Below are 72,089 nucleotides of genomic sequence, written 5' to 3' on the forward strand. Positions count from 1 at the left end.
CTAGTATACAGTACGTGCTTAATAAATGCTTTCTTCCTTTCCCTAATTTCCTGTCCATATTTTTCTCTTCTGCACTCTACCAGTTATATGGGGAAACCGAACCTCAGAGGAAGGAGAAAGAAAGGCTTCAGGTCACAAATCAGCCTCATGGAATCAGGCAAAAGTCCACCATCCTCAGTTTTGGCTCAGGGCTTGTGCCACTGTAAGGCAAACCAGGCTCTTTGCTTAATTAAGTTAAAAAAAGAGACAACTCTTCGGTCAGGAAAAGAAGAGTAAAGTCAATGACAGTGTTTCTCTTTGGCTTCTGGGGACCCTAGAACTTTGTTCAGTGCAAGAATTCTGACTCTCTAGTCAGAGGAGTTAAGCTACAACCTCTTATGACCTTAGGCAAATCATTTCGCTTTGATTCAAACAGGCATACAAGAAAGAAGGTTAGAATAAATGGTGTCTTGGTTCTGGAACTTTGAAACACTTTAGTCAGGACAAAACTCTGATGTCGGGTCTTAACAGAGGGAGCCAGTCTGAAGTGGCAGATGCTGTTTTCTCTGGCTTGACAACACCTAGAGTCTATATGAGATTGTCATGGAGGCAGGGGAGAAAAATGAGGGCAGAGAATAAGAACATAGAGAAAGAGCTATTCCTCCCAATAATAGTGACAAAAACAAACAACAAATGAACAAACAAAATTCCACATAGATCCATTCCTATCATTAACTCTTTATTGTCTGCCTGTCCACTGACCCACAGGAACTTTAGAATTTTCAAAACGAAAGCTTTACGTTATATTTCATTTTTATAGCACTTCTGTTCAATATTTCTTCCTGCTCCTTGGAATTAGGATCTCTCCACCCCACCTCCCTTTTCAGCCCCTTTCCAAGAGCTAGCTGTCTTCCCCTTTATCAAATGAGATAATATCTGCAAATGCCTAGCACAATGCGTAGCACCTACTGGGTGCTTAAAAATGCTAGTCTTTCCTTTCCTCTCTCCTATTCATTATAATGTAATCCAGACAGCCAATCCTTGTAATAAACAATAAAAGAGAAAGAGGAAAGGGCAGGTCAGCAAAACTAACCAACACAGTCACCATCTCTGACAGTGCATGTGGCATTCTACACCTATAGATTGCTATTTCTCTGCAAAGATAGGAGTACATGTTCCTCCCTCTTTTCTATGACCTGGCTTGATCATTGATCATAAAACCATTGATTTAATTTCTGTTCTTTTCATTTCCATTGTTGAAGTCATGCTATCTATTATTTTCCTGCTTCTGTTCACTTTATACTACATCAGTTTCTATTAGTCATCTGATGCTTTTTCTGCATTCTTTCTCTTCATGATTACTTATGGGGAGTCAGTAAGCACGTGCCTCTGGATCCTGCTCAACTCAGACTTAATGATTTGGCTCAGGAGAAGAGAGCTGAGTCCAATCACTCATAGTACTAAGGAGGAAATTCTATATTATAGACATCCCTTTATCTCTCTCTCCTGCTTCACTGGAGAACTGGCTCCCAGAGGATAGAAACAAGCTTGTCTCCCTCCTTCTTCCCTCCCTCCCTCTTTCCAGCCCCCTGTTCTACTCCCCCAACCCTAGCCTTGCACATAGGAAGGTTCTACAAATGTTGTCTAGTGATGGCTCATCCAGAGCAGTGTCCAGTTGTCTTCAGATGCTGGTCAGAGCCTGATTGTGTGGGGCTTTAAAAACTAGTGTAATTTCTCTTTTATCCTGGAGGCAATAGCTAAACAGTAGATTGATTAAGTAGGGCAGTTAAGTGGAAGAGTGGATAGAGTTGGGGGCCTGGAGTCATGAATATTTATCTTCCTGAGTTCAAATCTGACCTCACACACTTACTAGCAAACCACCCCAGTACCTTTGCCAAAAGAAATCGCAAATAGGGCACTGAAAAGTCAGATGTGACATAAATGAATGAACAGTAACAATGATTAAGTAGGAGAGTCACATAATCAAATTTTGCTTAAAGAAAATTACTTTAGCAATTGTGTAAGATGTGGTTAGAATGTGGAAAGACGAGACAGAGAAACACCAAGCAGGTGAGAGGTGATAAAAACCTGAGCTAGTCTTGTACTTAAGAGTGGACAGAGAGGACTGTATGGGAGAGACAGGAATATAAAACAGAGAGATTTGGCAATCAATTAGACATAAGAGGTGAGAGAGAGGAGTTGAGGAGGTGACAGGAAGGGCAATTTTTACAGAAATTAGGGATTTTGGAAGAGGTAAGAAAAGGGGTCCCCACAAACAAGATAAGAGAGTTGAATAGCAAGGTAGAGAGTCTTTGGTCCTTGGTTTGTGGCCAAGAAGGCAGGTGACACTCCATAGTTTGATCAAAAATGAAAGGAGAGAAAGGAAAAGTTAGAAAGATAGGGTCTGAACCAAATAGGCTGGGTTTGTGTGCACCTCTGTGCATTTGTGCGGGCCCCTGTATATGTTGGGAGGTGAGAGATTTTGAGTGGAGCAGTGTACCTGTGTCTCTGTGGGATGGAGGTAATATTGTTCTCTGTCTCCTGTCAGGGGAACAGCTGGGGCTGAGAGTACATCAGTGTATGTGATGGGAGGAGGAGTGGGAGAGAGGGTGTTAATATAGAGGGTGTCAAGTTGGGAGCAAGTGGCTCAGAAAGTTGCCCTTGTATAGGGGATTCAGTGGGTCAAGAGTCAGGAGGGTGCAGATTTGATTGGTATTTATAGGATTCTAGGTTTGGGTGGGACTGAGTACCTTGGTGATTATGGAAATGGGGTAGAGAAGCAATGATCTTTTATTAAGGGGCTATGAGTGAGGGGCTCAGAGGTGAACTAGGAGGCTAAGATAGGGCTACAAGGCCTTCACAGTCCAAGAAACCCGAAAGGACTGTTTTGGGAGTGTGTGGGTACGCTTGAGTCTGGTCCTGTTCAATGACTGGAAGAGAGCTGTATCTAGCAACAACCTGGAGGTATTAGGGACAAAATAATGCACTGGATTGCAGAAATTTAGAATTTAATCCTATCTTCTAACCTCCTTCCTTTTCCAATCTTAGTCCCTTGTACTTTCCCCTACCTAGGCCCTCCCTCTCTGTGTCCCCTTCCAACCTTCTCAGTCTTAGCTCCACCTGGCTTTGGTCTTACCTAGGTTGTTCCTTAACTCTTGTCCCTGCCCTTCAGCCCCACCCCAACCCCCTGAACTGCTTTCCAGGAGTTTCTCCCTTGCCTTATGTGGTTTCCCTCTCTGGCCTTCCTCTGACCAGGGTCCTGATGATCTTTCTTTTCTATTCCTCTCCCTACCCTTATCTCTTCCTCCCACCTCCTCCCAATACTGGCTATTCCAGTGTTCTGTCCAAAGCTCTGAGTTCTTTCTTCCCTGGTCCCTTGCCTTCCACAACCCCAGGTACTGGCTCTTTACCAGGGTCCACCCCATTCCCTCCCTTCTTCCCCAGGAGCTGCTTCTGAGTGGCAAAGAAAGGGTTGTCTGATCTAATATGTCGTGTTTTTTTTCAGGAGAGGCCATCTTTCTACCTGGGCTAGAGAGACTCCCAAACTTAGAGCCTGTGCAGGGTGACCACAAGAAAGGTCTGCCCCTCAACATCTGTCCCTCTGTTTTTACTGCTCCAGCAGGTAAGTAACGCTCATTCATTTCCTAGTGTTTCAAGATTCTTCCTTAAGGGGCTGCTCCAGAACACATACATAACCATAACTTCCCTCCCTCTGCCTTTAGCTGTGATAACAAAAAGGTGATCAGCTCAGTCCTGTTCTGTTTCTTCTTGGAATAAAGGTCTCTGTTTCTCCCAGCCACATACTTTCATCACCCCTGTAACACACACACACACACACACACACACACACACACACACACACACACACACACACACACACACACTGTTCCTTTCCCAGTCTTGCAAGTTTCCTATTCTTTCTTTGTCTTATTTTTATGATTTCTGAATCTTTCATACACATACACACACAACGCAACACACACCAGTGTCACAGTACCCAATATCACAAATACACATCTCTTTTCACCCTTATGTGACACCCAGAAAAGGGAATGACTTGTTCATGACTGTCCAGGTAGCAAGCTAGGAACCAGAGTTTGAATATCTGGGGAGGTGTTACTTTCTAGACTAGTGGGATTTCTCATAGTTAGTTGTAGGTACAGGTTTCTAGTGCCCCCAGGTCTCAGCCGTGTCCCCCCATCTTTCCCCTCTTCCACCTCTGTAGCTAAAGAAAGTATGTGGAGCTGTCCCTCCAGTCACCTTATCCTTTATTTTCTCCCCCACTTCTTTACTTCTTTGATAGAGATCTGGGCATGAGAGAAAGAGAAAGCAAGTGACAGAGACACAGACACACAGAGCAAGAAAGAGAGAGAGAGAGAGAGAGAGAGAGAGAGAGAGAGAGAGAGAGAGAGAGAGAGAGAGAGAGAGAGCTAACAAGTGGTATTCCTTTGAGGGCAGGGTGACTGTGGTTTTTCATTGAGCCTAACAAGCAGAGTTGGAGTGGTAGGAAGGAATCTGTGCTTGAAGCCTGGAGACATGGGACTAATCCTTTTTTTTTTTTAAATTCTATTTTATTTTTAATTTCTGGAATAAAACAAGTATTTCCACAGCATAATAAAATAAAAAGATGATTGTATATGAAACTGTAATCTACCATATACAACTTGGTATTCCCTTCAAATATACAACAAAGACATCACGTTAGTTTCTTTTTTTACTTTCCTCTCCCCCCACCCCGTACTAGAGATGGCTATCGTTAGACACAAATAGTCTTTATACTTCTCCTTGTATTTCTTCTGGATCGTTCATATCAAAATTTCCATTGAGTTCTGGTCTTTTTATTACTAATACCCCAAAGTCTTTCAGTTCATTAGCTTTCCCTTTTTTTTTTTTTAAATTCAGGACTGCACTCAAGTCTGCCAGCTAAGTTATGCTTAGATGAAGCCCCAGCTCATTTGCTCTTCAAAATATGATATTCCAAGATCTAAGGTCTTTTAAAGTAGAAGCTGCTAGGTCTTGTGAAATCCAGAATGTATTTCTGCAGTATTTTTTTCTTGTTGTTTGAAATATTTTCCCCCTAACCTAGAAGTTTTGAAGCTTTGTTATGAAATTTCTATAACTTTTTTTCCTGGGATCTCTTTCATGTGGTTAACAGTAAATTTTTTCTATTCTACTTTACCTTCTTGTTCTAGAACTTCAGGGCAATTTTCCTTAACAACTTCTTGTAATATTATATCCAGATAATTTTTTGATCATAACTTTCATGTAGTTTTATAACTGTATCTCCTCAATCTCTTCTCCACTTCAGTTGTTTTTCTAATAATGTTGGAGATTCTCTTTTATTTTTCCTAGTTTTATTATTTCTTGGTGTTTGATAACTTCATTTGATTCCTCTTCCCTAATTCTAGTTTTCAAGGTTTCTTCCTTAATATTTTGTATCTCTTTTCCCAACTGGTTAACATACATTTCATAATTTTCCAGGATTATGTTTATTATTTTTCCTATTTTTCTCAACCTCTCTTATTTAATTTTTGAATTCCTTTTTTAAGTTCTTCCAAGAAGTCTTTTGGGGCTTGAAACCATTTGAATGGTCCCACTCTTTAGAGTGGAAATGGCTTTTTAAATCTCATTTTCGTCCGCTGCACTAGCCATTGAACCCTCCCCTGGAACAAAGAAATATAGTTAAGCAAAGTCTGTAGAGTCTGTTTGTTTTCCTTCAGTCATCCCCCACCTCTGAGTCGCATTCTCTGGGACCATTATTCCAACCTACTCATTTTACAGATGTGGAGAATAAGGCCCAGGAGACAATGAGTTGACAGAATATCAAATTGGAAGAAGCAACATATATTTGGAAGGAATTTCCAGTATAATATAGTCAAGAAATGGCTATCTAGCCTTGGCTTGAGGGCTCCCAAATAGGGAGAACCACTGTTTTTTGAGGCAGCCCATTTCACTTTCAGACAGTTGTTATTATGAGCAATTTTCCCCACCCTATCCTACCCCCACATTGGCCTCTTTGCAATTTTCACTCATTCTTTCTGATTCTGCCCTGTTAGGACAGACAGAATACACTTTTCCATTTGACAGTACTTCAAATAATGGGAGGTTATCACGTCTTCTCCAGCCTCCCCCCACCCAGTCTTCTCTACACTAAATATGCCCATTTCCTTCAATTGATTCTCATAGAGCCCTTGAATTCTGGCTACACTCATCTAAACATTCCAGTTTATTCATATCCTTCTTAAATTGTGGTGCCCCAAACCCCAGATGTTGTTTGACTAATGCAGAGTACAAAAGGCGTGTTAACCTCAGAGTTAATTCCTGGAAGATATATTTGTCTTGATGCAGACCAAGACTGGATTAGAATTTAAGAGGTTTGGTTTTTTGGTTGCCAGTTCACACAGATGAGAATTAAAGAAATTGCAGTTGACTTAAAAGCCCAGGAATAAACATTTATTAATAAGTACCTACTAAGTGCCAAGGACTTTACAAATATTATCTCATTTGATCCTCAAGTTTTAGCATTTGAGAAAACTGAGGCAGGCAGAGACTAAATGACTTGCTGAGGACCACACAGCTAGTAAATATCTTAGGACAGATTTGAACTTAGGTCTTCCTGACTCCAGGTCCAGTACTCTGTCCACTGTAGTACAAAGCTGCTATCAAATTGTGTTTCCCTCATCCTATAAATGTGGGGCTGCTATTTTGCAATTCAAGTACAAGACTCTGCCTTTAGAATTTCATCTTATTAAATATAACCCAATTACCTAGTCAAAGATCTTTGATCTTGACTGTCATTTACTGTGGTAGCTATCTCTTCCCGTTTTGTGTCATCTGAACAGGTGATAAGTATGCCCTCTTGGTTTTCATCCAACTATAAGTACCCTTTCTCTTCCCAGTACTCCACAAAAAATCAGCCAATAGCAAAGGGGGATGCCTCTTTATTTGCCTATTCTGTCACTGACATCACTGACATTCCTCTTTTCTGTTTTCTGTGGGCTATGGGTTGACTTTTTATATAGTACCAGGATGAAAGAAGGCACTCCTTGTAGTTTCTCATTGAATTTGTAGGCCATTATTTGTTCTGGTGTGAAATTCAGGGTTTTTTTTTTTTTTTTTTGCTAGAGCAGATATATGAGAGATGAGTGCCCTGCTTGGCCAGACATCCTTCCGCATATCTTAAATCACTTCTGACTGGATCATGCCCAAAGGCCCATTACAAAAAAATGGTTCTTTCTCTTAAGGAGCTTATATTCTGTTGGAAGCTGTGCTCATGCTCAGCATGGAGGGTGGAGGCATTTATCCCAGGTAAGGTAAATCAGGGTGTTTCTATGGAAAATAGGTGACCTCCTTCCCAGTGAGCAACCCCAGATACCTTCCCTGGTTGTATCACTCCCTGTCATTTGAGAAAATGGTCATTCCAAGGGAAGGAGGCACTTCTAAGGATGTTGTGGTCCCAGAAAATTGAGAACACTGGGCCCAACTCCCAGCCATTCTTTAGGAATAGGGCCTTAGAAGAATAAGGAGAGGTCACTGGGCAAAGATTGGGGGATTTCTGGGATGCCCTGAGAGGAAGTCTAGAGGGACAAAACTAGAAGGGTCCTCAGACTGACTCTTCCAACTCTGACCTAAAGCAGGAAGCTCCTTCTACATCACCGTGAAGTGAGCCATTAAGTCTCATTATCTAGCTAGAACTATTTGATTTCTCCATAGTCTCCCATTTTATGGCCTGGAATCCTCCCAGCTCTGTCATTCTATGTTCTAAGGACCCTCCCATCTCTACCATTCTGTTTTGAGCACCTTCCTAGCTCTTACATTTCATGAACTTTTAAAATTAAATTTCCTGTTTTGATCAGCAAAAATCCACCCTCTTTCTCTTCTATCCACTCCCTTATTGAAAAGAAAAGAAAAACAACACCCCTGTCACAAATGTATAGTCAAACCAAATGTCCACATTGTCTATGTCTAAAAAAACCCCTACTTATGTACATACACACACATGTATACATACATACTAATACATATGTGTTTATATGTGTATGTGTATATCACTCTGCACTCCATACTTCTCACCTATCAGGTGGAAGGTAGTATGTCTCATCATCTGTCCTGTGGAATCTTGGTTGGCCATTAGTAACCATTAGGATTGCAAAGTGTTTCAAAGCTGTTCATTTCTACGATGTTGTTGTCATGGTACCCATTATTCTCCTGGTTTTATTCACTTCATTCTGCATCACTTCATATGTCTCCTCTGGATTCTCTGAAACGATTTCCTCTATTGTATTATATAGCACAAGAACGATATATTATGTCCATATAGCACAAACGCAGTTGATTTAGCCATTCCCAAATTGATGTGCATCCCCTTAGATTCAAATTCTTTGCCACCTCAAAAATATCTATGTTATTATACATCCTTAGCTGAATTGGTTTTGCTTAGGATTGATCCATCCAATCATCTGCCCTCCCTCTAATTTCCCCCTCCCTTTTCCCCCCTTTCTCTCCTATATCCCTGTTGGGTGAAATGTATTTCTCTACACAACTCTCTGTATTCTTTCCTCTGACCAATTCAAGTGTCCCCCACTACCTTACTTTTTCCTCCTTACTCATAGAGACTTCTACTTGTATACCCTAATTTTGTCCGATAATTTCCCCTAACTTTCCTTTCCTTGCCTTCTTTCCAGTGAATTTCTCTTCTCCTCCCTTTCCATTCATCTTTTAATATCATTAAGACGTAACAGAATCACTCTCAGGCCTTCTGTCTAATTAGAATATCTCTATGATCCCTGGTGAGGATAAGATTTAATTGAGACAGGTGTCTTACCTAACCACATTAGAATGGAAGCAGTTCGTAGTTGTTTACTTCTTTATCATGGCTCATATGTGTTTACCTTTTTGTGTTTCTCTTAACTCTTATATCTGTACTTCAAAATTTCTACATCACTCGGACCTTTTCATTAGAAATGTTTAAACAGCCCTGTTTTATTAAAGGTCCACTTTCCCCCATAAAATTACTCAGTTCTCTAGGTAATTTGTTCTTGGCTGTAAGCTTGTATCCTTTGCTTTCTCTAATATCTTATTGAAACTCTCTACTCTTTTCTAATGATAACAGCTGAATCATGTGTGATCCTGACTGTGGATCCTTGTTATTTGATTTCTTTTTGACTTCTTGAAGGATCTTTTCTTTGACCTAGAAGCTCTGAATTTTGCCTATAATATTCTTGGGAGTTTGTATTTTTTCCCCCAGGAGATGACTGCTGAATTAGGTCAATTTCTGCTTTGGTGGTAGACGTCTAGGCAGTTTTCTTTTTAAAATTCCCTGAAATATGAAGCCTAGTTTCCTTTATTTTAATCATGGCCTTAAGGTAGTTCAATTTTTTTAAGTATTTAAAAATTTTCAATTTAAAATAAGATTTTAAATTTTTAAACTTCTAAATTTGAATTTTTCCTCCTTGATCTGTTTTCCAGATCAGTTGTTTTACTATAAGTTGCCTTAATTTTTCTAATATTTTTTTCAGTCTGTTTACTTATTAATATGACTTATTATTGTGTCATGAAATCATTTGGCTTCTATTTGTTCCATTCTACTTTTCAGAGAGTTTGTTGCTTGGGCAAGTTTTTATACTTTTTACATCAAGATGTTAGTTCTCTTTCTAAATCTCTCATTTCTTTTTCATTTTTTCCTCTAGTATTTTCATTTCATTTATACAAGCATTTTAAATACTCATTATAACTCTTGTTTCCTATCTTCCAGGAATCTTGGTTGACTTTGTGCTCACGCTATGTTTTTCTTTGTGACTTTGCTTATAGATGTTTTGCTGTCGTTTTCTTTAATGTCTGGAGTGTGCCTGTCGCCATAATGGCTTTTAATGGTGGGATTTTTTTCTTGTTTTTTTTCCAGTCTGTTTCCTGACTTCAGACTTTATATTAGGACTAGATTCTGGGTACTTCTGGGGTAATGTCTAGTCTGGTCTTTCTCCTGATTTCTTGAGAGCATTAAATGTTTTCAAGGACAGGTTAGGCTAGAGGCCTGCAAGCTTTCAGTACTTTCAAAATGGTTTATTTAGGGCAAAATCTGATCGCTACCCTTTTCACCTACTCTTATCTCTGCAAATTCCTGGCCTAAATATGGGTTTGAGCAGTAATAGACTGCTGTTGAACTCTGTCACTATCAGGCATCTAGGAAGTTTTTCTGGTTCAGAGTGATAGAAGTGCAGGATCCACTTTATTCTGGGATTTCTGTCCTCATTATTACTCTGCAAGTTTCAGATCGGGCTAGAAGATGTAACTGAGACTGTTTCTGGAGTTCAACTCCTGCTTCTCTCTGAACTTCTCCCTTCTTTAGTATACAACCCAGGGCCTATGAATGCTCTTTATCTGGAATGACACCCCTGAGTACAGGATCTTGTCTCCTCTGTACTGGATCTATGACCTAGAACTCAGTAGTGGATGAAAGTTTCCCAGTGCTAGTTGTTCTCACACCATATAATGCATCTGGGATCTCCACTTTTTGCACAGCTTTTTCTTCCTGAACTGGAGTGCTCCAAATGGTGTCCCCACCCCCATCCCCAGACCTGACCCTGTCTCCAGTGTCCATAGATCTCTCTGTCTCCATCTGACAACCTGGGCTGGAAAAGTGATATACTGCAACATCTTTTGTATTTCCCTATCTGGATTTGGCATTTTCTAGGTCTATTTGGCAGTATACTGTGCTCTGACTCCTCATTTCATATTCTAAGATCTTCCCAGTTCTGATATACTGCAGTCTTAAGTCTCTCCAAGCTGTCACATTCTCTGCTCTATGGTCCTCCCAATTCTGACATTCACTGCCCTAAGTTCCCTCTCTTCCTTGTGGTTCTGGGGTCTATTCTCTCTCATGGGAAGTGATTTACCCTGTGCCCCACAGCCCACATTCCTGGTCACAGAGTAGGTAGTTTTGGTCAGAGATGAGTTAGATAAAATAGATGCTAGACAAGGTCTGGGAAACGTAGGTGTCTTATGCCTAGGAAGATTCAGGTGATTTAACCTATATGTTAGAAGATCACTTAGTCCATACCTTCTCTGTGTCCTGGGGGGATCAGGTGCAATAAAAAGCAATCTGGACAGGAAGATCAAGTCATCTGGGTTCAAGGCCAACTCTGCCATTGACTGTGACATTGACCAAGCTATTTTGCCTCTCTGTACCTCAGTTTGCCCTCATGTAAAATGGAAGGGTTGAAGTGTTTGAAGGTTCCTTGTATTTATGACTTTTATTATGTATATGCAATTATTTTGTTTCCAAAATCAGCTCTCTGTGTACATTGATTCTCAGTTAACCAGAATTATTTCTAGTAAAGCTCTCAGTCTTTTTCTTACAAGATGATGGCCAGCCTGTACAACTGGTTTTGGAAGGCAGAGTACTGGCTGCCCCCTGGGCTCTCATGGACTGACTTGGAGGATTCAGATGGAGTTACCTACCCTCACTCTAAGGACCTGTGGATGGCTCTTCCCCTGACTTTTGCCTTAGTCCTCATCAGATATTGCTTTGAAAGGTGAGTGAACTGTGAGCTTCCCTCCATTCCTTTCCATTTTTAAGATCATTTTATTGATGATTTTTAAAAAATAAAATTACGGTCAGTTCTGGACAAATTCTTCCCCTCTCTCCAACCCTCCCCTGTCAGTTCATCAACAAGCATTTATTGAATACTTAATATGTGACAGGAACTACACTTAGTGCTAAATAAAAGAAAGAAGAGTACATGTTCCTTGCCCTCAAGGGCTCATATTTTAATGGAGAATATGTAGAATAGATGTGAGCTAGGGGCAAGGCCTTGACTGCATGGGGACCAGGAAAGGCTTCCTCAAGACAGTGGGATTTGAACTGATTGTTGATGAAGGCCAGGGAAGTCAGATTAAAGTGAGGTGCGAGAGAATTCCAGGCATTGGTGGACAACATTGGTGGACAACCAATGAAAAGTTGCAAAGTCAGGAGATGGGAGTGCTCTGTTTGAGGAACAAGAAAGAAAGCTTTGCTAGGATATAAGTAGGGTAGTAAAGTGTAAGAATACTGGAAAGATAAGAAGTGGCCAGATTATGAAGGACTTTAAAAGTCAAACACAGGATTTTATATTTGATCTTAGAGTTCATTGGAAGCCATAGGAATTTTTTCCGTACTAGGTTGATATGGTCAATCCCATACTTGAAGAAAATCCCTTAAGAACTGATGTAAAGTGAAGTGAGAAGAACCAGGCAATCAATTTATATGATAACAATAACATTGTAAAGACAAACAACTTTGAAACACACATACACACAGAAATCCTTTTCCAGAATGGTTGAACAAATTCATAGTCCCACCAATAATGCATTAGTATTCCTGCCTTCTCACAACTTATCCAACATAGACTATTTTCATAACTTTTCATCTGGATCTATTTTCTAAGGATTATGTTAAAAGTTGGAATTGCATTTACTTACATTTCCTTACCTTCCTCCTCCATCCCTCCCCCCTCCCGTACACACACAATTTGAACCAATCTTTCTTATGGCTCTTAGGAGTTAGCAGTTCTTTTGAAAACTCTTTGGTTATATGCTCTGATTACTTATCCTTTGGAAGATGGTTGTCATATATTTGTGATTGATAACTTGAATACTAGAATTTTATCATAGATATTGGCAATGTCTTTGATGCAAAGATCCTTTTCCACACCTCAGGTGTTTCTTAGGTTTAAATTTCCTTAATTTATTTCTTTGGTATAAATATTGACCTCTACCTCACAGCACTGTATGTGAGTGTTTTCTTTTTGACAAATTTTGCGATTTCATATGTAAGTTAGATGGCTGATTGGATAGGGAACTGGGCCTGGAGTCAGGAAGACCTAAGTTTAGATCCATTCTAGACACTTAAAAGCTATGTGATCCTAGGCAAACCATTAACCTCTGACAGTTTCCTTAAATATAAAATGGGAATAATAATAGTACCCTTGGGTTATTGTGAGGATGAAATGACTTTGTAAAGCATTTAGCATGGTGCCTGGCACATAGCAAGTATTTAATAAATGTTAAGGGTTAAGTGACTTGCCTAAGATCACACAGCTAGTAAATATCTGAGGCCAGATTTGAACTCATGAAGATGAGTATTCCTGATTTTAAGCCCAATGCTCTGTTTATTGTACCATGTAGCTGCCCAATACCTTTGCACAAAGAAATTAGTTAATAAATGCTCTCCTCTCTCTCTCTCTCTCTCTCTCTCTCTCTCTCTCTCTCTCTCTCTCTCTCTCTCTCTCTCTCTCATTCTTCCTGTCTCTCTTGTTTCCTCCTTCCCATTTAGAGGCCCCAGAACTGTGGCTAACCTGTTTACTTAGGCAATAGACCTATTTCCCTGACCCAATCAGAGAGATGTTCACAACTCACAAAGACTTCAAGACAAATAGACAAATCTTGTTTACATATGAAAACCTCATGATGTGTGACTACAATCTATGACTTTATCAAGTGAAATGGATTGAGAATTGAGCCTTCCCCCTCTTATATTTATACTAATTTAATCATAGGCTATTCCTATAGGCTTTCCCTGACCCTCGTAAGCATTTTTCTTAGTCCAGTCATGGAATATTATGGATGAGGAGTGAAGTCATTTCCCCAAAGTTCCACAGGCAGTGAGGAGCAGAGCTGGTATTTCACCCTAGATGCATAGACTTCAATGTCAGTCCACTTTCCACAATGCCAATCATTCAAAGTGGGTTTATGAGTTTCTTCCTCATAGTAAATATATGAGATTGTGCTATATAAATGTAAAGGTATATAAATAAGCTATGAGAAAAGGAGGGAAGCCTTATTGCATTATTCCCCTTCTTAAGGTCTGCACTTCAGCAAAACTGGATATAACCTTGTTTCCAAATAATCTTATACAATCCCACCTCCATGTCCATTCTCTTGGACATACCTTTGCCCCATTCCTAGAATGTCTTTATTTCTTCTCCACCTGTCAACCCAAATTTAATGCTACCTCCTGTAGGAAGACTTGTCTCATACCATCCCCACTCCAAACATTGGTAACGATAGTTTCTTATTGGGAGATGCCATTATTTTTTACTTCTTTGATGTATTTATACTGTATTACTATGTGATATTACGGATGTTGATGGGGACTTTAAAATCTTTGGTATCTGAGACAATATTTTACACAAAGCCTATGTCTCTCACTAAGCACAGGTCATTGCATACTTTGTTGCTGCAGCTGAGTCATTTAACTCATGTCCAACTCTTCATGACCTCGTTTGAGGTTTTCTTGACAAAGATACTGGAGTGGTTTGCCTTTTCTTCTCTAGCTCATTTTGCAAATGAGGATGTGAGGCACCAGGGTTAAGTGACTTGCCCAAGATCACACAGCTAGTAAATATCTGAGGCCAGATTTGAATTCATGAAGATGAGTGTTCCCGATTTTAAGCCCAGTGCTCTGTTTATTGCACCATGTAGCTGTCCACTAGCTTTGCACAAAGAAATTGGTTAATAAATGCTTTTTACATTTGAAATCAGAAGAATATTTGTGCTTTGGCACAGAATTTCAGGGGCTCCTTCTAACTCATTTGCAGGGCTATTCCTGTTCTCTTCATGATAGCCCATGGTTTAGTACCTAGGATGAGATCTCACAAAGGCCTTGGGCAAGTCACTTAACTCCAATTGCCTCATCCTGGGCCATCTCTAGTCATCCTGATGAATATTGGGTCACTGGATTCAGATGGCTCTGGAGGAGAGGTGAGGCTGGTGACCTGCACAGCCCTACCTCACTCAAAACAAAGTCAAGTGCAAGTCATGTCATTATTTCTCTGATGGCATGGTCTTCTCTGGCAACGAAGGAAGAAGAACACACACACATACACACACACACACACACACACACACACACACACACATGATTCTCCCTGCTCCCTCATAGATAGCCTCTTCATAATCTGCCCATTCCCACTCTCTATCTACTGCAGTCTGTATTAATTTACCTGGGGCAGGCCAGTTGGTGGGCAGAATGTGGCAGAGAGAGATTCCTCAAAGGGCTGGAGATGGAAGGAGAGAGGTTTATGGGTGTTCATTTCCTTCTGTCTCCCCTTACAGGACCATTGGGCTGTCTCTGAGCAGGGCCATGGGTGTGCATGATAAACTCAGGGTCAAGGTTGCCCCCAATTCCATCTTGGAGTCCTTTTTCTGGACAAAGAGTAAGAATCCCAAAGAGGTGAGCAGACCCAAGATTGGGTAATGTTAAGGATCCTGAAAGCATTAAGCCTCAATATGCTTCAGTAGGGCAATTCATGATGTTCAATGGTCATCAAATAAGAAGTAGGGGAGATTGGAGGGACTGAATATCTAGGACTGCCTCAAACATAACCTCTGTTTTCTTCTGTATTCCTTGTCACTCAGACGACTTCTGCCATTATCTCCTTCTATACCCCTATCTTACACAAAGAGGTAGCCTTATGTCTTACCAAGGCTAATCCCTCTACCTGCAAAAGCAGTCCTATTCCATCCTGTTGCTTCTAATAGATATTATCCTTACATTTTCATTTATCTTTCTTGTTCTTGTCTACTGGCTCTTCCTCCTCTACTGTCTACACATGTGCTCATGTCTCCCCCATAATCAAAAAACCCTCCCTTGATTCTCCTATCCCCAATAACTAATATCCCATATCTCTTCTACCATTTGTGGCTAAACTCCTTGAGAACCCCATCTGCAATAGATATCTTCATTTCCTCTCTCATGCTTTTTAAACTTCTTACAATCCAGCTTCCCACCTCATCATTGAACAGAAACTCCCTCTCTAAAATTATCAATGATCTCCCACTTGACCAACCCAATTGTCTCTTCTCAGTCCTAATTATTCTTGATCTCTCCTCAGCCTTTGCCTCTGTTGATCACCCTTTTCTCCTTAATCTTGTCTCATTTCAAGGTTTTGGGCATACCACAGTCTCTTGGTTCTCTTCCCACCTCTTTGACTGCTCCCTCTCAGTCTCCTTTGCTGAATTCTTATCCAGATCATGCCCTTTAACCATAAATGTTCCACATGGCTCTGTCCTGGGCCCTCTTGTCTTCTCCCTCTTACCTACTTCTTTCAGTGATCTCCTCAGCTCCTATGGCCATCTCTCTGCTCTTGATTCTCAGATCTATCTATTTTCTGTAACCTCTCTGCTGATCTCCACTCTTGCATTTACAACTTCCTTTTAGATACTTCAAAATGGATGTTCAGTAGGCATCCTGAACTCAATATATTCAAAACAATTCATTATCGCTCTCCCTAATCCTTCCTCCCCTCCTAACATCCATTTTATGGTCAAAGATACTACCATCTTCTCTGTCCTTCGGGATCTTCATGTAAATGTCATCCTTCTCTCCCCAATCTCTCTCACCTCTCACATTCAACTGGTTACCAAATGCCTGTTAATTTTACCTTTCTATTATCTCTCCAATAACCCCACTCTCTCCTCTGACAACGCCACTATCCAATTAAATGCCCTCATCACCTCACATCTGGACTACTACAATAGCCTCGGTGAATCTACCTATCTCAAGTCATTGCCCACTCCTATACATCTTTCACTCAGTGGCCAAAGTAATTTTTATCCTAAATCTCAGATTTGACCATGTTATCATCCTACTCAATAAATTGCAGGGGTTCCCTATATCTCCTAGGGTGAAATATCACATCTTCTGTTTGGCATTCAAAGTCTTTCATAAGCCTCATAGACCCACCCCTTTCTAGTCTACTTATACCTTATGATTCTTGACATACTCTTTGATCCAATGGCACTGGTCTTCTTGCTGTTCTATGAACTATTCACTCCGTCTTCCAGCTTTGGGCATTTTCTCTGGCTGTCTCCCATAATTGGAATGCTCTCCATCCTTGACTCTGCTTTCTGGCTTCCCTGAAGTCTCAGCTAAAATCTCCATTCCTCTTGTCTTCTGATGTTCTCAGGATGATCTGAGTCACCTTGCCCACCAGTGTGGTCTCTCAGTAAGGCAGATCCAACGCTGGTTTCGACACAAGAGAAAACAGAAACAACCATTACTGCACAAGAAATTCTGTGAATCCAGGTAATCTGGGAAGACCTGAGTGACACCTGATCCAAGGGGATCCAGGTTGGGGTCAGGGTGCTATGCAATCAGGTGTGGCTGGCAAAGCAGCAGCCCTGTATGTCTATTTGCTAATACACCCTACCCTTTGTCAGTTGCTCCTTGTATTCATTTCATCATCTCACCCCCTCCCCTATTCTCTGTTTTCAGTTGGAGATTTTTATTTTACCTTTTTTCTTCCTTTGGTGGCATGTTCATCCTCTACAAGGTGAGTATATCTTATTCTATCCTTATCACATGTGGCTTCCTTCCCTTTTCTCTCTTCATTCTGTCCATTCCTGTCCTCTTCTGACCTCAATTTTCTTCACATTCTTTGTTCTTTTTATCTTTCTTTAACCTCTCTCCTTTCTATTTCAATCTGTCCCCTCTTTCTCCGTATTTCCATCCCCTTTTTGCTGTTTATCTTTCTATCCTTTTATCCCTTCTATTCTTTCCTCTTTCTTTTTGTCCCCTCATCATAATGTCCTCTTTGTTTCCTTATATGCTTGTCTTTTTGTCTGTTCTGTACTTTCCTTCTCACCATTCTTTTTTGTCCTTATGCTCTTCATCATTCACTCTCCATCTTCACATACTTTTTAGTTCTCAACTTCTCTTATCTTCTTAAGCCCCTCTCTTCTCCTCCATCTTGTATTCTTTATCCAGCTGTCTCCTTATCATCTCCATTCTCATCCTCTTAATTTCTCTCTATTCCCTTCTGTTTCTCTCTGCTGTCTATTTCCCCCCACCCCTTGCTCCTGGCCACTTTTAACTCTCTCTCTGTACCTTTACTTCTCTGCTTATTTCATTGTTTCTTTGTCTTTCTCCATCCCTACTTTTCTTACTGTCTACACTGAATTGTTCTCCATCATCCTATACCTTTGCTTATAGTTTCTGTGGGGTAGAGCTCTCCAGGATCCTGTGCCTGAACTAACCAATCTGACCAACAAACAGAATTGATAAGAATTCTGAGTCAGATATGAACAAGAACACAAGCCATGAGACTAAAGCACTAAACCAAAGTGATGGGGGAGTAGCATCATTGGATGCTACATAAGAACATAGGAGGAACATAGGAGAAAGAAGACAGAGAGAGGCCAACAAGATAAGTGTTTGGTTTAGTTAAGTGCCCAGACTGATTTATAGGACTCCAATTGGCATGTGTACAATTTGACCAATGCCTTGTTAGGCAGGTGTCCAATTTAAGGGGCCACTCTAACACTGCACCTACCTCAGGCTATATCAGAGAAAACACAGGGAACAAGTACTGATAACACGGAATGAAGGGGGGACAAGAGCAAGAATCTAGGGTCAACACTTTCCTCTGACTAAAGGTTTTCTTGCCATGTATGACTTTGTCATGACGTGGGCAGAGAATAAAAGTGGAGGGGGCAAGATAGTGAAAGGCAGTGAAGATGAGCTGAGATCATTCCTATTGCATGCTGGGAGATTCCTGAAGAAAGATCAAAATTATGGGACAGAGTCCTTGTCTGTAGGGCCTGGCATTGCTGGGGGTAGTTTCTAGGAAATTATCCCTTGTTTCTTCCAGGAGCCATGGTTTTGGGAACCTAGACTATGCTCGGAGGAATACCCCAAACATGTGAGTATTTCTAGGGAAAAGGTGGGTGTCAGAGTTGACCAAAGAAGTTTACCAGGAGGTAAAGTAGGTACCATGGAGAATCACAGAATCTTAGAATTAGAATCAATTAATCATTAGGCATTTATTAAATACCTACAGTATGCCAGATATTACTTAATGCCCAGGGGATGCATAGACAGAAATGAAACTATCCGTGGTCTGAAAGAATTTACATTTTGTCCAAGGAGACAACATATACACATATATGTAATAAGTTTATGCGATGAGATTGCACTTGTGGTCTAAGGTTTAGTGAACTGTTTGGTATTATGACATTAGTTGACCATCATGCCCACCCTCCTACTGTTCATTCATCCTCTATAGATATTCTAAGGTAACCAAAGTATGCCCTGATATTGCCATAGAAATGAAAAGAAATACATATTACATTAATCAATTGGGTTTGACACCATCCCAATTTATAAACAAAATGGAAAAAACCTTTTCTCAGGTAAGTTTTCTCTTTCTATTTCTCCCTTTCTTTTCCTTTTTCTCCCTCATCTTTACTCTCAAACCCTTTAGACTCATAGATTAAAATAATAACTTTGTAAGTGCTCATGTAATTAGCAAATTAATTTTATAATGTATCCACAATAAGTAAAGTTTACAACCAAAGTGATCTCTGAACTCTTCAAAAGGAGGGAATAGAACCTTGTAAAAAAAGGTTTTCATCACCATGGCTACTGGTCCCTTCTTATTCAGAAAAGAGTTCTTTCAAGATGGTGAAAGAAATTCAGGCTTAGAATGAAGCATATGACTTCAAGAAGAGAATTGAAGTTTTGGGTTTGAAAAAAAAAGGATATGATCACAGAAGATGTTATAAGAATTCACATTGAATGACTAGAGCATCCACACCTCTCTCACATATTCAAGGATTTTTAGTTAAGTAAAGAAATTTCATACTTCTGAGCCATTTACATCCCATCCACATTGCCAGGGGGTAAATTCAAACAGAAGCTGAATTATAGCTATGGATAGCAGCATGTATAGTCTTTATTCAAGGAGATTTTGTTGGTTGTGGTACATATAAATATATTATGATAAATATAAATAAATCCAGAGTAGTTTAGGGAAGGTGGGAGGACTGGCAGCTTTAGAAATTAGAAAGTGACTTTAGCCAGAAGAAAGGATTTGGCTGAGTCCTGAAGGAAATAAGGAACTATGTGAGACAGAGGTGAGGAGTCAACAATGATGACAAAGTTAATAGCACATTTGATAGGAATAGGGATATTCAAAAGAGGGGTGGATTTTGGCAAAAAGATACTGAGTTTCATTTTGAATATGATGAGTTTCAGATTCCAGGGGACCTTTAGTCTGAAGGGTCTAATAAACAAGTAATCAAACAGAATTGGAGTTTAGGAAAGATACTAGTTCTGAGGATATAGATTGTTGAGTCATCTGTGTAGAGATGAAAATTAAACCCTTGAAAGCTGAGAAAGTCAATAATGAAGAGCATGTAGAGAGAGAAGAGGGTCCAGGGACAGAGCCTTGGTGGTTACCCACAGTTAAGTATTTTGACATGGATGTTGGATCCAATGAGAAAATACGCTAACATAACTTCTTCCAGCCCAGATCTGCACAAAAATCTCACAAGAATCCCACAGGCAGTAGGAAGGGGAGTCATCAGAAAAGTTTATGTCATCAGTTTCCAAAAAGTAATGAGAGTTAAACCAGAGACACATAGTCTGCTGCTCTATCCGGTATCAGCAAGAGAGTAGACCTTCTGAGAAAGACCCAGAGAGGTCATTAAGGCCCAGTGTGGGAACCTTTGAAGCTTCTGGGATTATTGTAGTAACCAGAGTCATGTGACATAGAAGAACCCAATTGCTCAGGGAATCTGAGATCCCAAGTGTCCCTTCAGAACCTAATGTCTTCTATGAGTATTGAAGGGATTAAGTAAGAAATACTGAAGGCCTGGAGGTCTTGTTCTGTTCTGCTCTGTTCTGTTCTGAGGGTGTCAAGAGGAGAAAGAGTACATAGAATGTACTAGTAGGGAAAGATAGAAAATGGGATAGAATTCGGCTGTTTCTCATAATTGAGGTATGTGAGAAGAAGGGTATATACATGGAGGAAGTGGGGAGCAGGCATAAGATGAATTCCCATCTTATCTGAAATCACTGAAGGAGGATTGAACATGTGCATACACAAACTGATATAGAAATTCATCACATCCAACAGGGAAAAAAGTGGAGATAGTGAGAAAATAGTTTATATGGGAAGATGATATTGGAGGAAAAAAAGTCACAAAACAAATTCAAATCCAAAGAGAAGATTTGGGGGTGAGGGAAAAAGAAAAGCAAAGACCTATTATCTAAGAAGGGAACTACCAAGTTGGAAATGGATGAATAAATTGTGAATGTAATGGTACATTTTTGTGCCTTGAGAAATGATCAAAGAGCTGATTTCAGAGCATCCTGCACACTATGGGCTCATGCAGAATGAGATCGTTTCTTCAATCAGAAGGCCAATTTATACAAGGACGATAAGGTTGTAAATAAAAACAACTTTGAAAACCTTAAGACCTCTGGTCAGTGAAATGACAAACCATTTCTTCAGAAGATCTATGATGAAGTATAACAAAAATTGTGTTCATCCTATATTTTCCAAGACCATGACATCAGAGAAGTGATGACACAACTTGCACTTTGTTTTGACTAAGGGAGGGCTGTGCAAGGTCACCAACCTCACTTTCTCCTCCTAAGCCATCTGGATCCAATGACCAGATATTCATCAACATGACTGGAGATGGGCCCAGGATGCAATGTGAGACCTTGACCTTTTGGGCCAAGGTCTTTTCAGGTACTCACTAAAGTAAGTAAGTACATAAGAGAAAGTAGTATGGGACTAATATGATTTCGCTAGACCTGGACACTCTGGTTCTTTTAGTATAGCTTAAGACCCTACTAACTCTGAATTGCCACACCACACTATTGAAACAAATTGGAATTGCAGCCTACCAAAATCTTCACTCTTTTTTCAGACAAAGTCCTCTCATGCTATACTTGAAAAGGTGATTTTTTTACACCAAAGTATAAGACTTTATCCCTATTGAGTACCATCTTATTAAATTTAGCTTATTGTTCTAGTCTGACCTTTGAATAATATCATCTAGCATATTAACTGTCCTCCTCAACTTTGTGTTATATAAAAAATTTATATGTGTGACAGAAAGGAGGTGGACTCAGGGAGAAAGAAGAGACATCGATTGGGACATGGCCACCTTGTGGATTTGTTTGCTTATTTGTTGCTTATTTGGATTTGCATGCTTATTTGTTGAAAGAGCTCTCTCTCTCTCTCTCTCTCTCTCTCTCTCTCTCTCTCTCTCTCTCTCTCTCTCTCTCTCTGTCTCTCTGTCTCTCTCTCTCTCTCTGTCTGCCTGTCTCTTTCATTTCAGGGATGGAATGAAATTGAAAGAGTTATCAATAGTGACAAAATAAGAGAGCATTTGACATTAAAAAAACCTGCATAGAAAGGAACTGAAGGAAACGAAATCAGGGTAATTCTGAAAAAGGTGGAATCATATATATATGTATATATATCAAAAATGAAGCAAGCAGATTAAATGGAGATACACCACATCATTTTTAGTTCTCATTTGTGTTCTGCTGCATATATGGGAATGATTTGTAGTGGCTTTAATTTAAGAATAATTTTTAAAAATAAATTCTGTTATTCCTCTGATTGATTAGAAGTTCAGAAAACTAGTTCAGAACTAGAAGTTCAGAAAAAAGAAATGAGTTAATCTGTTAATATCTGACATGGAGAAAATTGGTTCTAGAGGTTTTCTGACCATGAAGTTCAACCCATTATGGGATTCTTGGTTTCAGGGAACATGAATTCATGATCAATTTCTCTTTATCTTTGATTTTGGTATTTTTCTTAACTCCATCTTACCCCCTGGTTATACCAACCTCCAGCCTCTGCAGCTTGACTTATATTGGTGGTTCCTCCTGGAGATGGGCTTCTACCTTTCCTTGTTGGTGACTCTGTTCTATGATGTGAAGAGGAAGGTGAGTGTGATGGGAACACAGGCTTTGGGGAAAGGCCTTGACTCTCCAGACAGAGTGAGAGAAGGCCACCTTTCAATCGCTACCTTCCTGAGCAAAGGATCAGTCTTAGTCCTGACTCTGAAGGTCAACAACTGGAGCCAGTAACTGTTTCCTCTTTTGGATGCAAACAAGGGCAGGCATAGTCAGCTTAGGCTTAGCATACTCTCTTAGAGAATGAATCAGTGGATTCTTGAGCTCAGATACCAATTCATTTTAGTGCAACTCAACAACTAGTTTGTATCCTCTATAACTCCTCTTATCAGGTCCAAGTCACATCAGATCTTTACTCTCTCTCTGCCATGTTGTCCCTCTTCCCTACCTCCTCCACCACAACTATGAAAGTTTCTCCTTCATTTTCTCACTTCTTTCTCACTGGAAGTGTTTCTACCTACCCTTGGCAGAAGTCTTCCTTCCTATATGGGAGGATGCTCATGTTGTCAAGATGGAAGTCTCAGGAGAGGAGGTGTATGCCCTCCCAGACTAAAAGTAGAAGTACTAGGAAGGGTTGTTGATCTAAAATGTGGGTCAAGGTGTACTAACCCTGAAAAGGCCAGCTTCTTTTGGGACGTTCAGGAGGTCCTGACCTCATCATTGCCTTCCTCTTACTAGGACTTCAAGGAGCAGATCATACACCACTGTGTTGTCATTGTCTTGATATTCTACTCTTATTCTACCAATTACCTGCGTCATGGTGCCTTGGTGCTGCTGCTCCATGATGTGTCAGATGTCTTACTGGAGGTGAGTGAGCCTAGCCAGGAGTTCTTGTCTGAGAAAGTGTTGCTGGGATCAACCTGATCTCCTGGGAACCTTCTATGTGCAAAGAATGTGACTCCAGAGCTGTTTCCAGGTGCTTCCATTCCCACTACACTCCAGTAATCAGTCATCCTGCTTCATTATCTTGACATTATGGTTACGACATCTGCCATGATTCTATGATTCTTTTACTTGTGCTCAGAAGCAAGGAGTTTGCAGGAGGGAAGGATGGTGTTTAAAAAATCTAGGTTAGGGACTTCAAGCAGGGGGAGTCAAACAGGGTTTTGATAGTTCTATAGACCTACACAGGACATAGAAACCCTGAATAACATGGATAGAGGAATCAAAGGCAATTTAGCAGATGGGAAGCATGGTGAAATGTTAATAGGGAGGGGGAGTGTCAACAGGTTGTAAATCCATCAGTATCCCTAAAGATCTCTATAAGGGTGGAGGATTAGTAGGGAGAAGTTCCCCACTAGACATCACAGAACCAGCCTCAGGAGCACAAGATGGAGATATGTGGCTATACTTTTGGTGGAAAAAACCTTGTTTTTTCAAATGTACCTTGTAAGTTCACAGGATGACATGACAATGAAAATAATTGAATTCCAAGGGGCCCAGTGTCCTGAATAGAGAGGTAATAATTTTCCTGGCCTCTGCCCTGATATAATAGCAAAGACCCTGACATACACTGAAGGGCCAGCTGTACAGGTTCTTAGATCTACTTTTCTAAAAGGAAAGTAACTTTTGAGGGGTCAATAATCTATTTTAATCAAGCACATATGTCATTCACTCATTACAAGGGAAAAAGTCAGCACTCTGAACTTCACAGAAAATACAAAGAAATAATGACCAACAGACAGGGTTTCCAACTGTCTGACCATAAAAAATACATACATCACAGATCAATAGATAGATCCAACTGTCTGACCATTACATACATACATTGTTACCAGAGAGAGAAGCATCAACATCTGGGTTTTCAAAGCTGGGGGGCTCCTTAGCTGCTACCCAGAGTCTCATCTGGTCAAACAAACACTTCAAATGAGTAAGCCCCAAAGCAAAACTTCACCTCAGAGTACATATACACTTTTCAGAACCAGAGGACATCACAACCCTTGAGAACAAGAGCCTCATTAGAAATTAATAAAAGATATGAGCCTTCCTACAAAGAAAATCTCCCCTAATCAAGCTTCCCTTAATAGGCAGGCCTATTAACATAATTAGCATTACACCTGTCCAGGCCACATTGTTTTGGAAAGATGGAGATGTGTCATCAAGAAGGCATCTTAGGGAAAGAGTCATGAACTTCCAGAAAAGGTTAACCAGGATATAGAGGGGACTAAAACTCATGCCAAATGGGATGTTTGACTTGGAGAAGAGGAAGATTGAGGTTGGAGGTGGAGAGGGAAAGAAAGACTGATTTCAAGTGTTTTCAGGGTTGTCACATTAGAATGACTAGATCTAAATAAATATTTCATAATGATCAGAAGTAACTAAAAGTAGAATCAACTGACTCTGGGAAGTCATGAGTTCCCCCATCATTAATGGTCTTCAAGTGGCTACTGGATAATTATTGGCTGAGGAGTCACAGTGCGCATTCCTAGTCAAGTATGGGTTATAGCAGATGCCTTTTGAGAACCTTTTGAACTCCAAAATTGACCTATGTTTTTCTCCCCTCCCAGGCTGGTAAAATGTTTAACTACGCAAAGTGGAAATATTCCTGTGATATAACCTTCTTCATCTTTGCCGTGGTGTTTTTTGTTAGCCGACTTATCCTCTTTCCAACCAAGTGAGCCTGGTCCGTGAAAATGAGGTGGGGTGGGTGAAGGAAAGGGGGAAGTTTTCTGAGCCAAGAGGGTGAGGGGCACTGGGGACCTAAATACTTTTCATTTAGGGTCTTATGGTGCCTAGAGCTTATTCCTTCCACTCCAAGTATTTGATTTCTTCTATGTATGGGAAAGACAGAATGGTGACCCCATTAGAATTGGAGGGACTGGAGGTCCTTTCAACTGGCTGTTTCCCCATTCCTAGAGGCCCCATCTAGGAGGCCTCTAGGTGGGGAGCTCTCTTTCTGATGTCAAAGAGCAGTCTAGAAGTCACACCTTTTCAGTGTTCAAGGGACCAGTTCTTCATTACCTGAATCATTCTCTCTTGTAGAGTCATCTACAATACCTATCATCACTACCAATCCTACTTCCAGCCCTACTTTGGATTCTATTTTATTAATGGTCTCCTGATGGTTCTGCAAGTTCTCCATGTCTTCTGGTTTTCCCTCATCCTTCGCATGCTCTTTAAACTTATTTTGGTTCAAGGGGTATGTATTGAATTGCTTTTGATCTCTTTGTGACCTTGAGTCACCTGGCCTGTTGTCTTAGAGTTTCCCATTCTGAGAAGCACAGATGAATAGGATACCTGCTTCCAGATGTCTCTGCAACTGTGACAGACACTGAGTTGGTGGTGAGGGTGGGGTACAATGGTGTGCTGAAGAAGGGCATGGAGAATGAAAGATCAATTTTGTCATACTAGTGCCAATAGGTATCCAAGCTGTACTGGAACAGGGTCTCATTGAGGACCTTGCTTTTTCTTCTTTTTCTTCTTGGTCTTCTTCTGTCTTTTTATCTAACCCTCTCAATTTTCCGATCTCTTTCTTTCTCCTCTCTGTCTCTCCTGATCCCTCCTTGACTCTGTCTTACTCTTTCCTGTCTCTCTTTCATTCCTCATCTCCTACCTCCCTGACTCTCTCTAAATTCCTTAATCCATCTTTCTTTCCACTTTTCCCTACCATTTTTTTTCTGTACCTCTGTGTTTCTTCTTGTCCCTATATCTTGCTCCTTGTTGTCTTTCTGGTTGCTTTTCCCTCCATCTATGCCCAACTTCTTCCCATATGTTTATACTTTCTCATTTCTTGGCCTTTTATTCTCAGGTGCAGAATGATGTAAGGAGTGACACTGAGGAACTGGACACAAGTGATGATCAGTCAGAGAAGGGAAAGCAGATGAATGACAAGCTCCAGACCAATGATGTCATAGATGCATGCAGTTTCCCCAGATTCCGGGGTGATAGGCAGAATGAATCCTGCCAGCTGACAGGGCATGTCCCAGAAACATAGCTTAAACTAATGAGGGGCCTGCTGCCTGACAAAGGAACTCTGAATGACTCGCTCTTGACCTCTTGAAGACTCAGTCATTATGGACATCTCCCAGTGGTTGAGTATGGACTCCAAGGGACTTGATCTGCACTGGTCCAGCACTTGGAGCCCTTTACTTAAGTTTTCCCCCCTCTTTCTGTCCATTCCCATCTCTACTTGACCTAGCAAAAAAGGGAAGGAAGGAGTCTCCACAAAGGATTTTACTAGGTTTAATGATACCTCTATTGAAAGTCTTTCTTCTGATTCAGTGCCCCAGACTTGCTGTTGAGTTTGTCTTGATTGCTTAGAAGGCCAGAATTTGAGAAGTACTGAGGATGGGCTAGGGATTCTCTAGGCTTTTGGTTTATCAAATTTGGTTTATCAAATCTAAAGAAAGTTACCCAAAAGCCACCCCCACATCACCGTAAATGTCAGACAAGCTGCAGTAACTGGATGCCCCCTAAGACAATGAAAGTGGCCTGTGTTTGTAGCTCTAAGGTTGGACAGGGCTAAACAGTCTATAACTCTTCTCCTCATCCCAACCTGGAACATTCCCCCATCAGACACTAGGGTATAAAAGAAAAAGAATGGAGATGTGGAACTGGGGCTTCCCCTGACTGAGAGAGAGCAATAAAATTTGAATGGAGTAGTATTCATTGTATCTGAGCCACTGGCCTCCCCCTTTCAGCTCATCCCCCATTTATCACTCATCCTTATCACTCTCTTTACCTCCTCCATGCTTGTCTTAGACACAGAATTCCAGAATCTCAGAAGTGAGAGGAAGGTCAAAAGGTATTCAGTTGAAGTCCTACCTGAGCAGACTGAGGACCTGAACATGTAATCATCTAGTATCTGCTTGAACACCTCCAGAGATGGAGACTTTACCTACTATGTTGATAGACCATTCTAATATTGGGTAGCTCTAGTTAATACATAGTTTAGCAATTCGTTTCTATGCTAACAACTAATGTTGACTTTTGAACCTAGAGGTTGGGGGGGTGGACTACAAACTCTCCTCCACTGGTGCCCCCTTCTCTGGACTCAGGTGGGTATTGATTGAGTTCAGTTCCTGAGGTCTAAGACTCAAATGAAAAGATTTAGGGTCCTATTCTCTCATTTTTTGCTTATTATGTCCCTCTACCCTAGTGCCCCAGGAAGATTTACTTAAAAGTTTGAGTCTGACTCATGTTTAGGATCACCCCCAAAAGTGGAACAAAAGGGTTCTCAATGTACAATATAAATTAGGCATAGTGAACATGTTTATTTCCATCATACAAAAGAAAGGCTTAATAATAAAAAATAAGACATTGAAGCATGGGTTAACAAAACTTAAAACAAGCACTAGAGTAAGTACTGTTACACTCTCTCAAGTGGCCAAGATTTAAAATCACCAAAACAATTCATTTAGTGGGACTACTAAATGGTCATTTTATGTTTCACCTTTGTCCTTCACTAACCAATAATTTCTTTTCTTTTTTATGAATTTATTTGTTTTTAGTTTTTAGCATTCATTTTCACAATATTTTGAGTTCCAAATTTTCTCCACATCTCTCCCCTCCCCACACCCCAAAACACTGTGCATTCTGATTACCCCTTCCCCCAACTGGCCCTCCCTTCTATCACACCCCCCCCTTCCCTTATCCCCATCTTCTCTCTTTTCTTGTAGTGAAAGATAGATTTCTATACCCCATTACCTGTATTTCTTATTTCCCAGTTGCATGCAAAAACAATTCTCAACATTCATTCCTAAAACTTTGAGTTCCAACTTCTCTCCCTTCCTCCCTCCCCACCCATCCCCACTGAGAAGGAAAGTGATTCAATATAGGCTGTATATGTGTAGTTTTGCAAAAGACTTCCATAATAGTCATGTTGTGAAAGACTAACTATATTTCCCTCCATCTTATCCTGCCCCCCATTTATTCTATTTTCTCTTTTGACCTTGTCTGTCCCTTAAAGTACTTACTTCTAATTACTCCCTCCTCCCATTTTCCCTCCCTTCTATCATCCCCCCCACTTCCCTTATCCCCTTCTCCCCTACTTTCCTGTAGTGTAAGATAGATTATCATACCAAAGTGTGTGTACAAGTTATTCCTTCCTTAAGCCAAATGTGATGAGAGTAAGCTTCACTTTTTTCCTCTAATCTCCCCTTTTCCCCTCCATTGAAAAAGCTTTTTCTTGCCTCTTTTATGAGATATGATTTGACTCATTCCATTTCTCCTTTTCTCTTCCCAATCTATTCCTCTCTCACCCCTTAATTTTATTTTTTTAGATATCATCCCTTCCTATTCAACACGCTCTGTGCCATCTATCTATCTATCTATCTATCTATCTATCTATCTATCTATCTATCTATCTATCTATCTATCTATCTATGTGTGTGTATACATATATGTATGTGTGTGTGTGTGTGTGTGTGTGTGTGTGTAATCCCTCTAATTATCCAAATACTGAGAAAAGTTTCAAGAGTTACAAATATGATCTTTCCATGTAGGAATGTAAAGAGTTTGACTTTAGTAAGTCCCTTATGATTTCTCTTTCCTGTTTATCTTTTCATGCTTCTCTTGATTCTTGTGTTTGAAAGTCAAAGTTTTTATTCAGCTCTGATCTTTGCATCAAGAATGCTTGAAAGTCCTTTATGTCACTGAATAACCATTTTTTCCTCTGAAGTATTATACTCAGTTTTGCTGGGTAGGTGATTCTTGATTTTAATCCTAGTTCCTTGGACTTCTTGAATATCATATTCCAAGCCCTTTGATCCTCTGGTATAGAAGTTGCTAGATCATGTGTTATCCTGATTGTATTTCCACAGTACTCGAATTATTTCTTTCTGACTGCTTGCAATATTTTCTCCTTGACCTGGGAACTCTGGAATTTGGCTACAGTATTCCTAGGAGTTATTCTTTTTGGATCTGTTTCAGGAGATGATTGGTGGATTCTTTCAATATTTTTTCCCTCTGATTCTAGAATATCAGGGCAGTTTTCCTTAATAATTTCATGAAAGATGATGTCTAAGCTCTTTTTCTGATCATGGCTTTCAGGTAGTCCCATAATTTTTAAATTATCTCCCCTGGATCTGTTTTCCAGGTCAGTTGTTTTTCCAATGAGATATTTCACATTGTCTTCTGTTTTCTTCATTCTTTTCACTTTGTTTTGTGATTTCTTGATGTCTCATAAAGTCATTAGCTTCCATCTGCTCTATTCTAATTTTTAAAGAATTGTTTTCTTCTGTGAGCTCTTGAATCTCCTTTTCCATTTGACTAATTCTGCTGTTTAAAGCATTCTTCTCCTCGTTGGCTTTTTGGACCTCTTTTGCCACTTGAGTTACTCTATTTTTTTATTTTTTATTTTTAACACAGTTTATAACAGATAAAGTAATTCAAACTTTTGGTCAGATAATACATCTTTTTAAAGCATTACAATATGGACCACAAAAGAATTTTTTTTAAAAAACATAAGCCAACTGAGCCAATCTCTTGATCTAATTGTCTCCTCAGTATTACTAAGAATAAAAAGACCCTAACTTAATGTTGTTGGTCTAAAGTCTTAGGCCTAATAGCTTAATTTTAGGCAGCCTCGGATGTTCCTCTACCCATAACCTATAATTGAATAGATCTGGTATTAAGCTTACAAACCTTTTGACTATAGGAAATTGTCATCAAGAGTAGGGACATTGCAGGGAAACAATATTTCCCCAACTTCATGTCTATTCCACGCAGGAGTAGGTTATCCACTTGTATTCAGTCAGGCTTAAAGTCTGTCAGGTGTCATTGGGGAAACTGAGTGTGGAGAATCCCACCTCAGCCCCTGCTGAACAGCTGCTCTCCCACTCTTCCCTTGAGATCACCTATACAGTTCATACCAGCATCTCATGAGCATACTGGCATCATGTAATGGAGTCTCAGATCACCTTTCTTGCTTCCCATACCTGGAGTTAGACTCAGAAGAACAGTCACTTAGTAGTCCCTCATCATCTAAAAATGGCAAGTTCCTATAACCAGGTTTAAAGTATGATTATAGTTTCACTTTGACTAAGAAACATCTTTTAGAGTTAGTCTATTTTTAAAAGTGTTATTTTCTTCAGCATTTTTTGGGTCTCCTTTAGCAGGCTGTTGACTCGCTTTTCATGATTTTCTTGTGTTGCTCTCATTTTTCTTCCCAATTTTTCCTCCACCTCTCTTACTTGATTTTCAAAATCCTTTTTGAGCTCTTCCATGGCCTGAGACCATTGCATATTATTTTGGAGCTTTTGGATATAGAAGCCTTGACTTTTATGTCTTTCTCTGATGGATGCATTGTTCTTCCTCATCTGAAAGAATGAAAGAAAATACCTCTTTACCAAGAAAGTAACCTTCTATGGTTTTTTTCCCCTTTTTTGGACATTTTCCCAGCCAGTTACTTGACTTTTGAGTCCTTTGTCAAGAGGAGTGTACACTCTAGGGACCTGGAAGTTCTCAATTCCTGTAAAGTGGCACAATCATGGGAGAGGAGTTTACCCCTCTTCTGGCCTGTGCTCTGATTTGGGAGCAATGACAAGCTTTTCTGCCCAGAATCTGAGAGTACAATTCCCTCTCCAGAGTCTCCACCACCTCCACCAGGCCAGTGCTCCTCCTCACACCAGGTCTGCCACTCAGGACTGAGACTCAGATCAGTGGTTCAATTCCCCCTGGGTGTTTAGCCTGAGGGCTCCAAAAATGGACGCTGCTGCACAGTGGTTGCTGCCCTGGGGGTGGGGGGCGCAGACCGCATTCTCTTCTCACCCAGGTGAAACAGCTTTTTCATTGACCTTTCAAGCTACCTTTGGAGTTTGTGGGATGAGAAATCTGGGAAACACAGCTACTGCCTGTGATTCTGCACCCTGCAGCCTGCTGGTCCTGTCTGTACTGAACAGCACAGCCAAGCCTGGGTTGCACACTGCTCTGAGACAGGTGTGATAGACCTTACCTGTGGGCCTTCCAGGCTGTCTTGAACCGGAAATCTCTTTCACTCTGTAGTTTTGTGGCTTCTGCTGCTCTGGGATTTGTTTCGAGTCATTTTTACAGGTATTTTATGGGCTCTGGGGGGATAGCTTCTATAGGTCCATCTTTCTACTCCACTATCTTGGCTGCATTCCTCCTCCCACCCCCCTAGTAATTTCTTCCAAGTCAATTTTCAAACCAGGCCAAGGATTGGGTTCATTTTCTCCTAAGCAGTCATTTTTTTTTCTGTTTCAGAAATACTGGTGTGGAATTAGACTCATTTTGACCAGATGCAAAGACAAAAGGAGATGAAGGGTTGATCACCTTTAAAAAATTCACCAAGTCACCTTCATCATCCCCCAAGGACTGAAATCTTGGCCAATGGGAAGCAAGCAAAGCAACTCCATGCATTTCTAGGTAGAAGGTGAGGGACAGAGGTAATTTAATTTACCTTATATTGAGTTCAAATATGCTTCCCTATGATTGCTCCAACTCCTTCTGTTACTCCCCAAGGATAACAATGAAAGAGTCAGAAGGGGAGCCTTGTTTAGGGAATTATGTTTGGATAAGTTGATGCTAGAATAGATTACAAAGAGAAATGTTCCTAAGGATTTAGAAGAGATCAAGCCCATCCTGCTTTAAGATATCATAGCCCACCCCCATATCACCATCTCAAAAGAACCATCCTTTAATATACATGCAACATGAAGGGGCCCCACACATGTAGAGAGACCCACCTCTGACAAAAATCTATTGTTGTGTGGCTGAAGAAAGGCAGAACAGACATCTCTGACCTCTTCTTCTCCTGACTTTTCCCAAGGGAAACTTTCATTCCTGTCAGGAGAGGAAGCAAGAGATTGTTCTCCACAGAGAGAGGGCATACTAGGCTAGAATTATATCTATCTGTTCCCTTAAATATTTTTAGGCTTGGGGGTATGATCAGGTTCAATCTAATTTCTGATTTGTCATTATTGGAGGGAAAGAAGACCCCTAAATTTTATATCCATGTCTTGACCTTTTTCTCATCAATACCAATTCCACAATGAATACACATAAGCAATAGCAAAGAAACCCATTTATCCAAATCATAGCCAAACAGAAATGGAAGAAGGTATACGAAGGAAAATACAGACCAGACAATACAGAGTGAAGCTCTCCCATTAGGATCAGTTCAACCAAGAAAGACTGTTCTTCATACAAAGAGTTTTCTTATATATTTGATCTCATTTAAGGGGAACTTCCCATATTCTCTAAAGAAACAAGTTGGGAAGAGGGACATGATGGAGCCTTCCAGCTCCTCTCATGTATTCCTAGAGTCTTTTCCTTCAGCATTCTGAATTGGGGTTGGTCTCTTCTACCTTCTCTCTTGAAGTTGGAAACCCTCAAAGAAACTTGACACTCAAAGAAGACTTGAAGCTTGATGACTCCCCAAAATGGACTTGACCTGAAGAGTTCCAAAAAGGACTGATGAAGGCTGGAGCTCTCTTACCAACATAGCCCTGTCCTTCATGAAGGGCAGGACATTCATCTCTATCAACCAGAAAAAAAGGTCCATACAATGCTTTTGGAGCAGGGTTTAAACACATGGAGGATGGACATAACACTCACCCTTTTCTCCTCTTTGTCTCTTTCCAGGCTGGGTTGATGACCCAGCCAGCACTTATATACAAATCATGATTCCCAGATTGCTACAAGTCATTCTCTAAAGTGTTAGGAAGCTGTAGCTGGGAGAATGTACTTCTACTCTTCACATCGTTAATCCTGAGCTCTCATCACTCTACTTCTTATTTAACAAATTAGCATCTATGGCACCATTAACTCTTTTTTAAAAGCATAAAGTTAGTTCATTTTATATTAAATTTTTATTTATATATGTAAGAGAAAGCTTTTCTATTTTTGAGAGTATATTTACACATTTAGACATTTTTGCTTATATATACTTTCTTAATAAATGTTAAGCATTTATATATTTCATTTCAAGAAATTACACTTTGAGCTTTGAATGCAACCTTAATTGAACTGATTCTTAAACCCCAAAGCTTTGGGATAGATGGTTTCCTTTAGTAGACAAGTGAAATACAAAAAGATGTTACAAAGTCAGAAATCTGGTCACCTAGGTGGCACAGCGGATAGAGCACCAGGCTTAGAGTCAGGAAGACCTGAGTTCAAATATAGCCTCAGATACTAGTTGTGCGACCCCTGGTTAGTCACTTACTCTTTTTCTGCCTCAGTTTCCTAAACTATAAAATGGGGATAATAGTAGCATCTACCTTACAGGGATGTTATGTGGACCAAATGAGCTAATATTTGTAAAAGCATTTAGCACAGTGCCTGGTACATAGTAGGTGTGTAATGAATGGTTGTCCTTTTTATTCCTTTTCCTATAGAATGTACAGTAACATTTTAAAAATAACCTCTAAAATCAGGAAATTCAAAGTAATTATTTCCCTTACAAGCCCTAAAAATCACTTCCATGGAAATTCTTCTTTTTAATCTTTTAGAAAAAAATTTAGATTTAATTACATAATGCAAAAGAAAAAAAAGTTATATGATAAACTTAAATATAAAACAAAGAAAGAAAAAAACATGTCATGTGCATAATAGAATGTAAAAGTGCATTCAAAATGTATAGCAAGAAATTTCCATTTCATGCAAGCCTATATAATAAATGCTATACATTGTGTCCAGAGCTGTCCGTCTTTTCTTGTTGGTTTTCTTTTGTTCTCTGCTGTACAATTTTTATTTTGTTCTTTTCTCCCCTTCTTTCCCATACTCCAACACTTCAGAAGCTACAATTAAGCATGAATATATTTATATACAGATATAGATATATACATACATGTATACATATATATACATGTATACATACATATCTGAACATATATTTTTCCCTAACAGCACCTACTCCTAATCTTTAATTTTATGTCTATGTGTATTTCTGATTTCCTGTTCCTCCTGACTCATCTATTTTACTTCTATCCATGACCTTGACCTCCTATTGCTTAACCTACCTCTTCTCCAATGATCCTTCCCTTATCCTCCCATTCCCATAAATCTAAACACCATTCTATATCCTCTTTTAACCTATTCCCTCACCCTCCCCTCTAAAGATTCCTCCCTTATCCTCTCTCCCCTCCCTATCCCCTTGTCATTTTATTTCTTTCTAAATTTAGAAGACTTTTATACTCTTCTAGATATACATGAATTATTCCCTCTTGACCCCATTCCAAATGGAAGTAAGTTTTCAGAACTGCCCTTCTCCCCATCTAATTCCTCTGCATTGGTTCTTTCTCTCATACCTCATTTGCATAAGATAATTACTCTTTTTAGCTGTTCCTGAACAGTTTTACTTTTGGAACTTATATCATGCTTAGATCTCCCCCAATATGTCTTAGGAAGTACCCAATGACTAACAATCTTAGACATGCTTTACATACATAAAAAGTAAACAGTCTGTCCTTGTTAAATCCTTCCTAATCAGTCTTTGGTATGTACATTATGTTGCTCTTGGTTCTTGTATGCCAAATCTTTTATTAAGTTCAGGTTCTTTTTTTTTCAATAATGTCCTTTTTTCCATTCAGAATTATGCTTAGCTTTGGTGGTTATGATATTTTCTGCTGAAATCCAATTCTTTTGTTCTTCAATATATAATGTTTGGGGGCAGCTAGGTGGTGCAGTAGATAGAGCACCAGTGCAGGAGTCAGGAGGACCTGAGTTCAAGTCTCACCTCAGGCACTTGACACTCACTAGCTGTGTGACCTTGGGCGAGTCACTTAACCCCAATTGCCTCATCCTGGGTCATCTCCAGTCATCCTGATGAATATCTGGTCACTAGATTCAGATGGCTCTGGAGGAGATGTGAGGTGGGTGACCTGCACAGCCCTCCCTCACTCAAAACAAAGTCAAGTGAAAGTCATGTCATCATTTCTCTGATGGCATGATCTTCTTTGGCAATGAAGGACAAACACAGCAATATAATGTTCCAAGACCTGTAGTTTCTTAGTGTCACCACTGCTAGCTCTTGTGTGATTCTAATTGTGGCGCTGTCATATATAAGTTGTTTCTTTTTCTTGTTGTTTGTAATATTTTATCCTTGAGCTGGGGATTTTGGGATTTGACTCTAATATTCTTGTGAGTTTTCCATAGGATCTCTTTCGATGATAATTGGTAGATTTTTTCTATTTTCACCCCCCCCCTTGTTCTAATTCTTCAGGACAATTTTCTTTAATTATTTCTTGTATTGTATCAAGATTCATTTTTAGTTTATAGCTTTTGACTAGTCCAATTAATCTTATGTTGTTTTCTTCTTGAACTGTTGTCCAGTTCAGTTGTTTTTCTTATGAGATGTTTCACTTTCTCTTGTATTTTTTCATTCTTCATTTTTGTTTTATTATTTCTTCATCTCAGTTTCCCCTTGCCCAATTCTGATTTTCAAGGAGTCATTTTCTTTCTTAAGATTTTGGATCTCCTTTTCTAATTGTCTGACTCTCTTTCCATAATCTTGTTTTTCTTGGATTATTTTAGTTTTTCCTCAGTTTCTCTCATTTGACTTTTAAATTCTTTTAAATTCTTTTTGGGCAGGTGGTCATTTCATATTACTCTTTGGGGTAGTAGAAGGTTTCTTTGATTCAGTATCCTCCTCTGAAGATGAACTTTGGTCTTCCCTATTCCCATAATAACTCTCTATGGTTGGATTCTTTCTCCTTTGCCTTTGCATTTTTTGGTAATAATTTAGTTTTGTAATAACCTCTTATCCTGAGAGACAGGGGATGGTATCTCTGGCCTCACATCTTCCTTCAGTTCTCCCCTCTGACCTTGAACCCAAACTAAGACTTTTAGTCTCCTGTAAGTGCCTACACCCAACAGTGTCCCTGCCCCACTGCTTCAAGCATGTGCTGGTTTCTTCTTACCTCCAGCTGTGTCTCTGCAGCACAGCTGGGTCTGGAGTTCCTTGTCAATCAGGGTTGCCTCTATATACTCCAAAAGAGATGCCTAACTCACTTCAGTGTCCTTGGATTAAAAGTTCCTGTAGCTGGGGCTGAAACAGTCTCTCCAAACCAGTGAACCCCAGGGCTTACTGCTTGTTGTTTAAATAGTCCTAGCCTGGAGGTGTTTACTCTTCACAGAGATGGAACCTTGTCCTCCAATATTTCTTTGGATCTTCTCCAATTGTCCCAGTAGGCCCACTGTTCTGTCCCTACTCTTCTTTATTTTCACCACTCTATGTTCACCCTGAGGTGCTATTTTATCTGTTTTGTGGAGGAAAAGCTTGAGAGCTTGAAATTTACTGACCTACTCTCTCATCTTCCCAGAATCCTCTCCATGGAAATTCTTAATGCTAGTACTTCTGGTCATGTCTCAAAAAGCTTATCTCTATTGCTAAATTCCCATGGAAGTGAGAGGTGGCTACATATTTGACTCTTCATCTAAGAAAGTTTCTTATAACTTCCTTATATTTTAATATTTATGCTGTTAGGTCACTTATACTACTTTAAGTTACCAACAGGAAGTTATTTGTGTCTCTCTAGTATTCCTTTTGCTCATAAATAAAAAAAAAATTATAGTAATGAAACTAGGAGAGAGACAACCTTTGGAAAACAAATACTATGTAACTAAGGGAACCTAAAGTGTTACAATGAAGTATAGGGAACTAAGGATGGTGTATGTTGTGTTTGGGGAGGACCAGTACCTTTGGTGTGATGGCTGCTGAGCCCTTTTTGGGGCTCTTTCCACCTTTGGTGTCCACTGCTTCCACCCAACTCTCACCTATGGCTCCAAGAAGCTGCAGCATGTGCAACAGTCATGCCCTGGTAAACCTTTTGGCAGATGGGCCAAACCAGGTTGAGGATAACCAAGGGGTCCCTTGGTGAGTTTGGGAGGTGTCTACCCCAAGCATCTGAAGACTTCCACTGGTGGAATGGGCAGATGAGAACAATTTGTTCCAACAGTCATGAAAGCAGCTGAAGCAGGTGATGTGGAGTGCTTAGAGCTTGGTTAGTCATTGAAGACCCCAAGGTCATCCACTGCAACCTGAGTCATTGCCACCATCTTAACTGTGTCCTCTCATAGGACTATGATGACTCTGGAGGAGAGAGTGATGCTGATGACTTTATGCAACTCTGCCTTGCTTAAATCCAATTTGCACATGAATCAAAAGATATCACCTACACAACTTTACTATTATGCCTCAAAGCCCTGTGGCAACAGGCAAGTGATAAAGCAGCAGGTGCGGATACACTGGGAGCTATAATCACAATTCTGTACACAGGCAACCCAGGCCATAGGGCTGTTTCAAACTGGAAGCAGCAGTGGAACTCTGCAGCCCCCTGGGTGTTTGAAGAGCCTTTTAAGGATCTCACTGCTCACCTCCTTGTGTGAGGAAGGGGGCTAGAAAAGATGTCCTAAACATTGTCTGATTACCCAACCCTGGCCTGATTACCATGGCAGGCAGGGAATCCCACTGTGTGGGGAAAAAATGTACAAAAACACCCAGATGATTCCACTCACTATTGGCACATGGAACATGCACACACTTATAGACAACACACAATACAGTAGATCTGAAGCACAAACTGCTCTTGTTGCAAGAGAACTCAACAGGTGTTGCATCCAAAAAGCAACCCTGAGTGAAACAAAATTTGCAAATGAAGGCCAGCTTACTGAAGTTGGAACTGGATATACATTTTTTCTGGAGTGGGTGAAGTAAAGGGGAGTGCCATGAAGCTGGCTGTAGGTTTTGCAGTCAAAAGTAATCTAGTCAGCAAACTGGTATGCTTGCCAAAAGGAGTGAATGACAGGTTCATGACAAGGTGATTGCCACTCACAGGAAAATGCCATGCCACCATCATCAGTGCCTATGCTCCAACCATGACAAAACCTGATGAGGTCAAAGAAAATTTCATGAAGATCTGGGGACCCTTATCATCAATGTGTCAAAAGAAAACAAGCTTATAATTCTGGGTGACTTTAATGCTAGAGTAGACTCAAACTACCAGACTTGGCAGGGAGTCCTAGGGAAGAATGGAGTTGGAAACAACAGCAATAGTCATTTACTGCTGAAGACGTGAGCATCCCATGACCTTCTTATGACCAACACTGTTTTCCATTTACCTAAATGCAACAAAACTTCATGGATGCACCCTCACAGCAAACATTGGCATCTAATAGACTATGTGATTGTCAGGAGAAGACACAGACAAGATGTAAGAGTGACAAAAGCAATGTGTGGTCCAGAGTGCTGGAATGATCATAGACTTATTTTTTACCAGCTAAATATTCACATTCATCAAAAGTGCCACCCCAAGGTAAAATGACTACCAGAAGAATTAATGTCAACAAAATTAGAGCTTTTCTCTGAGCATGAACAATTTTTGGCTAACTTGGAGGAAAAGTTTAGTCAGCACATAGTTGGCAACAGTGGAGCAGAAAAGGAGTGAACAGCTTACAGAGGCTTGGTGTACAGCACTGCATTTGTTCTTCTGGGTCAGAACACTCAAAAAGACCAAGAAAGGTTTGTTGAAAATGATGGGGAAATTCAGAAGCTACTAAACAAAAAACAAGAACTCCACAGGATATACCAGCAGGATAGTTCATCCATCTCCAAGAAGGCAGCATTTAGTTCTTTCAAAAGTAAAGTACAAGCAAAGCTTAGAGAGATGCAGGATTCCTGGCTCAGTAAGAAGGCAAATGAAATCCAGTTTTATGGTGATAGGAACAATCCAAAGCACTTTTATGATTCCCTGAAAGCTATTTATGGACCAAAAACCTATGGTGCATCACAACTACTCAGGGCTGATGGAACCATATTGATTAGTGATAAGGACAAGATCCTAGAGAGATGGACTGAACACATCTATAGTGTTCTCAACAGACCATCATCAATCAATGCTGAAGCCATTGACCATTTACCTCAGGTTGAAGTCAATCCCTCCTTAGCTGAACTTCCAGCTGAAGAAGAGATTTTGAGGGCCATTAGTCTCCTTTCATATGGCAAAGCACCTGGTGCTGATTCTATTCCAGTTGAGATTTACAAGGTAGGGGAACCATTGCTCGTACAAAAACTGACTGAAATTTTCCAGGTGATATGGCAAGAAGTTATCTCATAGGAGTGCAAGAATGCCTCCACAGTCTATCTCTATAAAAATAAAGGGAATAGATTGTTCTGAGACAATTGCAAGGGGATCTCTCACCTAGTAATTGCTGGCAGAATTCTTGTTAGAATTCTCCTTAATAGGCTGATCCTTCACCTTGAAGATAGGTATACACCTGGGAGCCAGTGTGGCTTCAGAAAGGGCTGAGGAATAGTCAATATAGTGTTTGCTGCCCGACAACTCCAGGAGAAATGCCAGGAGCAGAACAGAGGTCTTTACATACTGTTCATGGATCTGACCAAGGCCTTTGACACTATTAATCGTGATGACTTCTGGAAAATTATGTCAAAATTTTGTTGCCCAGAGAAGTTCATCAGTATTGTACATCAGTTTCATGATGGCATGTTTGCTCAAGTTCTGGATAGTGGACAATGCTCTCGTACCTTCCCAATAACCAATGGAATGAAACAGGGCTGTGTGTTTGGTCCCATGCTTTTTAGTATGATGTTTTCAGCCATGTTGTCAAGTGCTTTCAATGAGCATGAACACTGCATCAAGGTCAACTACCGTACTGATGATAAGTTTTTCAACTTGAAAAGGCTACAAACCAAGACCAAAGTAGAGGGAGTGTTGGTGTGTGATTTTCTGTTTGCAGATGATTGTGCACTGAATGCATCACCTGAAGCTGAAATTCAACAAAATATGAATCAGTTCTCTGCTGTCTGCACTAATTCTGGCCTAATAATTAACACCAAGAAAACACAGGTGCCCGATCAGCCACCACCACACCATTCATATGTGGAACCATCAATTACAACAAATAGACAAGTGAATAAGTTCACTTATCTTGGTAGTGTACTTTCCATGGATGTACACATTGAAAATGAGGTTGATGAATGCATTGCCAGCCTAGCTCAGTGTTTGGGAGGCTCAGAAGAAAAGTAAAGGAGAGAAGAGTTATTAGACTGACTACCAAACTGAAGGTCTACAGAGTTGTTGTGCTGACCTCATTGTTGTATGCCTGTGAAACATGGACAGTCTATCAATGCCATGCCAGGAAATGGAATCACTTCCATTTGAACTGTCTTATGAAGATTCTGAAGATCACCTGCCAGGACAAGGTACCTGACACTGAGGTCCTTGCTGGAACTGAACTACCAAGCATTCAAACTATGCTTCAGAGAGTGCAACTCTGATGGTTTGGTCACGTTGTTCAAATGCAAAATATATGCTTGCCAAAAAGACTATTTTATGGAGAACTTGCATGGGGCAGGTGATCACATGATGGTCAGAAGAAGCGATACAAGGACATTCTCAAGGTCTCTCTCAGAAACTTTGGATCTGACCATGCAACATGGGAGACACTGGCATAGGACTGCTCAGCATGGCACTCCCACATCAAGAAGAATGCTGTGCTCTATGCTCAAAGCAAAATTGAGACAGCACAAAGTAAAAGCAGGATGAACAAATTTGCAGTATCCACTCCAAATATTCACATGGACTATCTGTGCCCAACCTGGAATAGAGCATTCCAAGCTCATATTGGTCTGATCAGCCATTGTTGGACACATTGAAAGTTCCCTTTATCATGGTCGTGTTATTTTGGTTGTCTTCAACAATGAAGGAGAACAACTGAACCAAACCTAGTGATCTAAGTACAAGTAGATAGAAACTACACTGTAAAGAAATTTAAATGTCATTCTTTAACCATAGTCCCCAAGCCAACCATTCCCAGCTCCTTCATTTGATGCATGATTTACATGGGCTTCAGTCCTCTCACCATTCATCCCAGACATCCTCCTCTAGAAGTCCTCCAGCTCTTCAGTTCCTGAGATGGCATTCCCACGATTAACATTCCTTCATCTACAAACATTTTTCTTTTTTTAAAAAGTATTTATGTATTTGAAACTTTAACTTTTTTACTTTTAGTTCTCAACATTCATTTCCACAAGGTTTTGAGTTCCAAATTTTCTCCCCATCTCTTCCTTCCCCTCACCCCAAGACACCATGGATTGTGATTACCCCATCCCCAAATCTGTCCTCCCTTATATCACACACCTCCCTTCCCTTATCCCTCTCTTCTCTCTTCTTGTAGAGCAAGATAGATTTCTTTACACAATTATCTGTATTTCTTATTTCCCAGTTGCATGCAGAAACAGTTCTCAACATTTGTTGCTAAAACTTTGAGTTCCAGCTTCTCTCCCTTCCCCCCTCCTATGCCTACTGAGAAGACAAGCAATTCAATATAGGCCATACATGTGTAGTCATGCAAAAGAATTCTATAATAGTCATGCTGTGAAAGACTAACTATATTTCCCTCCATCCTATCCTACCCTCTTATTCTATTCTCTCTTTTGACTTTTTCCCTCCCCAAAAGTGTTAACTGCTAGTTAGTCCTTCCTCCCATTTGCCCTCTTTTCTATTATCTCTTTTTCCCCTTTCCCCTACTTTTATGTAGTGTAAAATAGATTTTCATACCAAATTGAATGTGCATGTTATTCCCTTCTTAAGGCAAATGTGGTGAGAATAAGTTTCACTTTTTCCCTCTCACCTTCCCCCAATTTTCCCCTCCATTGAAAAATCTTTTTCTTATCTCTTTTATCAGAGATAATGTGCCCCATTCTACTTCCCCCTTTCTCTTCCCAATATATTCCTCTCTCACAACTTAGTTTTATTTTTTTAGATTTCATTCCTTCTTATTCAATTACCCTGTGCCCTCTGTCTATACACACACACACACACAAACACACACACACACAAACACACATGTATATATACACATACATACAAATATATACATATATATGTATGTATGTGTGTGTGTGTATATATATATATATATATTCCCTCCAACTACCCAAATACTGGAAAAGTTTCAAGAGTTGCAAATGTTTTTTTTTCTGGTTCTGGGAGCCAAGACGACAGAGGGATACATAATTTCTATCTCCCTCCCCTTGTTGACTTTGATGAGCCCAGAGAATATTTCTCCAGGAAAAACCCTGGAACAGTGGGAGCAGCAGAAGGAGTAAACAGTATGTGAGGCTAGAAAAATCGCTAAGGAGGGTCCCTCTTGCTGTGGCTAAAGGGGACCAGTAAAGGACCAGAGCTGTCCCAGATATCCCTACCTCAGCAAACCAGGAGAAAATCCTGAGCCTCAAGTGGGTAAAGTCCACAACCACCAACACCAGGACCCCAGGCATGCTTCAGCACCCCAGGGGAATTGGGAAGACACTAGCACAGATGGGATCATCAACCACTGAGCTTGTCTATGCTCTAGCTCAGCAAAGGAGACCTCCTGTGGCCAGACCACACCTCCCCCACACTTAACAAGCTAGCTCCAGGATAACTGTGGGGAAACTTCAAAAGACATCACCTGGCCTCTTCTTTCCAAGACCAGCCAGCTCAGCACCAGGCAAGCTTCAGCACTGTAGCTTCTAGCTGAAAGAACCAGAGGCCACCACACACAAAGCCTCAAGTTATAGGCCCAAGAACTATGGGAAAGAGCCCCTGTGCCCCAGGTGCAGAGACCAACTTTAAAAGTCAGGAAAAGGGTGATTATCATGAGTAAGAAGCAAATCAAAAAAGAAAAGACCATAGAATCTTTCTATGGGGACAAGGACCAAAAGACAAATGCCAAAGAGGTCAGCATTGAGACTGTATTCCCATCTGAAACTTCAGAAGAGAATATGAACTGGTCTGAAGCACAAAGAACCTTCTTGAAAGAGCTGAGGAAGGATTTTAAAAGTCAAATGAGACCTGACCTCTCTGGGGCTCAGTTTTCTCATTTGTAAAATGAGGAGATTAGACTAGATGACCCCTGATGTCCATTCCAGTTCTAAATGTATGATTCATTACCCTCCAAAACAAAAATAAAATTATGTGAAAGGTGTTGGGAATGAAAGAAAAGGGATGAGACAAAAATTAGTTTAAAGGACCTGCCAGGAGCCAAGATGGTGGAGTAGAAAGACACACATATGCTAGCTCTTACCCCACAGCCCATAAAATACCTGTAAAGAAGAACTCTCAACAAATTCTAGAGCAGCAGAAGCCACATAACAATGGAGTGGAGGAGATTTCTATCCCAGAGAGACTGGAAAGATGGACAGGAATGTCTGCCTCACTGGAAGTGGAGCAGAGCTCAGCCCTGCCTTGGCCATGCGGCACCGAAAGGAGCAGAGCAGAGCAGCCTTCAGGGACAGAATCTCCAGTGGCAGATCCCTCAACCCACAGGTGCGAAAGGTTAGTAAGAGGGTCTTTTCAGCTGGCCAAGAGGGAAGTGGGGTGTCCCCATAACTCAGGCCCCCTCAGGAGGCAGCAGTAGAGGCAGCAGTGGACAAGGAGCTCCCAAAGCAGGCAGTAGCCCGCATCCATTGTTGAAGGTCTCATCAGAAACCCCCTGAGGGAACTGAGCCTTATTTGGGAGCCCAGACCTCACCTGAGCAGTTGATCTTAATCTCACACTGAATAGCGACCCTCCCCCTGCCTAAATCTCCTGAGGCTTTGGAGCAGCTCATCTGACTCTCAGCCCCCACAGCTGAACTGGAGGCGAGGTGGTTGTGGACAGGAAACTCAGAAGTCAAGTAACTGGCTGGGAAAATGCCCCCAAAAGGGAAAAAAATAAGACTATAGAAGGTTACTTTCTTGGGGAACAGGTGTCTCCCCCATCTTTTCAGTTGAGGAAGAACAAGGCATACTGTCAGAGGAAGTCAAGGCCTCTGCCTCTAAAAGGAACTTAAACTGGGCTCAGGCAATGGAAGACCTTAAAAAACAAGTTAGCAGCTTACTGAAGGAGAACCAAAAAAATGCTGAGGAAAATAACAGCTTTAAAAAGAGGCTAACTCAACTGGAAAAAGAGGTCCAAAAAGCCAAGGAGGAGAAGGAGGTCTTAAAAAGCAGAATTAGCCAAATGGAGGAGAAGATTCAAAAGCTCACTGAGCAAAATAATTCATTGAAAGAGAAAATTGAGTTCAGAGAAATGAATGACTTTGAGTTAAACCAAGCAGTTAGTAAACAAAACCAAAAATTTGAAAAAATAGAAGATAATGTGAAACATCTCATTGTAAAAACAACTGATCTGGAAAATAGATACAGGAGAAATAATTTAAAAATTATTGGACTACCTGAAAGCCATGATCAAAAAAAGAGCCTAGACATTATCTTCCACGAAATTATCAAGGAAAACTGCCCTGATGTTCTAGAATCAGAGGACAAAATAAATATTGAAAGAATTCACCGATCACCTCCTGGAAGAAACCCAAACAGAGAAACTCCTAGGAATACTGTGGCCAAATTTCAGAGTTCCCAGATCAAGGAGAAAATACTGCAAGTAGCTAGAAAGAAACAATTTGAGTACTGTGGAAATACAATCAGGATAACACAGGATCTGGCAGCTTCAACATTAAGGGATCAAAGGGCTTAGAATGGAATATTTCAGAGGTCAAAGGAACTGGGATTGAAACCAAGAATCACCTACCCAGCAAATGTGAATATAATACTTCAATGGAAAAAATGGTCATTCAGTGATATAGACGACTTTCAAGCATTCATGTTGAGGAAAAGACCAGATCAGTATAGACAAATTTGACTTTTCAAGAATCAAGAGAAGCATGAAAAGGTAAACAGCAAAGAAAAATCATAAAAGACTCTCTAAAGCTGAACTGTTTACGTTAGTACATGGAAAGAAAATATTTTTAACTCTTGAATCTTTTCTCAGTATTTAGGTAGATGGAGAGATTGTACAGACACACACACACACATACACATAGATAGGTAGAGAGTACGGGGTGTGTTATATCAGAAGAGATGATGTCCACTCACACAAAAAAATAAAATAGATTAAAATAAAAATTAAGGGGTGAAGGAGGAAAATTCTGGGAAGAGAAAGGGAGTAATGGAATGGGGCAGGCTATAACTCATAAAAGAGATAAGAAAAATCTTATTCAATGGAAGAGATAACGGAGAATAGATGGGGAAAAATAAAGCTACTGTCTCCACATGTGGTTGAGGAGGGAGGGAATAATATGCTCACTAAATCTGATATGAAAATTTATATCACACCACAGGAAAGCAGGAGAGGAGGTGACAAATGGGGGTGAGGAGAATGTTAGAAGGGATGGCAAATGGGAGAAGAGAGTCACTAGAAATGAACACTTTTGAGAAGGGACAAGGTCAATTGTAGGGGAAAATGAGGGGAGATAGGGTAGGACAGAGGGCAATATAATTAGTCTTACACAACATAATTATTATGGAAGTCTTTTGCAAAAGAACACATATTTAGTCTGTGCTGAATTGCTTCCCTTCTCAGTGGGGCTGGGGAGGGAGGGGGGGAGGGACAGAAGTTGGAATTCAAAGTATTAGAAACAAATGTTGTGAATTTTTAATTGCATATAATTGGGAAATAAGAACTACAGGGAATGGGGTACAGAAATTTATCTTGCTCTACAAGAAAAGAGGGAATATGGGAATAAGGGAAGGGTGGGGGGTGATAGAAGGGAGGGTACATTGAGGGAAGGAGTAATCAGAATGCAAGGTATTAGGAAGTGGGGGGAGGGAAGTGTTGGGATGAAAAATTGGACATATTATAAAGTGAGGTAAAAGCAATTAGTATTAAAAAAATAGACTGAATTAATTACTGAGAATATCAATGACATCTTTAGTTTGGGGAAAAGAATTTCAGTCTAAATTTCCCAGAGGAAGGTACTTTGGGCAAAATTTGGCATTGATGGAAAAGTTAAGGTTTCAATGGTAAATTTGGCTTTATGATTGCTATTTAATCAGGAACTAGAACATGTGTAGAAAGGCATGTAAGCCACTTAAGACTTGCCTGAAAAGATGTTCCTTAGCCAAAGTGAAATTATAATCATATTTGAAACCTGGTTATTGGAACTTGCCATTTTTAGATGCTATGGGACTATTAAGTGACTGTTCTTCTGAGTCTAACTCCAGGTATGGGTGGCAAGAAAGGTAGACTGAGCCTCCAATCCATTATGCCAGTAAGCTGGTGAGATGCTGATATGAACTGCATAAGATGATCTCAAGGGAAGGGTGGGAGAGTGGCTGTTCAGCCTGGGCTGAGGTAGGATTCTCCTGACTCAATTTCCCCACTGACACCTGGCTGACTTTTAGCCTGACTGAATGCAAGTGGATAATCTAATCCTGCCTGGAATTGACATGAATTTGGGGAGATATTGTATCCCTACAATGTCCCTACTCTTGGTGGCAATTTCCTATAGTCAAAAGGTTTGTAAGCTTAATACCAGATCTATTCAATTATAGATTATTGGTAGGGGAACATCTGAGGTTAGGTCTAAAATTAAGCTATTAAGCATAGGACCTTAGGCCAACAACAATAAGTTAGGGTCCTTTAATTCTTAGAAATACTGTGGAGACAATTAGGTCAAGAGCTTGTGAAGTTAGCAACATAAATATTATTTGTATCTCAGTTGGTTAACGTTTAAAAAAAAATCTTGTGTAGTCCACATTGTAAATGTTTTAAAAAGAAGTATCACATGACCAAAAGTTTGAATTGCTTTTATTTGTTATAAATTGTGTTAAAAATTAAAATAAAAAAAAATCAAATGAGAAAAATAGAAGAAAAACTGATCAATGACTTTAAAAATATCAAAAAAGAAATCACAGAAGAATTTAAAAGGACAACTGGACAAATGAAAAAGGAAGTACAAAAACTACCCAGAGAAAAAAACTCCTTAAAAGGATCAATTGGACAGATGGAAAAAGAGATGCAAAAATTAACTGAAGAAAACATTTTGATAAAAATTAGAATCTGGCAAGTAGAAGCTAATCCATCTATGAGACATCAAGAATCAGTGAAATAGACTCTAAAGAATGAAAAGATAGATGAAAATGTAAAATATCTAATTGGAAAACCATGTGACCTGGAAAATAGATCCAGGAGAGAAAATCTAAGCATTATTGGTCTACCAAAAAATCTAAGTATTAAAGGTCTATCAGCCTTTCAGAAGGCTTTCTGAAAAAAAGAGCCTGGACAATATCATCCAAGAAATCATCAAGGAAAATTGCCCAGAAGTCCTAGATTCAGAGGGCAAAATAATTGTTGAAAGAATCCACCATTCACCTCCTGAAAGGGATCCCAAACTAAAAATGTCTAGGAATATCATTGCCAAATTCCAGAACTATCAAGTGAAGGAGAAAATACTGCAGGCAGCCAGAAAGAAACAATTCAAATATTGAGGAGCTACAGTCAGGATCGCACAGGACTTTGCAGCTTCTACATGAAAAGAGAAAAGGAATTGGAATACGATAAGGCAAAGGACCTAGAACTACAACCAAGGATTAATGACCCAGCAAAGCTGTGCATAATATTTCAGGCAAGGAGATGGATATTCAGTGAAATAAGGAATTTCCAGAACTTCCTGATGAAAAAACCAGAACTCTATAGTAAATTCGATCTTCAAACACAGGTCTGAAGAGAGGCACACAAAAAGGTAAACAGGGGAAAAAATTGTTACTCAATATGGGCAAACTGTTTACATCCCTACAAGGGAAGATGATACTTGTTATTCTTGAGAATTGTATATTTATGATGATATATAAAAAGGATATACATAAATAGAGGAAGTGAGAATAAATTAAATGATGTGATGAAAGCAAATTAGTTTCAAGGGTAGGAAGAGATTGTAATGGGAGATGTGAAAAGGAGGAGGAAGAAAAAAATAAATTACATCACAGGAAGAGGCACAAAGATATATTACAGTAGAGAGAAAGAGGGGAGGGAGATGAGCATTGTTTGAGAGGTACTCTCATTTGACTGGATTCAAGGAGGGCACAAACCACCTGTACCGGCAGTAGGAGGGGAAGGGGGAAAGAAAATAGAGGGGAGGCTAAAATGGAGAGAAGAAGTAGTAAAGGCAAAGGGGATAAAAAGGGAGGGGGTAGAAAGAAGGGAGGGAAGACTGAGGGAGGCTGCGATCAAAAATTAAAACTATTGTGGAGGGAAGGGAGAAGGAAGAACTAAAAGCATAAACAAGGAGCAATGGAATGGAGGGAAAGGCAGAGAGTAATCATAACTGGGAATGTGAAAGAGACGAACCCTCCTATAAAACAGAGATAGGTAGCAGAATAGATTAAAAACTATAATCTAACAAAATTTTTTTTTTTACAAGAAACGCATTTGAAAAAGGGGCATACACACAGTGTAAAGGTAGAATGTTGGAGCAGAATATATTGTGCTTCAGCTGATGTCAAAAAAGCAGGGGTAGCAATCCTAATCTTAGAAAAAGCAAAAGCAGAAATATATCTAATCAAAAGAGATAAGGGAGCAAACTACATCCTGCTAAAAGGCACAAAGCAATATCGTTTCTAAACATATGTGCTCCAAGTGGTGTAGCATCCAAATTCTTAGAGAAGTTAAGGGAGTTACAGGAAGAAATAGACATCAAAACGATACTAGTGGGGGACTTCAACCTTCCCCTCTCTGAATTTGATAAATCTAACCTCAAAATAAGCAAGAAAGAAATTAAGGAGGTAAATAAAACTCTGGACAAGGTAAATATGATAGATCTCTGGAGAAAACTGGATGGAGGTAGAAAGGAATATATCTTTTTCTCAGTGGTACATAGCACATATACAAAAATCGATTATGTACTAAGCCATAAAAACCTCACAATCCAGTGCAGAAAGGCAGAGATAGTCAATTCATGTTTCTCAGATCACAATGCAATAAAAATTATATGTGATAAAAGACCATGGAAATATGAAAAAAAAATTAATTGGAAACTAGATAATCTAATCATAAAGAATGAGTGGGTTAAAAAACAAGTTATAGAAACAATCAACAGCTTCATTTAAGAGAATGAAAATAATGAGACAACCTACCAAATCTTATGGGATACTGCAAAAGCAGTTCTTAGGGGAAGTTTTATATCTTTGAATGCCTACATGAAAAAAACAATAGAGAAAGAGGAGATCAATGACTTGGGCATGCAGCTGAAAAAGCTCAAAAAAGAACAAATTGAAAATCCCCAAGTAAATACCAAATTAGAAAAACTGAAAACCAAAGGAGAGACTAATAAAACTGAAATTAAGAAAACCATTGAAGTAATAAATAATACCAAGTTGGTTTGATGAAAAAACCAACTAAAATTGATAAGCCTTTGGTCAATTTGAATAAAAAAAAGAAAGAAGAAAACCATATTTCCAATATCAAAAATGAAAATGGTGAACTAAGCTCCAATGAGGAGGAAATTAAAACAATAATTAAAAATTTCTTTGCCCAACTCTATGTCCATAAATTTGACAGTCTAAATGAGATGAACAATTACTTTAAAAAATATAAATTGTCCAGGTTAACAGAAGATGAAGTTGAATACTTAAATAACCCCATCTCAGAAAAAGAAATTGAACAAGCTATCAAGGAATTCCCTAGGAAAAAATCTCCAGAGCCAGATGGAGTTACAAGTGAATTCTATCTAACATTTCAAGAATAGTTAATTCCAAAACTACATAGACTTTTGGGAAAATTTGTGAAGGAGTCCTACTAAATTCCTTTTATGATACAAATATAATTCTGATACTTAAACCAGAAAGAGCCAAAACAGAGAAAGAAAATTATAGAACAATTTGTCTACTGAATAGTAGCAATTCAGTCTACTGAATGCAAAAATTTTAAATATGATATTAGAAAACATAATATTGCAACTTATCACGAGGATAATACATTATGACCAGGTAGGATTTATACCAGGAATGCAGGACTGGTTAAATATTAGAAAAAATTATTAGCATTATTGATCATATCAACAACAAAACTAACAGAAACCACATGATTATCTCAATAGATGCAGAAAAAACCCTGTGACAAGATACAACACCCATTCCTACTGAAAACACTGGAGAACATAGGAATAAATGGAAATTTCCATAAAATAAGAAGCACTATCGATTTAAAATCATCAGCAAGTATGCAATGTGGACAAGCTAGATGCATTTCCAATAAGATCAAAGGTGAAACAAGGATGTCCATTATCACCACTGTTATTCAACATGGTATTAGAAATGCTAATTGTAACAATAAGAGAAGAAAAAGAAATTGAAGGAATTAGAATAGACAAAGAAGAAACTAAGTTATCACTCTTTGTAGATGATATGATGATATACTTAGAGAATTCCAGAAAATCAAGTAAAAAACTACTTGGAATAATAAACATCTTGGCAAAGTTGCAGGTTTTAAAATAAAACTAGATAAATCATCTGTATTTCTATATATTACTAACAAAGTCCAACAGCAAGAGGTTGAATGAGAAATCCCATTTAAAACTATGGTAGACACCACAAAATATCTGGTAGTCTACCTGCCAAAACAAACCCAGGGGCTACATGAACACAAATACATATCACTTTTCTTACAAATAAAGTCAGATCTAAGTAAGTGGAAAAACATCAGTTGCTCATGAATAGGCTGAGCTAATATAATAAAAATGACAACTCTACCTAAATTAATATACTTATTCAGCGCCATACAAATCAAAGTAGCAGATAATTATTTTCTAGAGCTAGAGAAAATTATAACAAAATTCATCTGGAAGAACAAAAGGTCCAGAATATCAAGGGAACTAATGAAAACAAATGCTAGGAAAGGTGGCCTAGCCCTACCAGATCTCAAATTGTATTATAAAGCAGTAATTATCAAAACCACTTGGTACTGGCTAAGATACAGAGGTGTAAATCAGTGGAATAAGTTAGGTACTCAAGACATAGTAGTCAATGAATATAGTAATTTACTATTTCATTGACCCAAAGACCCCAGCTTCTGAGATAAGAACTCATTGTTTGACAAAAACTGCTGGGAGAACTGGATGACGTTGTTGCTGAAATTGGGCATAGACCAAAGCCTGACATCATACACAAGAATAAAATCCAAATGGATACGTGATGTAGGTATAAAGATTGATACTATAAACAAATTAGGGGAGCAAGGTATAGTGTATTTGTCAGATTTATGGAGAAGGGAGAAATTTATGACCAAACAAGAGATAGAGAACATAATGAAGTGCAAAATAGATAATTTTGATTATATTAAATGGAAAAGATTTGCCAGCTCTTTTTTAATGTTTACTTATTTATTTTTAGTTTTCAACATTTGTTTCCACAAAATTTTGAATTCAAAATTTTCTCCCCATCTCTCCCCTCCCCCCACCCCATAACGCTTTGCATTCTTATTACCCCTTCCTTCAAAATGCCCTCCCTTCTATCACACCCCTCCCTTCCCTTAGCCCCTTCTTCTCTCTTTTCTTGTAGGGCAGGATAGGTTTCTATACCCCATTACCTGTATTTCTTATTTCTCAGTTGTATGCAGAAACAATTCTCAACATTCATTCCTAATACTTTGAATTCCGACTTCTCTCCCTTCCTCCCTACCCACCCATCCCCACTGAGAAGGCAGGCAATTCGATATAGGTTGTATATGTGTAATTTTGCAAAAGACTTCCAGAATAGTCATATTGTGTAAGACTAACTATATTTCCCTCCATCCTATTCTATTCTCTCTTTTGACCTTGTCCCTCCCCAAAAGTGTTTACTTATGATTACTCCCTTCTCCCATTTACCCTCACTTCTTGTCTTCCTTCCCTTCCCTTACCTCACTTGTCCCCTTCTCCCCTACCCTTGTGTAGTGCAAAATATACTTTCATACCAAACTGAGTGAGCATGTCATTTCTTCAAGCCAAATGTGAAGAAAGTAAGCTTCCCTTTTTCCCTTTCATATTCTCCCTTTTCTCCTACACTGAAGAAGCTTTTTCTTGCCTCCTTGATGAGTGATAATTTACTCCATTTCATTTCTCCCTTTCTCCTCCCAATATATTCTTCTCTCACCATTCAATTTTATTTTATTTTTTTAGGTATCATCCCTTCTTATTCAACTCACCCTGTGTTCTCTGTCTATGTGTGTGTGTGTATGTGTGTGTGTATGTGTGTGTGTGTATGTGTGTGTGTGTATGTGTGCGTGTGTGTGTGTGTATAATCCCTCCAACTACCCAAATACTGAGAAAATTCTCAAGAGTTACAAATATTATCTTTCCACTTAGGGATGTAAACAGTTCAACTTTATAAAATCCCTTGTTTTCTCTTTCCTGTTTACCTTTTCAAGCTTCTCAGGATTCTTGTGTTTGAAAGTCAAATTTTTTATTCAGTTCTGGTCTTTTCATCAAGAATGCTTGAAAGTTCTCTATTGCTTTGATGACCATTTTTTTTCTCCTGAAGTATCATACTCACTTTTGCTGGGTAGGTGATTTTTGGTTTTAATCTCAGTTCCCTTGACTTCTGGAATATCATATTCCAAACCCTTATATCCCTTAATGTAGAAGCTGCCAGATCCTGTGTTATCCTGATTGTATTTCCACAACACTGAAACTGTTTCTTTCTGGCTACCTGCAATATTTTCTCCTTGACCTGGGAACTCTGGAATTTGGCTACAGTGTTCCTAGGAGTTTCTCTTTTTGGATCTCTTTCAGGAGGTGATTGGTGGATTTTTTCATTATCTATTTTGCCCTCTGGTTCAGAGTAGTTTTCCTTGATAATTTCATGAAAGATGATGTCTAGGCTCTTTTTTTGATCATGACTTTCTGGGAGTCCTATAATTTTTAAATTGTCTCTCCTGGATCTATTTTCCAGGTCAGTTATTTTTCCAATGAGATATTACACATTATCTTCAATTTTTTTATTTTTTTGCTTTTGTTTTGTAATTTCTTGGTTTCTCATAAAGTCAACAGCTTCCATCTGTTCCATTCTAATTATTACAGAACTATTTTCTTCAGTGAGCTGTTGAATCTCCTTTTCCATTTGGCTAATTCTGCTTTTTAAAGACTTCTCTTCATTGGCTTTTTGGACCTCTTTTGCCAATTGAGTTAGCCTATTTTTAAAGGTGTTATTTTCTTCAGCATTTTTTGGGTCTCCTTTAGCAAGGTGTTGGCTCATTTTTCATGATTTTCTTGCATTATTCTCATTTTTCTTCCCAATTTTTCCTCCACCTCTCTTACTGAAACCTTGACTTTGATGTCTTCCTCTGATGGTATGTTTTGTTCTTCCTCATCTGAAAGAATGGAAGAAAACACCTGTTTACCAAGAAAGTAACCTTCTATAGTCTTATTTTTTTCCCTTTTTGGGCATTTCCCCAGCCAGTTACTTGACTTTTGAGACTTTTGTCAAGAGGAGGGTACACTCTGGGTACCTGTAAATTCTCAGTTCCTCCAGGGTGGCACAATCAAGAGAGAAGTGTTTACTTCTCTCTTGGCCTGTGCTCTGATCTGGTAACAACCACAAGCACTCTTCTGCCCAGGATCTGCGAGCAGAATTACCTCTCCAGGGCCTCTGCTAGCTCCACCAGTCAGTGCTCCTCTTCATCCCCAGCCCGCCACTCAGGGTTGTGATCCAGATCAGCAGCTCAATTCCCTCAGGTTCTTTAGGCCTAGGACTCCAAAAATGGTCAGTGCTGCTGCCTGACTGGGAGCTAGGGCAGGACCCTGCTCCCTTCTAACCCTGGTGAAAGAGATTTTCTTACTGTCCTTTGAAACTGTCATTGGCATTTGTTCCCTTGAGAAATCTGGGAACTGCAATTGACATCCATGATTCCATGCCCTGAAGCCTGCTCTAGTTCTGTCCTTGCAGTGCTGCACAGCCAAGGGTGGGCTGGGCTCCATGAGCTGTGCTCTGCTCCGAGACCAGTGCAATAGCCCTTTCCTTTTAGCCTTTCAGGCTGCCTTGGACTGGAAATCTCTTTCACTCTGTCATTTTGTGGCTTCTGCTGCTCTAAAATGTGTTTAGCCATTTTTTATAAGTATTTTATGGGCTATGGGAGGAGAGCTACAGCAGGTTCATCTTTCTACTCTGCCATCTTGGCTCCACCCTGTCAGTATTTTTCCCATACATGTGCTACAGTACTACCCAGGGCAGGACTATCACTTCTCTTGTTCTGAATACTGTTCCACTCAATGCATCCCAAAATCAGGTTGTTCTGGCTACTGTATCTTACTATGGATTCATATCGATCTTGCTGTCCATTAAACGTCAAGAGATCTTTTTGGATAAGTCTATTAACATTTGTTAAGTGCCTATGATACACCAAAAAACTCTCCTATGTTGTAGTGGTCCCAGGGGAGGTAGTGTGACATAAAAGAAAGAATACTATCCCTGATGTTAAAAGACCTGGGTTCAAATCCTAGCCATGCCACCTTGATAAAAATCTCTGGGCCTCAGCCTCTTCATCTGTAAAATGAGAGAGTTAGACTAGATGCACTCTAAGGTTCTTTCAAATCCTGAATCTATGATAATCCTATGAACAAGTCCCCTTTTGGTATCTTAGATTTATGAAAAACTTGCTCTGTGCCAGGAAGTGTTTAAGTGCTAGGAATGTAAATAGAAACATAACAGATGGTCTTAACCTCTTAACCTTAATATATTATTGTTGTTGTTTGTCCCTCATTTTTGAAGAGGACCAATGGCATCATTGGTGATGTCTGGACTTGCACAAGAGTTGGATCTAAGTGGGGCAAAGTTGCAAAAGTTGTCAGCTTCACTCTCTCCTCCAGAGTCATTGAAGTCTAGTGGCAAGACAGAAAGTCAAGGATGACCAGGTGAAGACCTGGGATACAGTGTATGCCCTTGATGTCTTCAATGTTGGATGAAACTTTAAGCTATCCATGGTGTCTGCTTTAGCTGCCTTCATAGCCCTCAGAAAAAAATTGTTTGCAGCTGCCCATTCCACCAGAGGAAGTCTTCATATGTTTGGGATAGACATCCTTCAAACTCATCAGGGGATCTGAGACCTGTTAGCTTCTGTCAATCTGGCTTAGCCCATCTGTCAAGATGATTTTATCAGAGTGTAGTCACTGTATGCTTATAGCCACAGGTGACAGTTGAGGGTCAGATGGACACTAAAGGTGGATAAGCAGCCCTGAAAAGGACTTGGCAAGTCCTCACCCCAGAGGTGCTAGTCCTCCTTAAACACCTCATATTTCCCAAGGCAAAGCTACTGTCAAGGAGAAGTCCTGAGAATGAGAAATGGAGCTGGCAATGAAGTGAGCATGGCGTGGAAATCTCACAAAATGATAGTTTGAGCTAGGGCCTCATCAATCACAAAAGCAGAACACAGCAAATGATCTTTATCATGAGAAGGATTGTGTTGTAGAGATGGATAAGTCTGGAGGATGAAGAATGGACTTGAGAATGCTTAAAATGTCCTTTTCCTGCTATGGGAAGCTGGAATGAAATGAAGTAAACAGAATCTGTGAGGCAACATGGAGATGGGGAGGTGTCTAGGATATGTTGAGCTAATGGTGGGGGAGACAGCATGAATAGCTCAGGACTCCCTATGTACACAGTCCCACTATGGTCAATCTTTCCGTGTTCCTTCTTATCAGTTTCTCTGGTTAATGTCTGGAGGCTCATTCCCTTTCTTCATCTCTACTTCCTGCTTAAGCCTGAACCAGGTCTGCAAGTTTTCAGTTATGGGAAGGGAGAGAAAACAGATCAGCTCAGGGAACAAGTTTTCAAAAGAAGTAGAATAATAAAGAAGCAATGAGGTAGAGAGATGATTGTAAAGATGGGATCTGAATAAATGCAGCATATTAACTCTCCAATAGGAGGCTAAGCCTCAAAAACTTCAATCAGGTTTTATTCTCTGGGCTAACCTTGTGTCTAGTAAACCTTTCTGTAAATCCTAAAGTCTTTAGTGTTTAATCCTGGGAAGGTCAGCTGTTCCTTGGACAATCTTGTCAGTCATGGAAGAAGAAGAAAGAACAGGCTAGCCCAGTGGACTCTCTAGGCCTCAGAAACCCTAAGCAAGGATAGGAACAACTTTGGTAGAGTCATCCTAAGCCCTCAAAATAAGAAGAGACCTGGAAAATCTGAGAATAAGGATTCAAAAAGTCAAAAAAGTAAGGACAAAAAAAAATCTGAGACAATAGCCCAGCTTTCTGTCTTTTTACTGGCTGAGCCCCACATCTGGAATGTTCTCTCTCCTCACCTTTGCCTACTAGCATCTCTGGCTTCTTTGAAGACTCCACCTCCTGTAGGAAGCCTTTCCTGAGTCTTCCTCTCTCCCTACTACTGGTGCTTTCCTTGGGAGATTACCTTTCATTTATACCATACATGTCCTATATATACACAGTTATTTCTTCCTGATAATGTATAAGGAATCTCTTAATGTGCTCCACCTCTCCATTGTTGAGGCATTGGCCTAGTAAAATGTTAGCAGATCCAGCTTAACTAGTCCTTATATCTAGCCATGTTTGAGAGGTGATTAAATAGATCAGCAGTGAGAAATAGAGACAAAGGTGGTAAAAGCAAAGGGGAAAAGTAGATGAAGGGAAAACAGTGAAGGAGGACAGAGAAAGAATGGGACAGATTGGAAGTTTCTTGAAAGCAGAGTGAACATTAAGTTGAACAACTGTGTTACCTTAGCAATGAAGGATCACCTGAGAGCAATTGTAAATGTCTTTGTAAAAGCATACCCATATTTTGTCCAATATATCAAATTCTGGTCAAAATTTGTAGCTTTATACTATATGGATCAAATATATACATATATACACACACATTACACACACATACTCACACACATACACACATCACATAGCTGCCTTAGGGCAGCTATGTGGAGCAAAGGATAGAGCACCACTCCTGAAGTCACAAATGCTTGAGTGCAAATTTGGTCTCAGCCACTTAATTGCTGTATGACCCTGGTTGAATCACTTAACCCTGTTTGCTTCAGTTTCCACATTTGTTAAAGAGTTGGAGAAGAAAATGGCAAGCCACTCCAGAGTCTTTGCCAAGACAACCCCAAATAAGGTCATGAAGAACTGGATGCAAGTGAAACAACTGAACAGCAACAACAAAATTATAGTGACCACCAAATGACCAACCTAAAGCATAGGATGCTATTACTATTTGAAGTTATCCTGAATAAATTTGATCAGAGAAATACTTGATGATGTTCACAAATTGGATTTTGCTTTAATCTTATGGTGAATTTTTTTCAGTTAAACAGTATGGATAAAAGACTTATTTTTTTGTAGAATTTTTAATACAAGACAGGTAAGTCTTAGATAAACAGTGAGTTGATCCTATTAGGAACAAAAAGTGGAACAGATTCCAGACACAATATCACATTTAACTTTTTTTTTGCTTTCACACACTTCCCATTGTATGCAATGACTATTGATTCACCAAAACTAGTTTAACAGTCAGGTAGAGACTGGAGAAAAACAAACTTGAGAAATACTTTTTATTTCTCTCAAAAGAGAAAGAGGCAAAAATAAGTAAATGACTTTTAAAGTTCTCTTCACTTACAAGATCTTTAAATCCTTAAAAGAGCAGTTTCCTTCCAAAGCATATGCCATCTTAAAAAATCTTAGCAGTGCATATATATGCACTCACACAAAACATGCAGCTCCATTGTCTCTTGAAAAAAATTTACATAAAAAAATTCAAAACTTTCTGTAAAACTGTTCCCCTTGTGTCATTCCAGGACCCCAAACCATAAATACATGCTTCTCATTTCCATAGGAAACACAAGAATAGAAGAAGCCTTTGACCACAACTGTCTCCTGATGGTTAGAGTGACAACTTCTCTCTGCTTTATTCAACCCGTTTAAGTAAAGTGCAAACAGAATCCAGTAAAATGTGAGAATCCAGTGGAAGAGAAAAAAATTAATTCCAACCCTGTGCCATGTACTTCAAAAAAGTTACACAAAACAATTCAGATTTTATCAATTCATCCTTTTTAGTTACTTTTTATTTCTGAAAGAAGCTCTTAATGCAAATCAAAAGCAGTTCCTGAGTAACTGCAGTAAAGTGTCTTTTTAATTCAGCTCGTTTTGGTTCCGTCTTAATTTATCTTCCAGTTTTCAAGTTTAACCACAACTCTTTTCACTCTAGAATGTGCAAGTTCAATAGCATCAGCTCTTAAGTCCAGTGGCTGCAGACATCCCTGCAGTATTGTCTGGGGGAAGTGTGAGCTGCTTAGGGTGTGTTCCCACAATTGCTGTAGAGAGCATCCCAAGGACCAAAGCCTCCAACACCTGAGGCTCCTTCATGTCTTCAGCAGGCGCTGGAACTGCCATGTGTGAAGTTTATTGTACACGTGTGTAGCATCTCTTCTATGTGACTTACCAAATTTGTGCTTAAATATTGTCTCCGAATTTTTTTCTTGAAATGGGCAGAGCTTAGTAGCTTGGAATCATACCAAATTACCCCTCATCCTCACTACCTTTTCTTCTAGAAATGGCATGTTAACTGGAAAACAAGACCAGAAATGCCTCAACAGCTCCCCCATGGCCACATACAAGTTTGAGCTCTGATTGAACGTCATTGGGCAACATCTGGTTTATGACTTGCTGTAATTCTCCCTGCCTAAGTGTTCCTCCAGGGGATAGGGCTGTGATGGTACTACTTGTAGCACCACTTGAAAGAACCTGAGTCAGTTTCAGTGTGTAAGTTTCCACGTTTTGCTTAATACTCTGAAAAGAATTGATAATATCCTGACTTGTTGCATACTGGAGGGATTGAATTGGAGTTGGGCCGTGATAATACCTATCTGACTTCTTCAGGCTTAGTACAATTGCTTTTATGCTATTATTTTCCCCAAAATCTTCATATTCAATGGATTCCTGTAACTTCACCCTTTTGACTGGTGGCTGAAAGAAGTCTGAATCCCCTCAATTCCCACCTGTGCTGCTGTTTTCACTGTTGTGATCATTTTTGTGCTTCATGTTTCCTGAGACAAGCTGCCAGGATCATAGCACTATGGTTAAATCAAGTGATGATCGTGGCCTTGCCAGCTCCCTTTATGGATTTTGAAGAGTTGGAAGTAGATGACACAGGGGAAACTCCATAGCCTTCATCTAATGATTTATCCTCCAGTGCTGTCAAATCTAGCAGTGGGTTTTTCACTCCTAGTGAAAGCATTGTTTTTAAACCCTTTTCTTCCATTTTATTATATTCTGCAAACAGATCTTTTGGCCCTGTGTTATAATCCAATCCCTATGAAAATAATGGGATTGAGAAAAACCGTTTCTAGAACTCTTTTTCTGTCACGTCACGTGGCCCATTTTCTGCATTTCATTTTTTTCTATTAAGTAGGTCCTAAATATGGATTCCATGATATCAGAAGTTAAGTTATATCTTCGTCCATTACAGCAACTATCTGGGGGCAGACATCAGTCAAAAATGCCCACATCTTGCTTGGGACTGGATACTTGAGCGCTGTCCATAGAAGTCATGCTGAAATGATTGGCCCAGAATTCCTCAGCACTGATCAGCAGACTTAAGCCGGGTCTTTATAAGGCTAAAACAAATAGGACCTAGTTGTAGCATTCTCGTTTTCTCGTCCAGTTCTTCATGGGCTTTCCTCTTGAATTTGGGCAGTAACTGCTGCCCATCTCTCACAGCGTCTTGATCCTTTACAGCTATGCTTCCACTAGAAAAATGGAAGCTGGTTGTGTCTCCTGTCCTCAGGACCAGATGAAGCTGGATTTCAGTTTTTCCTTCTGACCTTATTTTCTGCATTTCATGTCTGCGCACGTATGGCTGATTGTAAACCCGTCTCTGCCTGCAGGTGCTCACGCTCTCCTTCCCGCCATGAGGTCCAAGGCCCCGTCCTATTTCTTCTGTCGCACCTTCTTTACAATCAGTGCGGGCCCGGGCCCAGAGAGAGGTCGGTGGGGCCAGCTTCTTTCCGCTCCTCTCTTCTCTGGCACTGCCTGGCAGAGCCCGGACTCCAGCTACCGCCGCTGCTGCTGAGGGGAATCTGGTCTCTTCCATGGCCGGCTGGGAGGACAAGGGGAAGGTCTACCAAAGTGATCATTAGGACACAAAAGTTGGGCTCACTGAAGAGCACCGGGATCAAAAGCAAACTAGCTTGGGCTAAGTAAAAGAAAACATGTTGCCAGTGGGACTATTGTATTGTATCCAGAAGTTTAACCTTATTGCTGAGTTAAAAAATGGCCACATAACATTTCTTGGTAGTTTTTTTCATCTAGTGTCCTTTGGCTATGTGCATAGGACTTAGTGCTGAATGTAATACCCAGTAAATCAAGCTTCCAAGTCCTCTGGGACCTTCCAATATGAAATGAGCCCCACTAATATTGAGAAATAACCATTATTCATTTTGACAATTAACTCAGTGTATATATAGAATTATAACATGGTCTGTATTATTAACAGCCCAGAATCATATGTGAAGAGATACTTAAGTACACTATTAACAGAAAGTGATTACCAAAGTTACCAGTGTGGGTATATCTAATCCTTAGAACAGTTACCTTAGGACTGCTTCTCCTCATTTATATGATAAATATAATATGTATAATAAATCTTTGATTTATTCCTGGAAATTGTTATAGTTCCTGTTGGAGGAGGAGGCAAAACAATTGAATAGCATGGGAGCCAAATAGACTAGACACAAGGTTGATGTTTTTGGAAGGAGCTCTTTAGAAGCAGATTTGCTAATTTGCTTAATTAAAATATTAAATGAATTTTAAAAAGATTCAATCAATTTAAGTTAATATATAAGATTAAATAAAACAAAGTGTCTTTCATAGGTAACCTAGCGTCAATAGAAAATAACTAAGTAGTTTTTCTGGTAGTAATGATGGATTATATCATTCTAACTCCACACAACCTTTTGAAATTTTTTTTTTGTAATATGAATTAGAAAATCAAACATGAACATTTGCATATACAAAGAAGGCTAGAAAAAAGAAACTTGTTTATAAAACTGAAAATCTATTAAATATAACTTTAAATATGTATTTACATGTGTGTATATGTATACACATGTATACTCAACCATGTTAAATATAAAGGAATTTTTTATATAATTTAATGTGGTTATATATAAATTTATGTTATTTGCTATATATGTATTATGTATGCTAGTATATATAATATGTGTTATACATATTACATATGTACATATATATGTAAATTTAACATAGTTGTACCAGCACTGCCCAGTTTGTGACACCTGAGCTTTCTTCTCCCACCTTCTATCTGTGTATACACACTATACTGTCTTTTTTTGACAAATATACAAATGGGAAACTACTAGCCATGAAAGAGAGTTTTTTGTATACAACTCAACCATACAGGGGTAACTTTTATTTTGACAGCCTCATTTCAAAGTTGCAATCCCTAGGCTAACTGGAGATAGCCAGATGTGCTATACCATAAGATTAAATGTTGAGCTAGTTGCTTTACCAAACTTGACTTCATCCCCTGCCCATATTTTAATTCCATTCTTTGTATGTTCATTTCTCCTCCACCATTGATTGAATTGAAGGCTCCTGGGCTATACAATGGCTCCCACAAGTTGGTTGGTCACACCGTGGTAAAACCATTTCAGTAGACTAAAAAAGGCTAAACAAAGCAACCTACAGGCCTCAAATCCATCAGTAAGTTAGAGGATGTCTACTCCAAGCATGTGATGACTTCTCCTGGTGGAATGCATGTTCCAATGGCCAAGAAGGTGGCTGAAGCAGGTGCTGTGGAGCACTTAAAGCTTTGTCAGACATTGAAGACATCCAGGTCGCCCACTTCAACCTGCACCATCTCCAGCCATTTTGACTTTTCTCTTGCCACTGGACTTCCATGACCCTGGAAGAGAGTGAAGCTGACAGTTTTGTACAACTTTGTCTCAATTAAATCCAACTTATGCACAAATCAAGGTATCACCCCATGACGTCATTGGAACTCTCCAAAAATTGTAGGACAAACAGTATAAAGTTTGTGAAGCACATTCTTCTTCCTCACAACAACCTGGGAGATGGACGCTATTATTATCTCCATTTTACAATGGAGGCTGAGTAGTTAAATGATTTGCCCAGGGTCACCCAGCTAGGGTCTGAAGCACTCAGGTCTTCCTGACTCCAAGGCCAGCAGTCTATCTACTGTACCACTTAGCTGCCTAATAATGACAACATTAAGTGGGAGGTATTGCAAGCGTTGGCCTGAGAGAATGAGGCCCAGAGTAATGTTCCATTAGTACAAGTCTACTGTGGGTTTTCTAAAATGTCAAATTGTTTCTTAAGCAATACTTCAAGCACTGGAACGTTGTAGCGTCAGGCTTTTCTGGTTTTAGGCAACAAACCAGAACAAACCTTTAAGATGGTTTGATAGCCTCCTTTTCTGCACTTCTGGCACATGCCACAGCTGTGACATCTATCTCTGTGGCAAATTCTGTTCCTGACACTTGGATGTGTCAACTCTCCTGAAAAGGAGACTTGAACGAGCTTGCTCTGTTCTTTCAGATGTCAACTTTCCCCTCATATGTAGAGAGGAGGAAAGAAACCAACTATGGAGGAAAAGCATCTTCTGTGTGCTAGAGTCTAACACACAAATCCTTTGGATTGTTCTATAACGTTTGGATTCAGTCAACTTCAGAATTTAGAAGAGCCCATGTGGCCTTAAGGCCGCAGGTTCTCCACCCCAGTGCTAGATAGTGTGCTAGGTGCTTTTCAAATATTTGCTCCTCAGAACAATGCTGGGAGGTAGGTGTTATTATTACTTCCATTTTATAGATGAGAAAATTGAGGCAGAAAAAGTTAAATGACTTGGCCAGGATCACACAGCTAGTGAGTATCTAAGGCCAGATTTGAATTCAGATCTTCCTGGTGCCAGTCCCCGAGCTCTATTACCCCACCTAGCAGCCTGTGAAATGTGAACAGCACTCTAGCCATGGTACCACCTAGCTATGTGAACTGGGCAGTAAAATTAGAGTTCTTTCCTCGGCATAAAGGTTATGAACTTTATTTCAAAATCTCCATCTTCAATGAGGAATTTAATGACTAGTTTCCAAATATTTCCCCTGATCATAACCTCACTAGGGATGTTAGAATATGCACAAATGACAAACAGGGACACCTGTTTTTAATGAGTATTTCCTATCTCTCCAAATTACCAAACTTTATATTATTTGATGACTAATAACTTGATGACATTAGTATATTATTATCATAATGCAAATATTTTCAAGTGAGATCCTATTTGTAAAGTACTTATAATGCCTGGCAATAAGAACTTAATAAATCCTTTATTTTTTTTCCCTTCCAAATAATTCACTTTCTCCTATTTTGTTCACAGTGTCATCAGTCACTCCTAGTATCAAATGTCCTTGAATTGAAGGCTTCATGCTAACCAATGTATGCCTTAAAATATATATGTATATGTATATATATATATATTCCCATACTACCCATTTTGTTTTAAGATGTAGTCTGTATATACAACAATGCAAGAAATAATAACATAGAAATAACAAGACAAAGTGCTGGGGAAGATGCGCAGATTAGGAAATTTATTAGCTATGTGTTCTTAGAACAAGTTAATTTAGTTTTTCATTCTGTAATGTGGATAAAGGTAGTGCCTAACATTTATTGATAATTTATTGAATCAGAAATATTACATTTGCTCTTTTATTCTGTATTCTTTTGGTTTGTGGAATACATTGCTAGAAGAATGATGTAAACAGTTCATTTAGAAATGCAATAGATAATAATAATGTTTTTACTCTGAATTTGGTACAGCAGAAATCTCTTTAGGATTTCTTCATTTATGTAAGTGCAGCAAGCAGATTGTGTAGCTGTGGCATCAAAGGATTTGATTATATTTATGCGTAGGGGACAAGAACTGAACCTATACTCAGTCCGCCTCTCCCAGAATGACTGATTTATTGTTTTACAACTAGAGAGGAAGGTTATTTCACTGATTAGAAAGAGGAGAGTTTGAAAATGGTGCCAGTGAAGATTTAAAGGGGAGAAAAAAATTGACTGTAGCTTATGCTTTGAATAGATCTGGCACTTAAAAAACTACCTGCTTATTGTTTACTCTTTCCTGGTTCACAGAAAAGAGAAAAATTTGTGTAAATCAGGTAATAACCAAAATGTAAATGTTTTATTATAACATTTGCTTAGAACTGTCTTGCCTCTTGTGCACAAAAAGAGAAACTCATTTAAGACAGCAACTTGAATGGAAGTTAAATTTACTTGGAAAAACACTTTGTGTTACTTCTGTGAATAATATAACAGAATTTAATTAGGCTAGATTTTTTACAAGCTAAATTAAAGATTTTTTATAATTGCTAAAGAACATCTTAATGGATTTTTAGAAGATTTCAGCCAAGACTAAGGTTAAAATTGCATGGTATAAACATCTCTTCCCTTCTGGGAGGATGAGAGAAAGATGAAGTGCTTTCATTTTCTAGGGGATAACACAATTGTATTAATTAGCAATAATTCAATAGTTTCACTAGCATGAGAAAATTAATGGTAATGTTTCACATTAAGGAATACAAATATTTAATAAGTCATTGGCTTTTAATAACAACAATATATGCTAAAATAAAAAAATGAGGAATTTAGTGAAGTAAAGATGAGTGAATAGTAGTCGGGGATATTATTGGAATAAGAAAAAGAATTTAAGAGAGAACAAAATAGGATTATGGATTCTTGTAGTAGTAAAATGCTGGTGGGTTTCCCCCCTGCATTATTTTTTGGTAGCTTGGAACCAGGGGATGCTCCTGAGGGTTAAGAAATTACTAAACAGTGCAAAAATGAATTTTACGATATCTGCCATAAATCTCCAAGAGATTCAATTAGTAATTTGTTTTGGCCTCCATTCAACTCTTTTCATTACTGCAAATTGAAAGACAAGTCATTGAAAAATCTTACTCTAATCAAATGAGCTTTTGCTTTTGTTGGGCATCTTCAAGTAATGGTTTCTGTTCACCTCCCCCAAAAGGGGTTTCTTCTTTATACAGGTTCCTTCCTACTCGTCTTCAGTTTCTTCCATCTGGCACCTATTTCTCAGTCACTGTGGCTTCTCTACCTTATGTTGTTGGACATGCTGCTAAATAGATTTTCCTTCCTTCTTCCTAGTTTCCTCTGTTGTACTCCCTTCTTGCTGTCATAGCAGATTTGATTTCTTTTGAATGGAAGAAATCTGCGTGTAAGTGATCTGCTGCAGGTATTTTTCCTTTCTGGGAAAGAATTGTACCTGATCCAGCAAACCCAGATTTTCTGTTAAGTCTGACATCATCAACCCTTTAGTCCCTCTGATCTATCCACATGGCAGAGAGATACTTCTAAATTTGGTGAGGATTCTGAGGCTGTTATAATCTAACTTCAGTCTATATTTAGAGATTACATCTCAACCTGGGGAGACATCATTGATTTAATGAAAATTTTCTCTTTCCAGGGGAAAGAATTGTCATGATAGAGGCTGCAAATAGACAAGCTCCAGCAGGATGGATTACCTGCTTGGCTATGTGGATATTACTAATTGGTCATTACAAGACCCTCATTGGGATCCCAGTATCTCAGCTGATTTCAACAGGCAACATCAGGATAGGGAATCACTTAATCAGGGGCATGGAGATATGCTTGGTGCACTCTAAGAACTGAAGTTACAAACAATCCAAAAAGAAAATGAGACATCAAATTGTTTTTATGACAGACTGTATAACAATGCTAAGCAGTATGCTGTGTTAAATCCACTTGATTTAAGAGACATATGAATGATTAATAAGCACTTGATAAGTCAACCGCTGCCAGAAATATGAGAATGTTTTCTAAAATGTTGTCCTGAGTAGCACGAAAAAGGCGTAGAACTTTAAAGTATTGCTCTCTCTCTATATGACAGAAAAGTTAAAGATAGAGAGAAACCTCAACCAACAACCCAGACAATCTTAGTTCCCTATCAAGTTTGGCCTCTTGCCCAGCCCAGCCCTGTATCCCTTCAAAGCTTCAGCTCCTGCCTAGAAACCCCCACTTCTTTTCCAAACTTGGCCTTCTTCCCAGGAAGCTCCAACTCCTTTCCAACCTTGGGCCCCTGGCCAAATTGCTGCAACTTCTTTCCACTTTGGGGCTTCTGGACAAGCAGCTTCAGGACCCTTCCAAGTTGCACTTTCTGACTATCTAGGCTTTTATTCTTATAACTTAGGTCACATATGGCAAAGTTTCGCATTAAAGAATACAAATATTTAATGTCATTGTTTTCGTTTAACAACAATATATGCTAAAATAAAAAAGTGAGTCATATAGTCAAGAAGCGGAAAAGGAAACAGCGGGATTTAAAATATGAAAAGAGGGAGCCCTAGAAGAGCCCAAGTAGGGTCTTCAACATGAAAGTTCAGGAGAGAGATGGGGACAGTTAATTTCGACGAGGATCCTTTTGTTTTCCCTTATTCTGATGCTCTTGCTGCGATTATCCCTGTCTCTACCCTACTGCATCCCCCAGACTTGTGAACTCTGTGTCACCTGGTTGGTGACACAGGTTATAATATCTTAGTGGATACTGAAGCTTCTAATTCAATGTGAATGAGTAATCCAGATTCTGATTGGTTTTTTATTGGATTTCTAGATGTTGTAGTGGTCTTGGGAAAGCCTTTAAGCATCCGCAGATTGTACCTCAGAATAGTAACTGTTGGCTCTTTTTCAGTGGAGCATTCCTTTCTCTTTATGTCTGAATCTACAATTAGCATGTTAGATCATGTTCTTTGTAAACTAAGAGCCACTATTTTCTGCTTCCCTGATGGATCTCTGGTCCTGCAGCTCTCTGAGGACTCACTCTCTTTGTTCCCTATGTTGGTTTAGAATGTCCAAGAGGGTCTGTTGTAGAGTCCTGATATATCTTCAAATATCCCTAATTCTCTATGGGCTGCTTTATGCTCAGATGTAGGGTTGTTAAAATCTGTTATCCCCATTACTAACAAGACCAAGGGAGACTCCTTGTCATCCACTCTTCCATATCCTTTGTCAAGGGAAGTTATTGAGATTATTTCACTCATTATTGACTCTCTGAGTACAACAAGGTATTATTGTTCCATGCAAATCCTTTTTTACATTGTTCCATGTAAATTCATATTCTCCCTTTTAAGAAACATTAGCTAAGCTCGATGGCAAACCTGTTTATTGTTTTGTACAGGATTTACATGCTATTAATACTTATTTCCAGACACCTAGTAATTACAAATCCCTCAACCATCATCTCACAGTTCCTTGTGAAGCTACCATCTTTACTGTGAAAGATCTTTTCTCCACCTTTTTTTAATATCCCCATTTACTCAGACACTCAACACTTCTTTGCTTTCACCTGGAAGAACATACAGTGGATGTGGATCCATTTACCTTAAGGATATGTAGAAAATCCCACCCTGTTTTCTCAAATTTTGCAACAGTATTTAGCTTCCATCACTTTCAGAGTTTAGTACATTCAATACATTGATGTTCTCCTTTGCATCTGGTGTTGAGATTTGCCAAGATGACAGCCATCATCTTCTTCAGCTTCATCTGAGAAATCATAAAGTTTCTAAATCAAAGGTACAAATCAACTCTTCTAAGTTGAGTGCTTCAGTTTCATTTTGTCTGATGGCAGTTGATCTGTTTGTTTTAATCACACATAGGTTCTTTAGCAGTTGCCCATGACTAAAAAACAATTGTATTCTATTTTTGGAGCAGTTGGATACTGCCACTAATGGATTCCATCTTTAGGTGAGATCACTAAGCCCCTAGCTTTTCTAATCAGAGATTCCATTCCGGAATTTTTGCACCCAGAGCCTGAAAACCGGACTACACTCCCAGACCTTAAAACAGCCTTGTTATCAGGTCTAGTACTACAATTCCCAGGTTACAATAAACCCTTTTCTCTTTTTGTTCATAAATGTAAGGGAGCAGCTTTGGGAATCTCAATATTTTGGACCCTTTTTTTGCCCTGTAGCTTATTACTCTACTCAGCTAAATTTGTTTGCTACAGGGGTTCTCCCTTATCTATGAGGGTAGCTGTCATTTCCATTTTAGTTGAAAAGGCATGTGATTTGGTTTTGGGGGCCCCTCTTATAGTGCAATGACCCCTTGAAGTTGGGGTTCTTTTGCTCAGACATCACACTTGAGCTTTCTGTGTTCAAAGATTTGCCAGATATGAAGTGACTTTACTGGACAAGAAATAAAGCATTGTTTTGTTCTCAACTCAGTTACATTACTTCCTGGTCTTCCTGTGCCAGAGAAGCCTCTCCATGACTGCTCCTCTGTGGTAGATGTGAGCAAGAGATTCCACAATGATGTATCTGATACTTCTTTACAGAATTCTGACCTTGTCCTGTATATTGATGGTTCCTCTTTTATGAAAGGTTGTGCCCTGTGGCTACTGAGTATGCCACTGTTTGGACAGTCTCTTTTGCCATCTAATCTCAGTGCCCAGGCTGCTGAATTAATTGTACTTGCTCAAGCTCACCATCTGGCTGATGCTATCCACACTGATACCTGTTATGCCTTTGCAAACTACATGGAAGGACTTTTATCTATCCTACAAATTCTTAGTGTTCTAACCACTGTTCATCATCCTGCCCATACTAATGGAACTGACCCTGTTTCAAGAGGAAATACTTGTTCTGATACTGGTAAAAACTTGCTGCTTTTGATGGTCCCACAAGTTGTATCTTCTAATGTTGCAGACCTATATCTTAGAAGGCTTCTGAAATTGCTAAATGGGAGCAGGGTTTTCGGAAAGCTGAATACCAACACCAGAAAGCCAAATCCATCATAGCAACAAAGAAATCTATACAGAATAACAATGCAGGGGGCACCATCATCTCCAAGCTTTCCCTCCCCCCAGGACCTTCCCACAAAGGAACACCCACAGCTTTCTACATGCTTCCTCTTTCTCCCTTGGCTTTAACTGCTGTGTCCTGCTTCTTTCCATCAGCTCTGCTCCACCCTTCCTGCTCCATCCATTTTGCAAGCTCCTCCCACCACAAGCTCATGTGACTCAGGCTTCCATGTGACTCAAGCAGGTCACATGGGTCTATTAATGGATTACTAGAATGCTCTTCCCATTATGTGAAAAAATACATTAACAAGTGAGTTACTTCTGGTGTTACTCTTATTGCTGTGTGTATCTGTTCTTCTTGTCCTACTTGTCGGACATTTAATCAACATGCATTTTGTGCTTTTGGAGGCCACCATCTAGCTTATATTCCCTCTGAGCATTTGCAAATTGAAATTTTACAAATTGATTTTATTAACATGCCTAAATTTAGCCACTATACAGTTTGTCTTATAATTGTTGATCAGCAGACTCACAGGTCATCACATGAAAGAGATCCCAAGATGAAAACTTATAGCTAAGTTTTGAAGCTCCCAGTCAAGGAGGAAATATTACAAGTAACTAAGGAAAAAAATACTGTGGAGCTACAGGTAGGACAACACAAGATTTAGCAGTTTCAACATTAAAAGATCAAAGGTCATGGAATAATATATTTTAAATAGCAAAGGATAGGACAACACAAGATTTAGCAGTTTCAACATTAAAGATCAAAGGTCATGGAATAATATATTTTAAATAGCAAGGGAGCTTGACTTACAACCAAGAATAGCTTGCCCAGCAAAATTGTGTGTCATCCTGAATGAAAAAAGGCAATTTAATGAACTAAAAGATTTTTAGGTATTTGTGAAGAAATGAACAGAACTGAATGGAAAATTTGGCTTATTAAACTCATAAGAAATATAAGGTAACCATTAAAGAACAATTATAAGGGCCTAAAGTTTGTAACTTTTAAGGATGTTATCATTACTTGGGTGGTTTGAAAGAGCTCATATAGATAGAAAATGTGTGATTTAGTTTAGTATGATGAGATGATCCTGTCACCTGAACTGGAACTGGCCTTTAACTGGTCAGTGACTGCAGCCAAACAAAAACAGCAGACTAAAGGCAGGAGAGTCAGGACAAAATACAAGTTTAATTAATTTCAGAGTGAGGAAAATGATGTATGCATATGGAAGCTCCCCCCTTGCTGCCAAGAAGGAGGGCTTAAAATATGGGACTATAGGCTGGTCTTACATATATCTTGGGCTAGATCAGGATATAATTATTTTTAGGTCTCAAGTTATTGCTCCCACAGACCCTGTGGAAAAAGTATTGTCTCAAGTCTTGGGGTTGTGACCGCCCTGTGGGGCACAGAACCAGAGTTCTGTGATGGGAACATGTGTGCAGTACCTATCAGTCACAAGGCATGGGTTTGTGAATATGTAATAAATGGCCTTGGGAAATAGGAGGAGCTAAATCTCTCAGTGAATACCTGTTGGTGGTACAAGTAATTGGTTGTTGTCGTTTGTCTTCAAAGACAACCAAAATGACATGATAATAGTGATATTTCAGCATGTCTAATTGTCGTTGATCACAAGCTCGGAATGCTCTACCACAGGTTGGGCACAGACAATCCATGTGAATATTTGGGGTGGATATCCCAAATTTGCACATCCTGCGTTTACTTTGTGCTATCTCAATTCTACTTTGCTCAAAGAGCATAGCACCCTTGCTGATGTGGGCATGCCATGCTGAGCAGTCATATGCCAGTGTCTCCCATGTTGCACAATCAAATCGAAAGTTCTTGAGAGAGACCTTGAAAGTGTCCTTGTATAGTTTCTTCTGGTCACCATGTGATTGCCTGCCCCAAACAAGTTCTCCATAAAATAGTCTTTTTGGCAAGCGTACATTTTGCTTTCAAATAATGTGACCAGCCCATCAGAGTTGCACTCTCTGAAGCACAGTTTGAATACTTGATAGTTTGTATCCTGACCTGTATTCTATTCACCGTTTTCTTTTAATTACTTGGTCTTATTTGATCAATGGTTTTTAATGCATAAAAATCTATCTTGTTCTGTATTAATGGTCTTTGGATTGAGTGAAGAGTCCATTGACCCATTCATTATTTTTTTTTGTTATAACAATGTTTTTATTCTTAGAATTTATCTTCAGCCTTAACATATTGTGGGCTTTAGTACTTCTGACATTATTCTTTTTTAAAATTAGATTTATTTATTTTTAGTTTTCAACATTCATTTCCATAAGATTTTGAGTTTCAAATTTGCTCCCCATTGCTCTATTCCTTTTACCCCAAGATGGTGTGCAATTTGATATAGACTCTACATAGGCATTCAAATTAAACTTATTTTCACATTAGTCATATTGTAAAGAAGAATTAGAACCAATGGAAGAAAGCATGAGAAAGAAGAAATTAAAAAAAAGAGAGAGCAAATAATATGTTTTGATCTACATTCAGATTCCATAGTTCTTTTTCTGGATTTGGAGAGCATTTTCCATCATGAGTCCTTTGGAGTTGTATGGACCCATTTATTATGCTTGTTTTGCTAACAAATTGTATAACTCAGATTGGTTCCTCAGTTATTATTAGTTATCTACCACAGTGCGAAGGCCAGCAGTCAGAGTTCTGTCCTAACTAAAGTGTGGTTCAAAGTTCCAGAACTGAGAGGGACCTTAGAGACCATATATTCAAGTCTTCTTCCTTTTATAGTTGTGCAAATCAAGGCTAAGTGATTTCCACAAAGTCACACAGGTTGTAAGTGTCAGAGGTTGTATTTGAACTCAGACCCTCT

The 72,089-nt window shown here is 39.4% G+C and overlaps 1 long non-coding RNA gene and 2 pseudogenes across 1 annotated transcript; 1 reads left to right on the forward strand and 2 right to left on the reverse strand.

Annotated features, from left to right (window-relative positions):
* Window positions 1-3,488: 3,488 nt before the first annotated feature.
* Window positions 3,489-27,960, forward strand: LOC140499488 (ceramide synthase 4-like; annotated as a pseudogene).
* On the reverse strand, window positions 11,764-26,443 carry LOC140499489 (uncharacterized). The gene is made up of 5 exons (XR_011965464.1): window positions 26,299-26,443; window positions 22,607-22,686; window positions 16,740-16,978; window positions 14,958-15,159; window positions 11,764-11,961 (listed from the first exon to the last, which is right to left on the reverse strand). It is a non-coding gene; the product is annotated as an uncharacterized lncRNA (long non-coding RNA).
* Window positions 27,961-58,735: 30,775 nt separating the features above from the next.
* Window positions 58,736-60,299, reverse strand: LOC140502184 (general transcription factor IIH subunit 1 pseudogene; annotated as a pseudogene).
* Between the last annotated feature and the right edge of the window lie 11,790 nt (window positions 60,300-72,089).

Source organism: Notamacropus eugenii, chromosome 4 (assembly GCF_028372415.1).
Source record: "Notamacropus eugenii isolate mMacEug1 chromosome 4, mMacEug1.pri_v2, whole genome shotgun sequence".
In the NCBI taxonomy this organism is placed as follows: Eukaryota; Metazoa; Chordata; class Mammalia; order Diprotodontia; family Macropodidae; genus Notamacropus; species Notamacropus eugenii.